Below are 72,089 nucleotides of genomic sequence, written 5' to 3' on the forward strand. Positions count from 1 at the left end.
AGTAGCAAAGGCCAAAACAACAAGACAATTCATAGTGAAATCTGGAACCTGAAACTTAGTGACTTGTAAGCTTGATTAAAAGCTTCATGTCTTGATCTTTGTTAGCCTTGCAAATTAAAGCATTAAAGGATAGAAACAAGTTCAGAATATAATTAAGAATGCATAGCAAACATAGAACACATATTTTGATCAACATATAGAATGCACACTTCATCATTAAAACTCATATCATAACATTCTCCCCCTTTTTGATGATGCCAAAATATGTATGACTTAAATCAGATTTAAGTCTTGATGTTTGTCAATGTTTCTCCCCCTTTTTGGAATAATCAAAAAGAATAATATAGAATGCTCCCCCTGAAATGATGCATGGTAGAAACTAAGATGTTTGAGTTAATCCTAGTTCATGTCTTAAGAATTTAAATCTCTCAGAATTCAAGGGCTTTGTAAAAATGTCAGCAAGTTGGTGAGTAGTGTCAATGTATTCTATGCTAACATTACCCTTTATGACATGGTCCCTGATAAAATGGTGCCTAACATCTATGTGTTTGGCTTTGGAATGATGCACAGGGTTGTTTGATAGATTGATTGAACTTGTGTTATCACACATAATTGGGATTTTTGAATATGTGAGTCCAAAATCACTTAGTTGTTGTCTTATCCATAATAGTTGACTACAACAGCCCGCTAAAGCTACATATTCTGCCTCTGTGGTTGATAGAGCCACACTGTATTGCTTTTTAGAATACCAGGAAACTAACATTCTTCCTAGAAATTGACATGTGCCAGAGGTACTTTTCCTATCAATTATGCTGCCTGCATAATCAGCATCAGAGAAACCAAACAAATCAAAGTTTGATTCTCTAGAATACCATAGTCCTAAAGTAGGGGTACCATTTAAGTATCTAAAAATTCTTTTGACAGCTTTTAGATGTGATTCCTTAGGATTTGATTGAAATCTAGCACACAAACATACACTAAACATGATATCTGGTCTACTGGCAGTTAAATATAGCAAAGATCCAATCATGGATCTATAGAGTTTTGAATTTACCTCATTGCCTTCTGAGTCTATGTCAAGTTTAGTTGTAGTTGCCATAGGAGTTGGAGAAGGTTTAGCTTCGTCCATTCCAAATTTGATCTGAAGATCCTTTATGTATTTGGTTTGATTGATGTGTGTTCCCTTAGGCGTTTGTTTCACTTGTAAGCCAAGAAAATAGGTAAGTTCACCCATCATGCTCATCTCAAACTCCCCCTGCATTCTTGCAACAAATTCCTTGCACATACACTCATTAGTAGCTCCAAAAATCACATCATCAACATATATTTGTACTAGTAGTATATCTTGATCTTTAATCTTAATAAACAAAGTGTTATCAATTTTCCCACGGCTAAAACCACTTTGAATTAAGAAGCTGGACAGCTTCTCATACCAGGCTCTAGGAGCTTGTTTTAATCCATAAAGAGCTTTATTTAATTTGAAAACATAATCTGGATGTTTCAAGTCTTCAAACCCTGGTGGTTGTTTAACATGCACTTCTTCATTAATTTTTCCATTCAAGAAAGCACTTTTAACATCCATTTGAAATAATTTTATTCCTTTGTAACATGCAAATGCAATTAATAGTCTTATGGCTTCCATTCTAGTTACGAGTGCATAAGTTTCACCAAAATTAATGCCTTCTTGTTGATTATAACCTTGTGCAACTAACCTGGCTTTATTCCTTGTAACTACACCACTTTCATCCATTTTATTTCTATAAATCCATCTAGTACCTATGATTGATTTATTTTCTGGTTTTGGAACTAGTTCCCATACATTACATTTTTGAAATTGATCTAATTCTTCCTGCATGGCAATAACCCAATCATTGTCATCTATAGCTTCACTTATATTCCTAGGTTCAATCTTAGAAATGAGTGCAACAAAATTGAAAACATTAAGAGATGATAATCTGGAATTTCTGGTCTGAATTCCTTCATGTACATCACCAATTATTTCTTTTGGTGAATGATATGTTGTGTACCTTGGTTTCTTTGGATCCACTACTATGGTTGGTATTGAAGTTGTGCTTTCATGAGTTTCATACTCATTTTTCTCTTCTTGTTTCTTTGTTCCAAAAATGTCAACTTCCTCTTCAGAGTCATCTTCCTTCTCTGGAGAAATTGTACCAGCTTTTTCCTTGTTTGTTAATTCTGCAATTTCTGTTACTATATCCACATTTTTCTCACAAGAAGGTGTTAGAGTAGATAATTCATCAAATTTAACATGTATTGCTTCTTCAACACATTTAGTTCTTTTATTAAACACCCTATAGGCTTTACTAATCAGTGAGTAGCCTAGAAAGATACCTAAATCAGATTTGGAATCAAATTTGTCTAGATTATCCTTGGTATTTAGAATAAAACATTTACATCCAAAAACTTTAAAATAATCAACTCTAGGAGGTCTTCCATTCCACAACTCATAAGGGGTTTTCTTAAGAATAGGTCTTATTGTTAACCTATTTGAGACATAACAAGCTGTATTTATTGCTTCAGCCCAAAAATACTTAGGTGAATTGTTTTCAAGCATCATAGTTCTTCCAATTTCTTGTAAAGTTCTATTTTTCCTTTTCACCATACCATTTTGCTGTGGTGTTCTAGAAACTGAAAAATTATGTGAAATACCTTGTTCATCAGAATATTTTACAAATTCATTGTTCTCAAACTCACCTCCATGGTCACTTCTTATTCTAGATATGCAACAACTCTTTTCATTTTGCAATTTCTTTACTAGTTTTGAAAATTCAGTTAAGGCCTCATTTTTATGTGCTAAAAATAGAACCCATGTAAATCTTGTATAGTCATCAACTAGAACAAAAGCATAAGATTTTCCACCAAGACTTTTTACTCTACTAGGACCAAAAAGGTCCAAATGCAATAGTTGTAATGGCCTTGAAGTAGAAACTACATCTTTAGGTTTAAAAGAGCTTTTCACTTGCTTGCCTCTTGTGCAAGTATCACAGACACCATTATTGACAAAATTCAGATTTGGAACTCCTTTAACTAGCCCTCTTTTAGTCAATTTAGCTAAGGTGCTCATACCTATATGTCCAAGTCTTCTATGCCAATTTTCAATTACTAATTCAGATGCAACTAAGCATTTTACAGAACTTGCATGTAACATTTCCAAGTCAATTTTATAAACGTTACCTTTTCTGAAACCAGTTAAAGCTGTGACATTTTCAGCACTTGTTATAAGACATTTTTTCTTAGAAAAACACACATTAAGATCTCTATCTGTTAATTGACTAATACTTAATAGATTGTAAGATAAACCATCTACCTAGAGCACATTTTCAACGCAAAAAGAAGAGAGATTACCTATAGACCCTATACCTAGGATCTTACCCTTTGCATTGTCTCCAAAAGTTACATATCCTCAATCTTCTTTCTTTGTGAAGGACGAAAACAATTTTGGATTTCCAGTCATATGTCTAGAACACCCGCTGTCCAGAAACCATTCACAAGCTTTAAGGCTTGATTTTAGACAAACCTGCAGAAAATTTGTGTTTATTTAGGTACCCACACTTTGTGGGGTCCTTGGTGGTTAGTATCAACAACATATGTTCCTTTAGGAACCCAAATTTGGACAATTTTTTTATTTGTAGTTCTTGACCTGAATCTGAAATTTTTAATTACTGAGCTGGTACAGGCATTAAAATCAAATTTGCTTCTTTCTAATAATGTTTCCTTCAATTTAGTAGGATTGTATCCTATCCCTGTTTTATCTAGATATGGTTTTTGCATAGATAGGATGTTATCAAGCTTATCTGAACTTGCATAAAATTTTTTAAAAGACTCTTCTAAGCATTTGTTCTTTTCTTTTAGACATCTAAGTTCTTCTAGCAAATCTGAATTATCAGGCATAGTAATGTCCTTAAAATTTTTCAGCTCCTCTAGTTCTATGTTTAAGTTGTTAAGCTTGCTTTGTAATTTACTTATTTCTTCTAGACATGCTTTCTCTTTATCTTTCAAGCTAGTATTTTCCTTTTACAAGTTCTTGTTTACAAAGATAAGTTTTTCATTTTGATTGCACATTTCCTGGAAAGATTTAAATAATTCATCAATAGAAATATCTTCATAATCAGAGTCCAAATCAGATTCACTAACCTCTGCAGAAGAATGAGCTTCTTCCTTAGCAACTAGGCAAAAGTTTGCCCTGATATCTTCATTATCAGATTGGTCCGACTCTGAAGAATCTAGATCCCAAGTAGATTTAAGTGCTTTCTTATCTTCTTTCTTCTTATCTATGTAGTGTGCTCTTTTCCTCGTTGGACATTCATTTTTAACATGTCCTGCTTTGCCACAATTAAAGCAAACAACTTTATCAATTGTTTTACCTTTTTCATTTCTTTTGCTTCTGTTAGGAAACTTCTTCCTGTACTTCATAAATTTTTTGAAATTTTTAACCAGCAAAGCTGTATCAGCATCACTATCATCTTCACTATCTTCATGGGAACTATGTACAGCAAGTGCAGTAGTTTTTTTCTTGCTGTCCTCTTCTTCCTCTACTTCTCTATCCTTCAATTTTAGCTCATGAGTCATTAGAGAACCAATGAGTTCCTCAAGTTCTTTGATTCTTGAATTGCTGTCACCTTGGCATCCTACTTTTTAGGTAGAGATCTTAGGATCTTTTGAACTTGATCTGCATCTGAAAACACTTTACCAAGAGCAGTTAAATCATTTACTAAACCAGTAAGCCTTCCATACATATCAGATATTGACTCATGAGGTTCCATTTTGAACAACTCATACTTATGAACAAGAATATTTATTTTAGAGTCTTTAACTTGACTTGTCCCTTCATGCTTAACTTCTAATTTCTTCCATATATCTCTAGCTGTTACACATGTAGAAATATGATTATATTCTTGTCTACTTAGTCCACAGTGTAATATGTTTTTAGCTTTTGCATTATAGGACACTAACTTCTTGTCATTTTCACTCCATTCACTTCTAGGTTTATCAATCTCTGATTCTTCTTCACCTTTCTTGATCTGTTTTGTTGGTTTATATGGTCCATTTGCTACAATTTCCCATAACTCAATGTCATTTGATTGTAGAAAAATCTCCATTCTATTTTTCCAAAAAGCATAGTCTTTTCCTTTAAAGAATGGTGGTTTATTAATTGACATTCCAAACTCTTCGGCCATCTAATTCTCTAGAATGTTAGTTCTTATGAGAATTTAAAACCTTGCTCCGATACCAATTGAAAGAATCTAGGTAACACAAGAGGGGGGTGAATTGTTTTACCCTTAAAAATATGTCAAATTTGAGTTTAAACTTACTGATTTCAGATTACTTTAAATCTTATAGAAACTTGATATTAGTGAATATAAGCTTGAGGTCTAGGTTAGTTCAAGTAGGAATCAAGTACTAGAATTAAATACAACAAGCACACACACAAATAAACAAGTAAAGAGTAGGGTAAGAGAGTGCAAACAGATTTATAGTGGTTCGGCTACGTATAGTCCTACATCCACTCCTCAAGGCTCCTCCTTGAGAGTTTGAATCCACTATGATTTGCTTGTTGAAGAGCCAAGCCTCTCTCTTTACACCAGCTGTTGTTTAAAGTGCCAACTTCACTTTACAATGGCTGTTTTGGCTTACCAAGTGCCAGCCTCACTTTCTTGTGATTTTGTAAGCTAACCACCAGCACTTAGACTCTTAATTGTGTGTACAAAGTGACTCTATAATGATCAAGGAGTGTACCATGAAGCTTGAGTATTTTCTGAGTAAGAATGAAGGCTTGAATGCTTGTAAAACTCTCAGAGAATTGGAATCAAGTTCTGTGTTTTTTTATGAAGTATGTATGAGCATTTATATGCACTAGAATTCCTAAATATGTCCGTTGCATTGAGCTATACCTTTTTGACCTCTAAAGCTTTGTGATATGAAATATTTCAGCTCCCTTTTATTTATTTTTGCAGCTGTCTTTTACTTCTTGTCTTCTCCATTTATTTCTTCTTCTTATCTCTTCAATAATTCCAACAACTTATGTCATCTCTTTTATTTCTTTTACAGCCACCTTTGACTTCTTATCTTTTTCACCTACTTCATTGCTTTTCTTTTCAACAATTGCAGCCATCTTTAACTTTTTGCAGTAACTTGAACATGTGATGTTTGTAGGTGCTAGGAAAGTCTTCATAATTTAATTTTCAGCATGCTTTGCTAGCTGTCATTTCAAATCAGCTGCTAATCTTTCTTTTCTGCACTCATTCATTGAATTTCAGCAAGCTTTGACTTTATAGGATGACAACTTGTGATATGCTAACTTGTGTAAGAGTAGCAAAGGCCAAAACAACAAGACAATTCATAGTGAAATCTGGAACCTGAAACTTAGTGACTTGTAAGCTTGATTAAAAGCTTCATGTCTTGATCTTTGTTAGCCTTGCAAATTAAAGCATTAAAGGATAGAAACAAGTTCAGAATATAATTAAGAATGCATAGCAAACATAGAACACATATTTTGATCAACATATAGAATGCACACTTCATCATTAAAACTCATATCATAACACTAACCTTTCTTGAGAATTTAGTTTCGATGAACAATTATTTCATGTGTTTAACATGGTATACAGGTTCATATTGGCCCATTTACTTGCTTTTCCAATATCACTTGCTTGATTACATCGTAGTTTAATGGATAACACAATTAATATGAGTCATGGTCGGTTTTAATGCCGATATAAATGTCGAATTATATTGGTGGTTTTGTGCAGCCTTACTGAATAAAAGTTGGATATAGTGGAATCCCAAGTCTATATTGAAGCAGCAATGGCTCTTCTTCTCAAGCCGAAGGCTGTTACGTGCAGTTTGGATCTCTTAGAATTTTATTTACTATCTTGGATGCAGTTCAGTAGTTCACTACTTCTCAACCATATTTCATTTGCTATTTAAAAAGAAATCTGGGTTCTCAAAATAATGACTTTGTTTTGTATATGTAAGCCTTCAGTATTTGGCATACTTGAATAATTTCTTCGTGTCTCCTCTATACGTTTGTAAAGTTTTCTGCTGTTCCACTCATTCTTCTTTTAGTTGCACTGCAAGCCAAAATTGCAATTGTGTCAATTGGGGTGGCGAATGATTTGCTCTTCATGTATTTCTTCCATGTATGGAATTTCTATGTTAGATAATGTGAATGTGGAGTAGATAGTGTTTACATATTGGATATCATTGCAGTGGTGATCAGGAACTTAGTTACGAAGAACTTCCTACGAAATGGGTCCGAGAATGCTTTATATTTATTTCGTCGTTATTCGATCTATTGGAAATCTTATGTTCATATCGCATCTCTAACAACATAGAAATCATGCTTGGTTTCGTTACTAAGATCAAGTGCGTGATAATATGAATGTTAGACGCAACTTATGACCAAATATGACAAATTCACCATCTACTATCCAAATCATTTGTTAATTTAAAAAATATAATGCAATATCCATTATTTAAGAGTGCATGATTCCAAGGTGACAGTTTAATAAATATATCAAAAATGATATATGTCCATAATTTTTCTATCCATAAACTTACATAATCTAAGTGGCAAGCGCATGTCACATGGATTAAAAAAAAATTAACTTTATTAAAGAAGTTATATAGCTATGCCACATATTTATGTAAGTTGAATGTGTAATGCTTTTAATAAACATAGGATTACATGCCGCACGAAGCGAGGTCACACAACTAGTCTAATATGTATTTTGAGAGTTGAAACCTTTTGAAATTTCGTTTAACAAAGAGAAAAGTTAAAAAAAACAACAATGTCATCATCAAAATTAAACGTGTAGCTTTAAAGGAATGATGGCATTTTTGTTCCAAAAAATGATAACACTACTGCATAAATTACATGGAGCAGAATGTTTATCGAATTTCTAAGACAGATAGTTGATCAATTTGTTAATTAGATATGCTAATTCCCAGAATTGGGTCCTAACATGCAAGATCTTATCATATCTATATGGCGTCTTATCTTGATTAATAAATCAAGATTTGACTCTACATATGCATATACATATAGACGATTTATGTATATTGTAGACGATATGGGAGCTCCGTAATTCATTTAAAATTATAGAGTCTATAATTTGAATCCAATGATGTGCGAGGTGACTTTTAAAAATTATGTAACTTTTTTTGAATTGTAGATTTTAGGAAATTATGGAGCTCCAATTCCGTGAAAATAACAAACAGTGTTATTGAGATCTTAGTTGTAGGATCAAGAAGGCGTACATGAATAAGGCGTACTTGATGCAAGTGAGAATGGGTTGTGATTAGCTCGCCATTACTAGCAAAACAAGTCTTGACGCTTGTTACAGTTTGACAAAACAAGAGGTGGAGAAAGTTGAACCAAGACTTAGTATCTAGGTCAACATTGTGTTTTTGATGATTGTGTGCCAAAATGCGTGTGAGCATAATCGACTTGAATATGTCTTAAAATGTTAAAAAACATGTTTTGATGACTATTCGCCAAAATACATGTTGAATACGTGATCTTGAGTATATCTTAACTAAATGATTCATGTGCAAATTGCTTATGCTTATAATGCTATATATGCTAAAAGTTTAATTATTTGATCATAACTAACCTATGTTTCTAGCATGAAGCTCAAACGAGCTTACAAACATTTTTTAAAATATTTTAGGTTGAGTCTAAATACTCCAATGAATATGTAAGCTATCCGGCGGTCCAAGAATGGTCTTGACCTAGGGCTTGCTAAGAAATTCCTAAGTACCCTTGACAATCCACTAGAGATTGATTGAAGCAAATTTTGAAAGTGCCATGTCGGCAAGTGAGGTGGTCGATGAGGAAGGAGAATTTATTGGAAATAATTATTCATCAAGGAGCTTAACGTCTGGACTTGAATAAGGAAGTCTCCTTATGTGCATAGCCATGAAAAACAAGAGGAGTTTATTATGATTTGAAGGGGCTAGTTCACTGAGCTGATTCAAGAATTAAAGTGACGAATCTGGTTTCCTTTTTGAGAAGATTTGAAGCTGAAGTCAAGGTCATTAAGAGGAAAATCTCATAGAGCTGAATCTACACATTGATGATAAGAATACCAAAAGGTTGTTTCCATACAAATCATGAGGAGCTGACTTTATGTTACAAAGAAGACCCTAGGCGCCAGCTAGTTATTCTTCAAAATAAAGTGGAGCTTATTTGTTTCCTTTTGCATGGAGATCCTATAAGTCAAGATTGCTGAATTTCTGGAGAAACAAAATCAAGACAAAGGAGAAGAAAAACGTGTGACTTGAAGGAGATGATTTCCCATAATCAGAAAGGCAAGTTTGTGGAGTTGATTACCAAAAATCAAGAGGAGAACTTTAAGGAATTTTTCAAACTCAAATTGCCTAGCTTGTGGCTGACTTATATAGCAACATGAGAAGACCACAAGTGAGACAAGAAAGCTAACACATTGAGCCGTGCATATCTATCATTCTCTCAACCAAGAAAGGTCAAAGAAAAGCTCAAAATTCTCAGCTATCATCTTGATCAAACCAAGCTTTCTCATACTATATTCTGATTTGTAAAAGCTCTTATACTTACCATTCTCTCATCCAAACCCACGAGCCATATACTATACTTGAGAGTTTCTATCTCCCAAACACTCTAAATTTGTTTGAGAGGAACCTTGTACTTAAACGTGTAACCTTTGTAAGTTTGTGAGAGTTTTTGTGGTTTGCCTTTAAAACCACGTGTGTAAAAGTTAGGAGGGTTAACTTGTGAAAACGTCTGAGTTTCGGTGGTGAACTCCGGAAAATCACCATTCCATAGTGGATTGAACTCCTAAGCAAGGGTGCATAGGGAGTGGACGTAGGAGAACTTGGTAAAGTCGTCGAACCACTATAAATCACTGTTTGCATATCTCTAAACCCTACTCTTTTACAGTTTTGTTTTATTGCTTTAAATCTGGTTTTATATGATTAGAAACTAATACTCCCTCCGTCCCATTTTAATTGTCCCCTTCAATTTTACACACAGTTTAAGAAAGTGCATTACTCCTCTTCAATTTGACATTTATACCCTCATTTATTGAGTTGGTTGTTGAGCTCTTCTAGCTTTTCAATTAATGGATAAATACGGGTAAGATGGAAAAAATGGATGAAATTAGTTTTAATTAATGGAAATGGACAATTCATTTTGGGACATCCCAAAAAGGAATAGAGGACAATTAAAATGGGACGGAGGGAGTATATTTGTTTGATTGATACATACGGGTCTAGTTGGAAAAAGTCAAGTTTGCATTGATTTGAAATTATTCTATTAATTAACGAAATTGCTTCCGCTTATCATATAAACTATACATTGATTAAATCTTGAATATTTGTTCATTATCTTAAATCTAATATTATATACATTGTCTGGACTTTGTTCTATATCTTGTTGAAACTTGTTTTTGTCATACTTGTATTACAAGTGATTTGGTTGACTTGATTAAAAACCTCATTGAAATTTGCTTGAACTGGTTTAGGATATCCTACTAGAGACCAAGTCTTTGTGTGTGCTGTGTTGTTGTGTGACGATTTTGTATTAGAGGATTCCTAATAGCAATTTGGGGACACAATTCACCCCCCCTCTTATGTAGCCTAGGTCCTACAGAGAAGAGTATAAAGAATGTTCATGGCAAAGCAGGGGAATGTCTGGATTTTGGAGAATTGGCTTTTGTGACTTTATTTAATACTATCATGAACATACTGTGGGGAGGAACATTACAAGGAGAGGAGATGATGATGTATCCAGAGATAATGAAAAAAGTCCAGCTGGAATTGGATGAAGTGGTTGGTGTGAACAACTCTGTTGAAGAGTTCCACTTGCCCAAACTACACTATTTGGATGCTGTCATGAAGGAAACAAGTCGCTTGCACCCTGCAGTACCAACGCTAGTACCATGTTGTCCAAGCTCATCTGCTGAACGTTTGGGCTATCCATAGAGACCCTGAACTTTGGAACAACCCCTTAGAATTTAGGCCTGAGAAGTTTTTGAATGGTGAAGATTGCAAATTGGATTTCTCTGGTAATAATTGTAAGTATCTTCCGTTTGGTTCTGGGAGGAGGATTTGTGCTGGGGTTCCCTTAGCAGAGAAGATGCTGATGTATTTGTTGGCTTCATGGTTGCAATCTTTTGACTGGAAGTTACCGCCAGGCGAAGAGCTCGAATTATCAGAAAAATAAGGGATTATTGTCAAGAAGGCGAGACCTTTGATTGTTATTCCAACACCGCGGCTTCAAAATCCAGAGCATTAAGCTTCCATGGCTTGTTGTCTCGAAATAAGATTAGCATTTGTTGGTTATTTTTTCGCTATTTTGTATGCCGCTACAAATAACTTTTTTGGGTTGTTCTCAACTTGCTGGTTTCTTCTGGCTTAGTATTCTTGGTATAAAAAAATGGTAGAAGGGTCCTAAAAAATTACACCTTTCTCTGTTTTAATGTCTTCACCATGTTGTTTCCATTAGATATTATAATTACTAGTCTGGGTCTTTGCTTTTTAGATGTCAACATCCTTGAATCTCAAGACGAAACGAGGACTCTCATCGCTATGTCGCAGAACAGCACCGCATCAACCGCACTGATGAAAAGAGTAATCGGCGAGTGTCTAAGCTTCCTGGCGTTGAAGAGGTGATACTTGGTCTTTGTTTTGGTGCTCGAAACAGTTTGGATGAAGCTGCAAGATTGGTGCAGAAGGGGTTGCTAAAGCCTCGGGATTTGAGATGTTTTTACAGTTACGCTAGATGGCAGCTAGATCAGTTGAGAGGGGAGATTGAATCTGTTTTTTTGTCAATTTTCTTCATATATATATATATATATATATATATATATATATATATACACACACACACACACACATATAAACAAACTACATATAATATTCACAAATTATTTGATCAATTTTCTTGTGGGTCATCCACAATTTTTTTATGGGAAATACCATGATTTATTAAGAAACAACTGGCAACATTCTTCAAGAATTTTAGACATTCTTCAAGAATTGATTCAGTTAGAAATGAGTTGCATTTTAAACATGGTTTGGCAATGGATGCGGTAGACTTGAGTGGTGGCTTGATGTTGCTGTGGCAAGAGGATGTTGGAGTATCAGTTGTTTCTTATTCCTCACGTCACATACATGTCTTAATTGATGATGATAGGAGTGAACCATGGCGTTTGACTTTTTTTTATGACCATCCTAAGGCTAGTCAGAGAAGATATTCATGGGATTTACTTCGCTCCCTCAAAAACTCAGCATCTAGCCCATGGTTGTGTACTGGTGACTTTAATGCTATAATGAGTTTATCTGAAAAAGTTGGTGGAAGTGTTGGTAATGATACTCAGATTCAAGATTTTAACGATGTTATTATGGATTGTCAGCTGCAAGGTCTGGGCTTTAAAGGGAATAAGTTTAAAGTTTTTTGATTGATTTTGGGATAGGCGGCTGGACTAATGGATTAGGTGTAAATTATGGTGCTATGAGTCAATCTGGTGTCCAAAACCCTAGTTTTGACTATTTGGAGTAAGAGTCAACTTTGATATATCAATCCGATGTGTGATCATAAGTCTTGACAATTGCCGTATGAAAACAAATTCATGTGTGATATTGTTCACTTTATGAAGAAGAAAAAATTTGGAAAATTAAATTGTTTGGTCCGATGGGTACAAGGAGAGAGAAAGATTAGCAAATGATGGACATCAATCAATTTGTAATAGACAATTCTTGTCGCGAAGTTAATTCTAATACTAATTAATTCTGATGAGTGAGATTGCTTTGATCTAATTTGTTGAGCTAATAATATTAATTAATTGTTTTTTCATAAATATGTAGGAAATCAAAATGGCACCTAACACAAGGGGTTTGTTTGGTACACAATATAAACCATATATTTTTGCAATCCCCTTCAAATATGATACTATGAAATCCCAAATCCATGCTCGAAGCCAAAACATGTCCCAAATCATCTCAGATAACACTTCCGACACCTGAATAAAGACGATGATTATCCAAAGCAGCATCCCAATTAATCTTCGTGAACCCTTCCGGAGGAGGCTTCCCATCTTCCTTTGTAGGAATTATTTGTCGATAAGCCCTCCAAATAAAAGATCGAGGAGATGGTTGTGTTTGTAAACCCCAAATGGTCTCCCACGTACATATGGTGCCGATTACTATCAGAAGAACATGAGGAAGCTTCTCTACTTTCGATTTCCACAAATCTATGATATCGCTCCGCACAGTATAGATTCCATTGTTATTACCATCCCAGTATTGCTTATCCAATGCGACGCCCCTCGCCATGGGTTGTTGTAATAAAAGCATACCATCTTCTTGCTGCCAATATACTCGTCCAAATATAAGAAGGATTGCACATCTCTCCTCTCTCCCTCAAGCTTCAACGCTCACACACACGATCTATGAATATTGTCTCACTTTGCGGGACTTTTTTTTTTTTTACGATAGGACACCACTTTATAGTGCCCTTTGGGCACCAAAGTAATAGGGCAGACTCTAGGCATAACCCAACCGAGTGTCATATAAGTAAAGACCAAACGCCTCTCTATAATAAACATATTTTTTGGGCTTAAGAATGGACAATATTTATTAATGAGTTTGAGCTTAGATTTCTAACATCAATTGTATTGAATCAAACCGACAAACTGGACTTTGTTAACAGTGGAAAGTGATCATGTACATGTCTTTCAACTAAATCTTCTTTAGTCACTACAGTACGAATATTTTTAATAAAGAACCTGGGCCCTAAAAAAATACATCTCATGGGCATAACAAGTTGGGTTTACAATGATATTGAAGTCCAGTAATACATCTTGATTTAGCTTGTCCACATTCTATCGGGCATTTATTTATTGTGGTCCATTCAACCGACAAGCCCAAGCCCCAGATGTAGTCCAGACCATCCTAACTTTCCAGTCGCGTTTCTTTTTTTGCTGGAAATAAGGATCGTGAGCTTCCACTCTTACATGGATACGCAAGAATAGATCTCAACTTATACGCAAAAATCATTGTTGAAAAGTCGCTCATGGCTTTTGATCGATACTTTTTATTGCAAGAAATGCTTGCAACTCAATACCGACGGGTTTATCCCAATCGCTAGTGTACGTGCCAACTGACAGTAAAATAGTGAATGGGGTCGAATCCACGAGGACTGTATTAATTACCAACTATAACTACTAACAATAGTGTAAATTAAATTCAGATGCTTCTAATATCAACTAACAATAAAATAGGACTAAAATATCAATGAATGAAAAACTAGCTTGGGTTTGGCTTGCCAACTACCTCCACCTGTGCACACAGATTAATACGCAATCACACAATTTAAAAGTTTAACAATGTCAATTGAAAGGCCTTGGTCCAGCTGCAGTCAATTAGATTTCCCTAAACAACGATCCTGACTTTGGTCCAGTTGCAAGATCTTTTCTTATCAAAGGAGTCTTGGTTGGTCTATCCTAAGAGTTTCCTAAGACAAGCATAAGCACTAGGAAATTGACAGTTGCACAATCTATGATAATGGTCTATTACCCAATCAATTATGTCCTATGTTCCCAAAACTTGGATCTTACGCAAGTTCTTGTTACTTCGTCAAACACCGGGTCATGGTCAGCCGAATATGTTTAACTAACAATTCCTAGAATTATGATGTTGATCAGGCATGCATAACAATAGGAAATAAGCAATCAATCCAGAGAACAAAGAATTAAACTTAGTCTGATTGTTAATCAAATCTGTGCACAAGGTTTATGGTAGAAGAATTACCAAACCCTAACTAGAAAATAGTTTAGCTACACATAGTTATAATAAAAACCATAAAGATACTCATTAACAATGTTCAAATCAATGGAAGAGTGGAGATTTGCCGAAGAAATTGGTCTGCCAATTTGATGTTTCTTGTCCTCTTTCTTGCTGTCACCCTCTCTTTGTTGTTAGGTCTTCAATCGTGCAAAAAAAAGTCCGTTTTGTCTCAACATAACACTGCTTATATAGTCTTTAGCAAGCCCTAAACTGACCCAATTGTCTTTGCCACGTCAGCAACTTAATCACACAAGTCTGATTCCCGCGTTCTGCGGCCGCAACAAGTTGCGAAATAGGTTACAACTTCTGTCCAGTAATGAATTTATTCTCCGGCAATACCTGTTCATAAAAATACCAATATGGGCAGTATTTTACACTAAACAACATAGAAAAATACAACTTTAAGCTCATAAAACTAGGTGTATTTTACACCTAACAGCTTTGGATGGATCCTCGGTCAATGTACACACGTCGTTCACGTAATGTCGATCCCCTACTCATTTCCAAGCCCAATCTTTCAGCTTCAAGGAGAAGTGTATTTTCCATCTCGTCATCAGAGGAAGAGCTCGTAGTACCCTACTTGAGAGAGTTCTGAATAGTCATGATTCTCCAGCATTATTTTGCTAGAAGAGCCATGTTAAATCCATGAAAATTCCTAAAACCCAAACCCCTCTCTCTTGGAATTACATAGAGTTTTCCACGGTAACCAGCATGCCCCATTCTTTGTTCCTGAACTTCCCCACCAAAATTTTCTTACAATCTGATCCAGGTTATTACAAAGGGAGATAGGGAATTTAAAAAGCTGCATAGAGTAAGTAGGAATAGCTTGCAAAATTGCCTTCAACATTACATCTTTTCCAGCAAATGAAAGAATCAATACCCCCCATGATTTCCCAAAAAGAGAACTAACCATTGCACATAAAATGGTTAAGAATATATTGGAAGATATGTGTCGCATTACAATAGAATAAATTGTTGCTACCATTTATCTTGACATCAAAGGGTGCTGAAATTTCATATTTTCATTGCCTAGGAAAACTTTTTTATAAAGGAGCAAAGACAAATTTGACATCATTTTCTAAAGGAATCCCAGAGCATACCAAGATCAACATTGCCTCCTGAAAGTATGATTCCTATGTGTTTGCAATCATTCCAAACAGGGTTTTTCCTGAAACTATCGGATAAGACAGCTGCTAGGCCTATTGCTCCGCTAGGTTCAACTGCGACCTTTAGAATCTCATAACAGAGCTTCATGGCTTGTATTATCTCTGTATCTTCAACATTTATCACATCATCAACCAGATCTCTCACTACAGGCCTGCACCACCAAAAAGGTAGTGTTACATGTTAGTCAGGTTCACTGTGTACGGATCCTTATAGAGAAATGAAAGCAAAAAAGAAGCATATGTCTGTGTCTGGCATAAACCCAGACACAAAAATCAAAGCGAAAAGAAAAAAAAAATGGAAGCCTATAGATGCATCCTGAACATTTGCAATTGAAAAATATGTATCGTTACCCTACCAGGTAAGATCTCCTAGAAAAGCTCTGAGCCCATCAGCAATTGTATTGGTCTCGGGTAATGTTATAATCCGAGCAGCCGCTTTGGATTGAGCAGCATCATTAGCTCCCTGAGGTTCAGCAGCGAAAATTCGAATGGCAGGGTTAATGGATTTGGCAGCCAATGCCACCCCTGATATCAAACCACCACCTGAAATATATATCATTCTTGATCAAGAAGAAAATCATACAAAAGAAAATCAAAGCAGAAAATAAAAGAATATGGAAAGAAAATAATAAATAAACACTATGATGAGTTCAACAAACCACTTATAGGGACTATAATGGTGTCTAAATGTGGGGCTTGCTCCAGAAGCTCCAGTGATATGGTACCCTGCCCACTTCATGAAAAGTCAAAAACCAAATTATAATCACATTACTTGCACAAGTTACATAAATTTTCATGGTCATAAATCCACATTTTTATGAGTTTCAGCCACGGAGAAAGAAATAAAATTGCGCATATAATCATCCTACAACACAATAAACCATAATTCCAGCAGTTTTTGGAAAATTAATTGGAAGTTTTATGCTTTATTTTTCTATGGCTTCACACAATTAAAAGGAGCAGAATTGAGGTAATAGAATAGGTACATGAATCTTCATTGGCAATAACCACGATCACGATGTTCAAAATTTCAAAAAAATTATAGATGCAATAAAGAAATGGAAACAACATGTACCTTATAATCCGCCCATCATTATATGGATGTACCAGAACTCCACCTGTTTCTTGTAAAATCTTGCTTGCAGTACTCTCCCTTGATTGCATTGTTGCTTCACTCCAGATAACTTGACCACCATAACGCAATACATTCTCAACTTTGCATTTTGGAGCATTTCTTGGAATAACTATATAAGCTGGAATGCCCCGTAATTTTGCAGCCAAAGCCAACGCTGCAGCATGGTTACCACTAGTTTGGAGGATTTGATCAGGGGACTGAAGCAAATCAAAACTATCAACTTCTCACATTAATGAGCTTAGAGCAAACCTGCTGTGCGTTACAACCCCTTTAACAGCTTGGTCATCGGCAAGGGAAAATATCGCGTTGCAGGCACCTCTGAATTTAAATGCTCCACTTTTATGGGTGATACAAAAAGGAAAGAAGGTTTTAGATGTTGATAGAAAAGGATTATAACATAGGAAGAAAGGTAAAAATTTTTAGGTCAGAGATCATTCACTAATAATTAATTACTCACCCCTTCTGAAAACATTCACACTTAAAATATAACTTCCTTCCAGAAATAGAACTAAGAGTTTCTGAGGAGAGGACGGGAGTTTTGTGTATGAAAGGTTTGATGCGGTCTTGTGCTTCCCTTATGGAGGTAATATCAGCCGCATACTTCTTTATTCTAGATGCCTCTTCCATCGCTAGTCAATCAAATTACTTGATTCTGTGCCACAGGGAAAACGTTTAAACTACTTCGGAAACTTAAAAACATCCAACAAATAGTCTATGCCCCCTCCCATAAAACACTTACCCTAGATCAATGCCTTCATGCTTTGGAAGGGTAAAACTTAAAAGAGATAGTGGTATTGAATATCTCTACTTCTTATAGGGGTAAAAAGACATGCACAAAATGCTTTCATCCACCGGAATGATAACACATGTAAGTACTTTATATGAAGCAGATGCTTACAGATATTGAGCAAGGAGATTTGATGATTTTGTCATTATTGCATGTTTGCAGAAAAATATCACAAATGCATTTGCACAGGAGATTTTGAATCAGCATATAAGTTCACATACTGCAACTGAAATAAAACGCATGATTTGCATTTTTTTTTGTCCTTTTGACTAAAGAATAGAAATTGGTACTCATCAATCATGTCAAAAGTTACATACACATATGTACTGATATACATATGTACTTTCAACAGCGTATAGGCTTATTATTTCGTTAATATTATTTTAATTTTTAAATTGAATAATGACCCTCATTCTCCATCTAAATCCAACAAAGGTCAAAAATTTCCAAGCAATAGATGTGTACTTGAACACTGAGGTTACCTATGAAGTTTACACATCCATAGGGAAAACATTTATCTATGCATTTCTAAGAATCCAATTCACTAGTAAATATTGTTCTGTTTCTTGAAGTAGACATCATTGAATGCATTGACGCTGCCCATGATGAAACACTAAAGACATATGAGCTCAGACTCATACTTCCAAAAACCTTTAAAGCAGAATAACTAATGCAGGCATAGTCATGATACCAATAGATGGTTTGGCAAAATCCACCCTAAGAGCGTGTTTGGATTGAGGGATTTGGGGGGAAGGGAAGGGAAGAGAAGAGAAGGGAAGAGAATGGAAGGAATAATACATTTCTCTCTCCCATATTTGGATAGATAAAAAAAAGAAAGGAAAGAAAATTAGTTTAATTTACTAATTTATCCTTACTTTTATGTTAGAAGTGTCATGTATAAGGATAAAATAAGATTTTAACTTATAAATAACTTAATTAGTCATCCATTCCCTCCAAATGATTCTATTTTGGGAAGGAAGAATTTAGATAAAAATTTAATGAAATATTCCATCCAATTCCCTTCAAATCCCTGCCCTTAATTTTTTATAAATTATCCAAACAAGAGAATTGGAAGGAAAGTCTCTTTCTCTTCTCTTCTCTTCTCTTCTCTTCCCCAAATCCCTCAATCCAAATACACTCTAAGGGATTAAGATTCTATAAAGAAACTTACAAGCCCATCACCATTAAAAAGTTAGAAAAGTCTAACGTCAAGTCCTCTAGTTCCAAAAGTTGAACAACGCTCATAATCCAAGGCAAATAATCCGTCTTTGATCGCATAAACGCAGACAAACCTAGTCAAAGAAACTCATTTTACCATGTTCATATCATTTACACAAAGCATCAGAAATCACCAATTCAATTGATGGACAGACCACACCGAGTTGAAATACAAAAAAAATGGAAAACCTGATTCATGAAACAAATGAAATACAAGGATATAATATGGCCTAAACAAGTACAGGACCCAGCTCCTCACACCCACTAGCCATACACGGGGGTCGGGGATTATGGACAAAAATCAGCTTCCGGGTACATTTCAGTTTAAGCTCTTTAACAAATCAAAACTTACAACAACTTACCAGGACTGCAAATGGCATCAAACACAAAAAGAACTTCATGGCTTGGTGCGGATTTGGTTCGTATTGTTCGCTCTTCATCATTAACTTTAAGATGGCCATAGAAGCCGACAAGGAGAGGAATCCCATATACGACGCCGCTGTGGGTATTAAGACTATTAACAGGAAAACAAGTCTAACAAGATAATGGAGATCAACATATTGGGCTTGAGCTTGTAGGTTGAATGGGCCTATAAAAATAAAGGCCCCATAGAATGTGGCAGGGCCACAGGCTAGCTAAATCCAGATGAATTACTGGACTTCAATATCATTGTAAACCGAACTTGTTATGCCCTTGTCCCTTGATATGTATTTTTTTAACGGCACAGGTTCTCTATTAAAAATATTTGTCTGTAGTGAAAGAAGATTTAGTTAAGAAATATTATAACATATTGGAAAATAGTTCTAATTAAAATTTTAATATAATTATTTATTATCAAATAAATCCTCTTTCATAGGTTATAAGAAAATAGTTAGTCATACCAATGAGAGTTGATGAATCTTATTTGTACCCCAGATTTTACTAAATGCACCCCAAAATCAACAAAAAACCCTCATTTGTATACACCCCTGCCTAACTCTACCATTTCCCTCCACATTCTCTCTTTCTCCTTCGTTTCCCTCATCTCTCTCACTTGCACAGCTTCTCTCGCAAAGAGGTGCGACCAAACCAAACCTTGCATTTCAAGTGAGATAGGGTGGGGGCTTCATGATCCTCGAGGTTGGCGATCTCCGGTGACGAATTGGAAAGATGCGAAGGGCCGATGAAAATGAATGCAAGTTTCCCTGCATGTGGCTCATCCATGAGAACTTCTTAGGATTTGCGTGACCTAGTGGACCGATCACTAAGTGGGCGCCACTATCCCAGCCCAGATCCAGCCATGTTCTATTGATCATATCCCCTTCCCAACAGTTGTACCTTCCCAACAGATGAAGACTTGAGTAGCAGCGCCATCTTCGTGGAGATGAAGGTGGAGATAATGCCGGAAGAGACTAGGAGGAGATGGTGAGAGCGGCGGCTTGTTCAGGCTAGGGTTAATAAACAAGATGAATTATTTTGCTTTTTCGTTTTTTAATTTTGTTTAATCTCAGCCGTTGATGAGATCCAACGGTTGAAATTATAGGGTGTAGTTTGTAAAATTTGATAAAAATAGAAAATGGGGTGAACTCATAATTGTTTTATTTTTCACTGGAGTTTATTTAAATTGAGGTGTACTCAGTAAATAATGGGGTGCAACTAAGGTTCATCATGAGAGTTGGCTTAATTGATAATCGACTGGGTTAAACATATGTGTACCCAAGATTCAATTTCAACCACAAAATGTAATTCTCCGTGGTATTTTAAAAAAAAAAAAAAAAGTTATTCATTGGACTCATTTTAAAGGAAATTTTCAATACAATTAATTGATGCTAGAAATCCAAGCACTAAAAATGCGTTTCTTATGGAGAGATGTTTGGTTTTTACTTATATGACATTCGGTTGGGTTATGTTCAGGGCTTACCCTAGCCACTTTGATGCCCAAAACGACACTATAAAATGGTGTCCTATTGAAAAAAAAATCTCGTAAAGTGAGACGATTGAGACAATCATTGGCACAAATGATCAAGAAACAACTAGAATTTTAATTGAAAAATTAAAAGAATTAAAAACCTGCAGAATGCACGCATATACATGTAATTACTAATTTTTATATACAGATCATAGCAATACCTTGGTAGAGGTTTCTGGGTATACCAACGCAGGTTGGATTCCGAGTTTGGATTTGAAAATAGAGGAATTGTATACGGAATGACTGTGTGGATCCATTTTTTCTACCGGCCTTCTCGTCTTCTCTCCGTTATACTGCAGCTTTCTATGGCGAAGGGAGCAGCTCTTGGCGATGGGTACAGCCAGAACTCATCTTTAAAACCAAATCGACATACAAATTAGAAGATGATATGATCCTAGGGTTATTTTGGTAAAAGCACATGGTTTAGCTGATATTAGCCTTTATATAGTGTTAAAGTGGGTTTTGTAAAATCAGTTTTGATAATGAAATGAAACACTAGTATCGTTCTTCTCTGTTTGTTCTCTGTGCTTCCTCTGTTCTTCTTCTACTTTCGTGTTCTTTGTTATTCTTCACCATTGATTCATCTTGCTAAGGTCTAGGTTGAAAGGGGTTCTATCAGAAGAAAAAGAATCTGTCGAAATCACGATTTACACATCAAAAGTGAAGAAGAACATACCTGCCGAAATCACAATATCTTTCCTGACTTTGTGTTTAGGATATGTATAGAGAGAGAAACGATTAGGTGAGAGTGAAATTAGAAATATGGAGCAAAATTTTCTTTTTGAGGACCATTGTTGCCGCAAAAAAATTGTTTTTTTCCACGGGAGAGTTATTTGTCGTGACAAAAATAGATGTATTAGCTTCAGCTTTTAGTTCCGTAGCAAATATAGTGAAGCAATTAATAACTAATGCCACGGGATCAATTACTGAAGCAAATGATTGATTATTTGCTTCGGAATCTAATCTGAATCAGTGGCAAAGATGATAAAGCAACTTTCCATTATTCTTGTAGTGTGTCATGTGTGTGAGTGTTGAGGCATGAGGGAGAGGAGAGGAGTGAACTCGTTAAAGTTTTTTTGATTGATTTGTGATAGGCTGTTGGACTATTGGAGGATTAGGTGTAAAAGATATTTAAAAATTATGTTGTCCAAAGCCAGTCTGGTACCCGAAGTTCTAGTTTTGATTGCTTTGAGCAAGAGCCGACTATGATTATATCAATCTAGTGGGATCATAAGTCTTGACAATTGTTGTATAAAAAATAAATTCATGTGTGCGATATTGTTTATTTTATGAGATAATTCTAGTCGTGAAGTTAATTCTAATACTAATTAATTCTGACGAGTGAGATGCATTGATCTAATTTCTTGAGCTAATAATATTTGTGGATGTAATTTTTTAGACGATCCATGCTTCAGCTATTTAGAGGGTTGACGCAATGGCAAGCTTCCATGAATCCTGCAAGAACAAAGGGAGAGGGCGGTCCTTCACGGTCCGGGAACACTCTGACGTACAAGTCAGTGTCAAACTTAGGGAGTTCCAATAATCTTAGTAATTGTAAATTTTAATACATACCTTGGGTCAACCTCAGCTTTTATATAAGGGTCAACAAGTGATGAGATAAAGATTTTCTTGCTTGTTGATATCATCATTCTTTGGGTATCATAATAGGATAAAATGCGTTGATTCTAATCTTTTGGCGTCCTTGGACATTAGCTTGAGCGTAGTGGGGATTTTCTTTGGATGCTGAATTATCTCTTTCCCAACCCTGTATTTATCTTGACTATATGGCTACTTCCAGAAATTTTCAGTGTGTAAACTTTGTCCCTATGACACCTGACATGCGGACTAGGCATTGCTTATTTTTCTCATCCATAATATTAATTGATGGGTTTTTCATAGATACATATGAAATCAAAATGATACCTAACACAAGATCTAGGAGTTGAAAACTTTCAAATCTTTAGCTCTCTAATTACCTAATACTGTTTTTTTTACATCAATTTGTTTTTTTATATTGATTAGCTGGTGTATTTAATGTATGCTGCAAGTTGTCTACTTGATGTGATATAATAAGTTTGCTTTAATTAATTGATGGGAGTGAGAAAACCAACAAGGGGTTGGAAAACTAATTTTTGGAATAAGAATCAAATATCAAATCATAAGCAATTCAAAAGAATCAAATATCAAATCATATATAAAATAATAATAAAAAATTAAAATTAATCATTGGGGGTGGGATAACCAATTTAGGGGTGGAAATAAAAACATTAGGATAAGTTCCAATATATATGCTGACACCAATTGAAATTGACATCATATCTAACATTGATTAAATAAATTATATATATAATTTATTAAACAATATTAGATATGATGTCAATCTCAATTAGTGTCAGTTGTGAGCATGTGACACACTAAAAATACCTAACAATAAGTGAATTAAGAATCAACAAAAAAAACCTAAAATCGAGTGGGTTTTAGCAAAGTTGTGTTAAAGGGAATTCCCCTAATCTGAGTTTTTCTTAGATATAGTTTTTTTGGTGTCTGTAAAATTCAGAATCAATTGAATTTTAGTTATCCAAACACCTAAAAATGCACATAAAACATGTTTAGGAATCCAAAATCCCACACCAAAGAAACCTTGACTTTATTGGCTACCATTTTTTTTAAGGGAAATAATTCATTAAGAAAAAAACCCGATTACATAGTCTGAATACGATCGCTTACTAAAAGGGAATCAAAATGACCCATCCTAGAATCTAAATACTCATCCGATGTCAAGGCTGTTAAGACATTCGTTGAATATTTGAATCCACCTCAACAATAAACTCACGATATCCTTCCAATAAAAGGCATCGTAAGGAGTAAGTTACTGCAATAAGCTCCACGAAGGTTGGATCCACCTGCCCATTGATCCTCTCGGATAGACAAAGGAGAGGATTTTCATAACGATTCCATATTTGGCTACCATATTTTTTATGGTGAGAGTTTTAATCTTTTATATATATTTGGGATTTATCATCAATGAGGTATTTTAGGTTATTTAGGAGTTTGAGTCGAATAAGATTATTCGTTCAGCCTCTACATATTTATTAGTTGATGTAATTAGGGTTTCAATCAATTATCAACAAAAAAAAATTAACAGCTCTCTCAATGAAATCTCGGGAAGTTTGTATTGGGCATGAGCTCAATTAGGAAACATGTAGAATAATAAATGTTGATCCAAAAATTAGTAATCAATTTGTTATCGTCGATCGAGGCCTATGACAACCCTACAAGATCACAGTAGAGGTCGACTGTCAGGCTTGGCACTGGTGTGGTGTCGGTCGGGGAAGTTCCGACGATCAAGTCAGTTGACGGTGAAGAGAGTATGTGGTGAGAGAAGTGAAGCTTTTAGAGAGAGAGGGAGAGCAAGAGATACCTCAGGCGGGAGAGAGTGCTAATGAGGAGAGATCCTCCCATATTTATAGTGCTCTGGTCACATGACCAACACATGTTAATAGTACAAATGGGCCTTGGGCTTTGATTGGGCCCAAGGACTTAGATAAGATCTCTTAGTAGTATGGGCCTTGAGCCTTTGTAGAATAGATGAACCCTTTTGTGGGCTCATATGACTAGACTCTCGTGAGCCAATATGTTGACCGGGCTTCAGTGGACCTCTTAGTCCACTGGGCTTCAATGGGCCAATATGTCGACCGGGCTTCAATGGCCCATTTGGCCAACCGGGCTTTAGTAGGCCCTTTTCGTGTATATTTTCATGTAGACGATTTTTGGTCCATACAGTTTGTCCCCCACTCTCGAAGTCAAGTTTCTTGGCTTTGAGAGTAGTTAGGTCATCAGTCGGGTAATAGGCCGTGGCCTCTTTGGCTTTGAACTTTAGACTCTCGTGGGTCTAGTTGTTTGGTCAGACGAATGTCTTTGGCCCTTTATCTAGTGTATGCTTCACATAGCTGGAATCCACTTTAACTATAATGTACCTCAGAATCCACCAAGGATTTGCAACGAGACGATCTTACTGGGAATCCACCAAGCTCAAACCAACTTTGGAGTCCACCAAAGGTCTTTAGATGACCGTCTATGAATCTGGAGTCCACTAGAGAATCTTTACAAAGGTATTGGTGTTTTACTCTAACAATTAAACACTATATTAATCACCTATATATTTGATCTATCGCTCAATTACAAGAGAAGAAACATGAAACAAACATTCGAACCTGAAAACAAGATCTCAACTTTTCTTCAATTGCTTCGATACATATCTTGGAGAGAAATGACGTGCATATATACAACCTATTAGAGAAAATACATCTGAAAAACAATATGAGCGAGAGTAAATCTAGTTTTATCTAACAATTTGTTCAATCTCTTGATGTTTCTCAATTTACCACATGATAAATTAGAAATTCTCAAATGCGGACGTTCCCAGCTTAATAACTTGAGCACTCCACTTTTTATGTGTTTTCAAAAGTGAAATGACAAGTGGAGCCCACTGCTTTGGGTCCCACATGTTTCAAATCAATGGTGAGATTGAGGTGTGTAAGTTAATATAACTTGCGGGTGTCCGCATAAGAGAATTCCTGATATAATAAATACTTTATCTAAGATGAGATTTTTATTATTAGGAGAAATAACAAATAAAGAGATTAACCTTTATCTTAATAACAACTATTCCAGGATATATCCACATGAATAAGATAAGGTCAATATAATCTCTATCCAACACGATAATTTAGACATCGTGCAAATGATAAAAATAATTCAATCCAGTCATCTAGACAATAAGCCATTAGATAGATAAAATCTGTTAAGTCAGACCTAGTAAGATCCAACTAGAGTAACCTTATTCAAGGTTACTTCCCTACAGATAGATTTATTCAAAATTGTGAGTGACCATGCATTTGTCATAAGCAACTACGATTAACAATCCTACAGATACATTTCTAGAGAATAGTCTAGGTACAATATTTTTAATATTCAAGATTTTTTCTTCGTACTAATACTCTTTGAGCATGTACAATTCCCACTTATTCAAATTCTGTCCAAATTATCAATAAACGAAATTGAGAGATCTCTTCAGAACAATTTGAGAAGTTTGTAGTGGGCCTGTGGCCTAGGGACAATAATTGTTTAAAACCGATCCGTACATTGAACCGTGTATGTTGAAAATTCAAGATTTTCGAGATTCAACTGGCACGATAAAGGTTGAACCATTGGTTTATAAATACACAATAAATTAATATGCATTATATATTTAGATATATTATAATATATATTAAGATATAATATATAATATACACTTACCAAAAAATATATAATATATACTTTATATATTTATATTTAGTATATTATATATTATGGTTCAAATTTTTTTATGTCCCATCAAATATATTATATATATTATAGTATATTATTTTATATTATAAGAGAGTCTTTTAGACTCTACAGCTCTTTTCTGCATCCACGATCAACTTCTCCGAGTCTTCATCGGAATCCAGTGTTTCACCAATTAGATGATTTTTAAATACATCGACGGTTCACGATTTTTTGAAAAATCGTCGATTCAACCTATGTTCTCCCGGTTTGATGCTTATATGGTTAATTACAAACAACCGATCGTAAAAACCATCGGTTCACGAGTTTGACGGTGAACCGATGGATCGGTTCAGGTCTAAAAACTATGCTTGGGACATGACAAGTGCACAAGAGGATAGGTTGCGTACATTAATTTTCATGTTCAAGACTTTTTTCCTCATACTAATACCCTTTGAGATTTATTCAAGATTTTGTCCTAATTATTCCTGACACTAGTTCCTTCTGCTGTGTTTGGCATGTGAGATTGGATAGGACTAGATAGTAATAAACGGGATTTGATTGGGTTAAAAAGGATTGGATAAGATTATATTATGGTGGATTAAAATTGTCCTTTGTTTGATATTTTTTTTTGGATATACCACAGAGAAATACGTTTGCGATTGGAATCGAAAATTGAGTACACATATGTCTAACTCGGTCGATTGTCAATCGAGTCTTCTCTCTCGTTGTATTGCGAGATAAAACACCATGTACAATTATAAAATTTAGTTTTTTTCACTTACTTTAGGAAAAACATTTAATTATTATGGTGTGTACTTTATAAAAAGTACTTTTTAATTAATATGGAGTATTCAATTTAATTATAGTTTTTGAATTTGGAATACCTTTTATAAAGTCTAACAAAAGAAACTAAAAAACAAAAAAGGTTGGAATACTTGTTATGCTCTTGATAAGTATTTTTTTAGGCCCAGGTTCTCCATTAAAAATATTTGTACTATAGTGAGAAGGCTTTGATTTAATTTGTTGAACTAATAATATTTGTAAATCCAATTTTTTGGACGATCCATGCGTCAACTGCTGAGAGGACTGATGCAATGGTAAGACTTCGTGAATTCTATAAGAACAAAGAGAGAGGGCGGCCATTCATGGACTGAGGACACTTCGGCGTTCAAGTCAGTGTCAAACTTAGAAAGTTCTAATAATCTTAGTGATTACAAATTGTAATGCGTACCTTAGATCAACCTCAGCTTTTATATAGGGGTTGACAAGTGATGAGATAAAGTTTTTCCTTGGCTGTTGATATAATCCTTCTTGGGATGTCGTAATAGGATCAAACATATTGATTCTAATCTCTTGGCATCCTTGGACGTTAGTTTGAGCGTAGTTGCGATTTTCCTTGGGTCCTGGGAATTATCTCTTTCAGAGCCTTGTATTTATCTTGACTTTATGGCTACTTCTAGGAAGCTTCAGTGCGTAGACTTTGTTTCTGTGACACTTGACATGCTGATTAGGCATGACTTATTTTTCTCATCCACAATATTAATTAATGGTTTTTTGATAGATACATATGAAATCTAAATGATACCTAACTCGAAAACTTTCAAATCTTTAACTCTCTGACTAATTACCTAATACTGACACCTGAGCCGCTAGTAGAAATGGTACAGATAGTGTGTATTACCTTGGCGGCCAGAACTCAAATTCCCCTCCACGTTTAAAAAATGAAAAAAAAAACTTAATACTGTTTTTTAATAGAAAAACCGTCTTTAATACAAGGATAAATTCCAATTTGATTTTGGTCAGACTATATAACTTACTTAATCAATATTATACATGATGTCCATGTCAATGGGGTAAGGTGTGACACACTAAAAATGGTAAAGAAATAAGTGGGTAACAGTCAACGGAAAAAACATTAGGATAAGTTCCTATATTATTGGATCTAATAAAGATTAAATTTTGCTCATACTATATATATAATTTACTTAATCAGTATTAGATATGATGTCAATCTCAACTGATGTCAACTGTGTTGGATTGAGGGATTTGGAGGGGAGGGAAGAGAAGGGAAAGGGAGTTTCCTTCCAATTCCCTTGTTTGGATAGTTTATAAAAAATTGAGTTGAGGGATTTGAGGGGATTTGGGAGGAAGATTTCATTAAATTTTTGTCAAAATTCTTTCCTCCCAAAATGGAGTCATTTGGAGGGAAGGGATTACTGATTAAGTTACTTATAAGTTTAAAACCTATTTTACCGTTGGACATAACACTCAAACATAAAAAATAAGGATAAACTAGTAAATTAAACTACTTTTATTTCCTTTCTTTTTTTATCAATCCAAACATGAGAGAGGGAAATGTATTTTCCATTCCATTCTCTTCCCTTCTCTTCCTTCCCTTTCCCTTCCTTTCCCTTCCCTTCCCTTCCCCCAAATCCCTCAATCCAAGCACACTCTAAAAATACCAATACCCCAGTGGTATGTTTTTTTTTTTCCCTTCAATGTTTTTTTTTAATAGAGGGGAAGAGGATGGGGAGGCTCGAACTCGAGATCTCTACAAGATACCATACACATAAGTGTCATCTGAGCTATTCGTGGTTCTCTTTTTTTCCTTTGACATCAAAACCTACGATTACTATTTTGTACATAGGATACATCTCTTAATTAGCACAATAGCCCCAAATTACGCATATTAGACATATCGAACTTATGATTTTCAAAGATAACATACTATCTACTAACTGTTAGATTAAAAACCAATTTTCTTTATAGTTTAAACTTATACATCTTGAAAAATATGATGAAAAAGTGCAATTTTACCCAAAAAAATAAAATGTTGTTTGATCAGTCAGAGTTTTAGTAAAGTTGTGTTAAAGGGAATTAGATTTTCTTAGACACAGTTTTTTCAAAAATGACATGTAGCCCATCAGTTTGGTAGCCCATGGGAGCCCAACAGATTTATTGTTTTAATATAGATTCTATTGTTTTTTAAAGTACAATGTAGAATTTATTGTTTTAGTTATGAATTAATTTGTTTTTGAAATTCCATTGAAAAAAGCAATTGAATTAAGATTTATCCGATTAAACTCATCGACAATGGATCTTGTTAGAAAGAGTTTTATATGCTGATTCTGAATATGTAATTTTTCTAAAAATCTAACATGTATTTTGAGAGTTAAAACGTTTTAAAATTTCATTTAAGAGATTTCGACTCCCATGAGCTACCACTATATGGGCTACCTAGCATTACTCCAGTTTTTTTGGTGTCTATAAAATTCTGAATCAATTGAAGTTTAGTTATCCAAACACCTAAAAATACACATAAAACATGTTTAGGAATCCAAAATCCATACCAAAGGAACCTTGACTTTATTGGCTACCATATTTTTAATGGTTAGAGTTTTAATATTTTATATATATATATTTGGGATTTAACATCAATGAGGTATTAGGTTAATATCTTTTATATTTATATTTATATTTAGGTTAGAGGTATTTTAATCTTTTATATTTGGGATTATCGTATTTTCATTATAATCAATGAGGTATTTTAGGTTATTTAGGAGTTTGAGTCAAATAAGATTATTTGTTCAACCTCTAAATATTTATTAGTTGATATAATTAGGGTTTCAATCAATTATCAATAAAAAAAATTGAGAGCTCACTCAATAAAATCTCGAGAAGTTTGTGTTGGGCATGTGCCCTTGGGAGATTGAAAGTTGGTGTGTTTGTAAAGATTGTCAATCAACAACTAGGAAACATGTTGAATAATAAACAATAACCGAATACCATAATTTTTATAGCAAATGCCATATAAGTGCCACTTTGATAACTGTGCAAATATCATATAAGTACCATTTTGACAACTGTTGGATACATAAGTCCACTTGAAAATCTTTTTTCCGCATAAGTACATTTTTTTCCACATAGGTGTCTCTTTTTAAAAATTAATAATTTCATATTCTCGTATTTGCTCTTCTTCTTCAATAGGTATAGACGTTAGAAAAACTAGATTTAAAAAACTTCTCCTTCATTTTCACCACTGCCACCTCCGCCTCCACCATCGCCATCGTTCATCTCCATCGTCGATCCTCCACCACCGTCGCACCTTCACCATCATCTTCTTCGTTTACTTATTATTATTCTTCTTCTTATTATTTTTTTTACTCTTTTTTTGTCTTCATATTCTTAGATCTAAGATGTAATATGAGATTTGAGATCGTAATCTAAGATGTATTGAGTTCAGATTTGAGATCGTACAGTTATAATGTTACAGTTTCAATGTTCCTGTTTTGAAAATATAGTATTATACAATCAAATAATTTGAATTATTTTTTTAATCCTCTATGTGTTGAAACTGTAAAATTATACAATCAAAATATTAGCGTTATATGATGTAGATGGACTTTTTAGTGTCTATGTTATTGTTTGAAAGAGTAACATTATCATGTTACTGTTTCAAACAATAACATTATGCGAGCAAAATGGGTCAATTCGGGTCTCCCTTTCTGGTGGACGTTTTGGATGGAATCTAGCTGGGCATTGTGCGTCTCAACGATGAGAGTTTAACGACGGTGGTGATGTAGCGAACCGTCGCCAAAATTATCTGAATTTGAGACTTTTTTTACTGTTTGAAACAGTGACATGAATTGATATATAACAGGGTTAGTGATGTAATTGACATTTTCATGGGTACTTATGTGTCCATGTATTTTTTGAGTGGACCTAGATGTCCAAACGTCTCCTTAAAGGCACTGATCTTGAATTTCCCCTAATTTTTATGAGAAAATCTAAAAGGGAGAAAATCTCGAGCTTGTAAAGCGACCAACATTGAAACAATCCACTATTTACGAAAAAGGTTAGAAAGAATAGAACCTAGCTTCATTCACTCTATTTCTTTGAATCACAATACACCTTTATCTAGCGTATGTTTCACATAGCTGAAATCCACTTTAGCAGTAATGTACCTCAGAATCCATCAAGGATTTGCAACGTGACGATTTTACTGGGAATCCAAGCTCAAACCAACCTTAGTGTCCATCAAGGGTCTTCAGATGACCGCCTATGAATCTGGAATCCACTAGAGAATCTTCACAAAGGTTTTGGTGTTTTTCTCTCACAATTAAACACTCTACTAATCACCTATATATTTGATCTATCGCACAAGAGAATAAACGTGAAACAAACAATTGAAGCTGAAACAAGATCTCAAATTTTCTTCAATTGCTTCAATACACATCTTGAAGAGAAACGACATGCATATATACAACCTGTTAGAGATAAAACATCTGAATTGGTATTGCGGGATAAAACACCATGTACAATTATAAATTTTAGTTTTTTTCACTTACTTTAGGAAAATACTTTAATTATTATGGAGTGTACTTTATAAAAAGTACTACTTTATAATTAATATGGAGTATTGAATTTAATTATAGTTTTTGAATTTGGAATACTTTTTATAAAGTCCAACAAAAGAAACTAAAAAAACAAAAAGATTGGAAGTGGAAACTCTTCCCCACATACATAAGAAAAGAAAAGAAAAAAACATTGCCCTCCAAATTCAAAATGGATTTTTTTTAGTATGGAAGCAACGTTCTTTCATGGTAGCAGGGACGCTGCACCAAACAGTCCCTTAATCTTTTCGTTTCTTGCTTTTTGCAGTGAAAATTGAATACTCGTGAAGAGCAATACCTCAAGCTTTTGTTCTTCATGGCTGCCAAGTTGTTGGCGTTTAGGTGCTTACGAATGAGTGTTCACGGGGACTTGTCGCCCAGGCCAAACTGTCCGAAAGACTCCGATCAGAAGGGGTCGGATGAGGCGACAGCTACCTACTCTGTGATGGACATGGCATGCTCTGCCTGCAGCGAATCCGGGGACTAACAGGGATTCGGGAGGCTGTTGTCGATGTCTTGAACAAGAAGGCTGTCGTCAATTTCTACCCTAGGTTTGTTAATGTAAGTTTTATGCTACCGATTTCAGATTTACAGATTTTCTGTTTCATTTGACGATTCAAGTCAATGTTAAACATAGTTGAAATATTTGTGATTCTGCTATGATTTGTTGATTACCATTTGGAATAATAGTTACTGTTTATAATTATGGAAGAATAATAATGCACTTGGGGATTTGATTTTGAAAGCTCTCTTTTTAACATATATGGTTCCCTTGAATTGGATATTGACAATTTTGGAATCCCTGACCACCTAAAAGAAAGGTCAGCCCCACACTTATAAGTTCTAAGTTTTTAACCCAACCAGTGGTCTGTTCACCCTCTGACAATTTTCCAGAAAATGTTTGTTTTTTTTTTTTTTTCATTTCCTGTTTTTATATGGAATGGTGGGGTCTTAACTATTGATGCCTAATACTCCAGATATGCTGCTCTGAATTTGAGCAACATGAATATAGCATGAACAACAGTCCCCTGACAGCATGCTTAGAGCACACTATGTTGCTCAGTGTTTTTCCTTCTTGACAAACACTTTGAAGCCTAATTTTGCCCCTCCATCTTCAATTCTTCATTGCTTGCTTTGTTTCTCTTTTTCTTTGTCACAATAATTTTATGCAAAACAAATAACAGGAACCACGCTAAGCACTACTGTTCTAGATTAATTAATTGGTCAAATCTGATTAGGAATTAGACTTTTATATCTCTAGAACGAAGTGTTGACACTACTAACTGATTCTACATATTTTTAGACAGATGTGTCTTCATATTTAATTTTGAGAAAAGATATAGATTCAATAAGAGTTGATGAAAGTATGATTGTAGATAGAAATGAATGGCCGAAACGAATACATGTAATGGATTCTCGTTGATTTTCTCGTATACTCATGTAGCCGACCCGAAAATTTTGAGATAAAAGCTCGGATGGTGATGTAATGGATTCTCGTTGTTTGATGAGTTATCATGATTTTCTACTCTTACTTTCCATTCCGAATATGCTAAATTGCATTCAAGTAATATGTAGACACATTCTAATATTGTATAGGAGGAGGCAATTCGTGAAACCATCGAAGATGTAGGATTTGAAGCAACACTGATAAAAGAAGAGAATGATGAAAGATCCAGTCAAGTATGCAAAATGCGCATTAATGGAATGACTTGCGTTACTTGCTCCTCCACTGTTGAGAAAGCTTTGCAAGCAATAAATGGTGTAAAACAGGCCCGAGTGGCTTTAGCTACTGAAGAAGCTGAAGTTCATTATGATCCAAAGTTGGTGAGCCACAATCAGCTATTGGAAACCATAGAAGATACAGGGTTTGAAGCCATACTTATTAGTACTGGCGAAGACATGAGCAAGATACAGCTTAAGGTTGAAGGTGTACGGACTCAGAATTCCATGAGATTAATTGAAAATTCTCTTCAAGCACTCCCAGGGGTTCAAGACATCGAAATAAATCATGAAATAAACAAAATTTCCCTTTCATACAAACCAGACATGATGGGTCCAAGAAATTTTATCGATGTGACTGAGTCATCAACGGAGTCTAGGCGATTCAAGGCCATGATTTTTCCTGAAGGGGGAGGGAGAGAGTCCTATAAACAGGAGGAGATTAAGCAATACTATAGATCCTTCTTATGGAGCCTGGTTTTCACAATTCCTTTAGTTTTAACGTCCATGGTCTTCATATATATCCCTGGAATCAAGCATGTATTAGACACAAAAGTGGTCAATATGCTTACTGTCGGAGAGATTTTAAGGTGGGTGTTGTCCACTCCAGTACAGTTCATAATCGGCTGGCGATTCTATGCTGGCTCCTATAGAGCATTAAGCCATGGTTATGCTAACATGGATGTTCTAATTGCATTAGGAACAAATGCAGCTTACTTCTATTCAGTCTACTCGGTATTGAGAGCTGCCACATCTCCAGAATTTAAGGGAACGGATTTCTTTGAAACTGGTTCAATGCTTATCTCATTTATTCTTCTTGGAAAGTATCTTGAGGTGTTGGCTAAGGTGAAGACATCCGCGGCAATTGCTAAGCTTATGGACTTGGCACCTGACACGGCAATCTTGTTATCTTTGGATGATGAAGGAAATGTTGTAAAAGAAGAAGAAATCGATAGTCGGTTAATCCAAAAAAATGATGTGATTAAAATTATTCCTGGGTCAAAAGTAGCTTCAGATGGTTTTGTTGTATGGGGGCAGAGCCATGTAAATGAGAGCATGATTACAGGGGAAGCACGGCTGGTGGCAAAGAGGGAAGGTGACACAGTGATTGGAGGAACTCTGAATGAGAATGGGGCGTTACATATCAAGGCAACAAGGGTGGGATCTGAGAGTGCTCTCTCACAGATTGTTCGACTTGTTGAGTCTGCCCAGATGGCTAAAGCTCCTGTACAGAAGTTTGCTGACCGTATCTCCAAATACTTTGTGCCTCTGGTATGTTAAAAGCACGCAGGCGTTTGTTTCTGACTCATGCACAGGCCCTTTAAAGAACCAGATATATTTTGCAGGTCATCATCCTGTCATGTTCAACTTTGCTTGCCTGGTTTTTGGCGGGAAAGTTCCATGGGTACCCTGATGCTTGGATTCCATCTTCTATGGATAGCTTTCAGCTAGCCCTCCAATTTGGAATCTCTGTTATAGTTATAGCCTGCCCATGTGCTCTTGTTCTAGCAACCCCAACTGCTGTCATGGTAGGTACGGGAGTTGGTGCCTCCCAGGGTGTTTTAATCAAAGGAGGCCAAGCATTAGAAAGTGCTCATAAGGTTAGTATCTAACATCTTTGTCTACTGTGCAGATAAGAATAGGGATTATTGTTGGTAAACTAAGTAGGAATTTGTTGGAAGAATAGATGCAAGGAATTCTATGAACACAAGAGAATTAGAGTTTATTGATTGGTAAAAAAGGAAAGTGTGCTATGGATTCCAAATAGCTTTTGACTGAAGATTGACGTAGCCTACTCAAATATTTGGAATAAGACTAATTTGTTGTCATTGTTTGGTTGACAGAGTATAGGAAAATACTGCTCAACTCTATTTCTTTGCCTAGCAGAAATTTTACATATTCACAATTTCTAGGAAATGTTGTTGTTGGTGAGGCCATTTTGAGACACTGATGAACTTTTTTTCTTATGGGTGAATTATTGATTTTGTAGGTGAACTGTATTGTGTTCGACAAAACTGGAACACTTACAGTTGGTAAACCAGTTGTTGTTAACACAAGACTCCTGAAGAATATGGTACTACGAGATTTTTATGAACTTGTTGCTGCAACTGAGGTATTAATTTAACTTATTCTTCTAGAAGTAGGCTAATTATATCATTTTGTACCTAAATTGATTAAGGTTGATATTGTCGTTTAATGAAATTGGTAGTATATATCTGTAGGTGAATAGTGAGCACCCATTAGCCAAGGCTATCGTTGAGTATGCCAAGAAATTCAGAGAAGATGGAGAGAACCCTACCTGGCCTGAAGCACGAGACTTTACCTCGATTACTGGTCATGGAGTGAAAGCCATTGTTCGAAACAAGGAAATAATAGTGGGGAACAAGCATATGATGTTGGAACACAACATATTCATTCCAGTTGATGCTGAAGAGATGATGGCAGAAACTGAAGGGATGGCTCAGACCGGGATTCTAGTATCCTTTGACAGTGAAGTTATAGGAGTTCTAGCGATATCTGACCCACTGAAACCAGAAGCCAAAGAAGTCATTTCAATTCTCAAGTCTATGAAAGTTAAGAGCATCATGGTGACAGGTGACAATTGGGGAACAGCCAATGCCATTGCGAAGGAAGTCGAGATTGAAACTGTTATTGCAGAAGCCAGACCAGAGCAGAAAGCAGAGAAAGTGAAGGATTTACAGGTATAGAAGAATGTATAACCTGGGTTTGGGGAAAAACGGCTTTGATTTTTTTGCTCTTTGTTTTTTTGATGTGAGATACATGAGAACATCTGATGGCAGGAGACTTTGGTGGTTTGATTAGGCATTTTTCTGATTGATGAGTTAAATCCAAATCCAAATTTTGGCTTCCTGAAAATTCTCCAACTGCATCCTTATATAGCAAGTTATGGAGACTAAAGCAAATGTAGCTCAGCTTTGTGAATCCTTCCTTAATGCAACTGAAACATATATTTATTGTATTAGATTCAGCTTTTTCGTTAGTTCTACCATATGCCTGATTCAATCTATCTTTTACAGGCCTCAGGCTATATAGTGGCAATGGTTGGTGATGGAATCAATGACTCGCCAGCACTTGTAGCTGCAGATGTTGGAATGGCAATTGGCGCTGGGACAGACATTGCTATGGAGGCTGCTGACATAGTTCTCATGAAGAGCAGTTTGGAGGATGTGATAACTGCCATTGATCTTTCCCAAAAAACATTTTCACGTATCCGTCTGAACTACATTTGGGCTTTGGGTTATAACATTCTTGGTATCCCTATAGCTGCAGGGGTCCTCTTCCCATCCACCAGATTTCGTCTACCACCATGGATTGCTGGAGCTGCAATGGCAGTCTCTTCAGTCAGTGTTGTTTGCAACTCTCTCTTGTTGAATTATTACGAAAGACCCCAAAAGCTGGTCAACCTAGGGATGAGAGGGATAGTGATTGAGTGACTGAAATTGAAAGCGTTGAATCAGGTTTGTACATACATGTTTAGCAGTGAGTTCTTCTAGGAATAAAATTGGTTTGCGTGTTTGATACGTGAAAGGTGGTATGTAGATTAGTTATGTCAGTTTGTTAGTTTGTTAGTTCTTGTGTGTATATACTAATGTTTTCTCACCAGCTGTGGTTTCTTGGTGTTGTTGCTTGGTTATTCCAGAAATAGTAAGATCATAGGGCAGAAGAAATAAAAGGGTAAACACCATATTTAACTTGTCTATTATGAGTTTATAACCTTTGTAACCTATCTAATTGAATGGGAAACATTAAAACCTACATTGAAAAAATAATAGTAAACACCAATTAATAAGAGAGAGCAAGTTAATGGGTAAATGAGATGGACTTCGATATGGATTTTCGAATTGGACCGACCTATTGCGTGACCTTGTAGATCCCGATCGTCTGTGTGTGTTACGCACACGTGTGGGTGGTTAATGGTGGGACTCGTAATTGAAGAAGAGTTATTGTTATTGCCCCATTATGAACGTTTTAGCCCATAATTGTTCCACCCATTAAATACAGCCCAACCTATATAAACCCCTCTACCCCAAGCCTCACAACACACTTCTCACAAGCTCTCGACTCCAAGAGAATTCTGGTACAACTGCTCTGAATCAAGAAGAATTGCAGGGGGCTTGAATCTCCTTGAAGAGAGTGAGATACCCGTGTCTTAGTCCACTACGGTCGACATTAAAATTTTATTTATTATTTTTGTAATCCTGCATCAACAATTTCAAAGAGATTTAAAGATGGAACCTGCACAATAAAAGCTCACCAAAAATGTTGGAGACACTACAAAAAACTGGTTCAAAAAAATGCGCTTATTGTCGGCACTTTTAAAAAGCGTCAACACCTTGTTTATTATTATGACGCTTTTTTTCAAAGAGCGTCGTAAATATACCAAACGATTACGACGCTTAAAGAAAGTGTCGTTAAAACGTATTTATATCGACGCTTTAAACAAAAGCATCGTCAAAGCAAAAATAAATCGCATCAAACATTTGGCGATAATAAAATTGCGACGCTTCGTGGAGAAGCGTCATTTGTTACATGCGCTTTATGTGAAAACGTCGTCGTCTGTTCTCCATATAGCGACACTATTTTTGAGCGTCGTGAATTAAAAACAACAACAACAGTTCTAAAATAGGCGTCGTCAGATAATCAAATTTAACGACGCTTTATGCCTAAAGCGTTGTTATTTGATAATTAATTAAAATTTTATTTATAAGGCTTAAAGTTTTTATTGATTAATTCACATACTTATATTTACAAATAAAAATCAATATGAATCAATTAATATAATAGACTCTAAATCATACCAAAATATACACTTATACTTTTTTACGTTAGCCTAGATGTACACATTTGTACGACATACATATGCATATTCTAGCTTTTTACTATATTACCTAACTACTTTATTTGTGTTAATTTGTAGTGATATATCGAATTAGATCAATACTGATATATAAAAAATAATAAGATTTGTTTGTTTAGGTCTAGGTTTACATAAAAGTTTGCGGTTTAACATTAAGGACTATGTTTAGGGTTTAGGGTTTGATATTCAAAATTTAGAGTTTGGGGTTCAGGTACTATATATATGAGTTATTTATTTTAAGTACAGGTTTACATAAGGGTTTGCTTTTAATTTGTTGTTTAACACTAAGGTTAATGGTTTAGGTTTTAGGATTTAGAATTTGACACTTAGGGTTTACGTTTAGGGTTTGAGGTTTGAGTATTGTTCACAGCACTTTTTAGATTAAGCGCTGTAAAGAATCGTAACTAATGATGCTTATATTAGAAACTGTCGTGATATCAGTAATTAAAACAACCTCGTTTCGAAGGAAGTTGTAGGTAAATTCACTCCCCCTCATTCTTTCCCTTTCACGCTCTTAGAAACCCTCATCTTTTGCTTCGCCCTCTTTCTTTTCCCTTTGCGCTCTCAAAAACCCTCTAGGCTCTAGTCTTTTGCTTCAAATCATCATCGCCTACTGCAAAGGCCCTATTGTAGCCTTCTTCGCCAACAAGACTACACGTCAGTCTAATTGGAGGAAGGCCACCGACATTTCTTGTGATATTGCTTTGTGGGTAGAGCGGTGTTTTCCATTGACATTCTTCAATGTTCGCTCTTTTTTGGGGTATTTACCCCTACTAGTAATGACAATTTGAGTGTTCAGGCATCATGTGATAATTGTATCTATGCCTCGCTTGTATTTTTCTGATTGATTTTGTGCAGCGATGTATCCTGAGATAACCTATTCTACTGGATAGTTTCAAGTAACTTGACATAGGCTATAGCAACTATGCATTGGATCAGGGCAAACACGATTTAAGTATTCCAGCTCAACAGTGACATGGATTAGAAGATTTATGGGCTATTGAGACTTTTGTAAAATACTATAGTAGAATTATCTTTAATTGGAAACACTTTGTCTGGGTTTTAATTAGAGGAATACTTGTGTTGTAAGTTTCCTAGTTTTGTTTTAAGGAAGCTCCTTAAAATTAGGTTGTGTGATTAAAGTCATCTTAGAAAACTTGGATCTCAGAAGATTTGAAGTCTATGGCAATTAGGGTTTTTGGAAGACTATATATTCTTGTCATTCAAGACTTTCAAACCTACCGAAGTCTGTGCACAAGTTCAACGCAGGTTCTTTCGAGCTTCGGAGTCATTTGTTTCATATATTTTGACGGTTGAAGAAAGAGTCCTAGCGTGAGACAACTGTTGGTGGAGTGGATCACTTATTGGTGGAGCATCAGATAGCTTCTTCTCAACATGGACGCTTTGGTTGCGGCCAAAGTTTGAACAGCTAATGTAATTGTTGTGTCTTAGGAAACATATGCTGGATAGTTTATGTACTAAGGTATCGTAGTGTAGTTAGATCCTTTATAATCTTTATTCATATAGTGGATTGTTTCTAATGTTGGTTGCATGATAGACTCAAAGTTTTTCCCTGATGGGGTTTTCTCATTATTCTGGTGTGTTTGATTGCTATTTACTTATTCTGCAAGTTCCATTATATTTGACTAACAACTTGAACAAGAATGTACTCTCAATTGGTATCGGAGCAGGTAGTCAATATGAAACAAAGAAACAATCAAGTTATGCACTTTAATAGGTTGAACTATTCATACTAGAAAGCTCGTATGAGAGCACACCTAAAGTCAATAGATGAACGTGTATGGGTATCGATTGTACAGGGATACAAAGCTCCCATGATTGATGGCTCATATGGTAAAAAAGTTCCTAAACCTCTTGATACGTGTGTTAAAGCTGACTTAGAGTGTGCAAGTTAGAATAGCAAAGTAATCAACTCCCTATTTGATGCACTATCCATTGATGAGTTCATAAGAATATCTCACACAAAAAGGAGATACAAACCAGATTGCCTGGAGACCCTTCCTCGAGGAAGGCATGGCTTTTGGCAGAATTTAAAGTTAACCTCTGATTAAAAAAAGGCAGACCTAAGGGCAAAAATGTTAGAGACTTTAAAGAAGCAATTTTGGATTAGGAAAGAGGGTTAGACTATTTAAATAGAACTCTTAATTGTTTTAGGGTTAGACAGAAAGAGACAGAGAATTACACCGAAGTAGAGGGAAGTTGGAGGCGCAAGTCGTCGCGATTATTTTCTCTTCTTAGTGTTTGATTTCTCTAAACTCATGGATCTCTTTAGATTGATTTCAATGTTTGATTGTATGATGAGGAACTAATCCTCCTTGCTAGGGCTCTAATGTAACCTAGCCAAAAATATTCGATAGCTTTGGTTTAATTTGCAATTATTATTCCATAATTGAGTGTCTATTGGTGTTCTTAATGATTTTGAATATCTGACCAATATTTGAATGTTGTGATTCTAAACTGAGACTGAAAGGTGATGTTTAGAGATTTGCATCTAGCAATAGATACCATAGGTTGCATGCTTCACATACATGTAGGAGTATGACTTGTGTGGTCGCTACATAATTTTCCGTAGTTCTTAATGGGTTCTTGCTGTTTTGATTCGAATGTTAGACATAACAGGGATTGATAGCTTGAATACTTTTGATATCTGCTAGACATGGAGTATTGAATAGGTTAGGGAAAATTGACTATCAAAATAGATAATAATTGTGATTAATAGGCCAAAGGATTCGAATAGGATTGGTTATGGTGAAATTAGATGTCTTAGTGCTTTCTTACTTGGAATTAATCAACTGCAGTTTGTGTTTTCTTTTCTAGTCATTAGTTCAATAGTTTTAGTTTAATTAATTGAAAATCAAAATTCGATTGTTCAAATAGCGTCAGAATTAGTCATAATTGGTACTTAGCAATTTTAGGCAATCCTCGTGGGATCGATACTCTATTCATCATTATATTACTTGTGCGATCTGTACACTTACAGAATTTGCGTAACAATAACTCATGAAGAAACTACGACAGCCAAACTAGTTAAACTACAACGCCTCATCACACACACAGTTTGAGACTATCAGGATGGAAGAAAGTGAAAAGTTTGATGACTTTTATACTAAACTAAGTGATACAGCTAAGACATCTTTCACTCTTGGGGAACCAATTCCTCCAAACAAGATTGTAAGAAAAACTTAAGATCACTTCTCGAAAAATTGTGTCAATTTAAGCACTTTCACAAATCAAAATTTCCAACAACTTGCCAGGCCTGCAATTTGCATCAAACACGAACAAAAGCTCATGTCTTATGTCTAGGTGTGGATTTGGTTGCTATTATTCTGTCTTCACCATATCATCATTAAGACGGCCATTGAAGCCGACAAGGAGAGGAATCTCTTATACGACGCCGTCATAGATATTAAGTAGAAAACAAGATGAGGAGATCAACATCTGGGTCTTGGGCTTGGGTTGAATGGGCCTGAATAAATAAAGGCCCAATAGATGTGGACATGCTAAATCCAGATGTATTACTGGACTTCAATATTCGTGAAAAGCCGAAGGAGATGTAATTTTGAAGGAATGAGGGCCAAGGTTCTCTATTAAAAATAGTTTTATCTGTGACTAAAAGAACATTTAATTTGACCAAGGTTCTCTATAATATTTTTGCTTTTGTGTTGAATAAGGTTTTAATTCATGTTTTCTTCACTCAAAATCTAAATATCATTCTTATGTCAAGACTTTTTGATCATTGATTATTTTTGGTGTGTTTTTGCGATAGATATTTGGTGCAGAGTGATGTGGTTCCTAAATTTAGTGGAGATCGGTCTCTCTTGATAAAAAGGAAGCCAAGATTCTGATCCAGAACAACTTAACCCCTCCAGTTTCAAACGTTTCATGTTGACCACTTACATTACTGAGTTGTTACACGGTTAGGATTTGCTGAGTTTTGGTCATCAAACATGGTTGTGGAAAAGAAAATCATGTGGGACAAACACAAAACTTCGAGACCTCTACTTAACAAATTACGACACAAACATGTACACTATTACTCTTCGCTGTGAACAAAGCCTAGTTTTCCAGTTGGATTCAGTTTTAGAAATATTATAATATATTGGAATAGATAATTACATCAATCAATTTGTAATGAGACAATTCTTGCCGTGAAGTTAATTATAATCACTAATTAAATTCTCATGATTTGATCTAATTTGTTGGGCTAATATTAATTAATTGTTTTTTTCATAAATACGTATGAAATCAAAATGACACCGAAGACAAGATAGCATGAGTTGAAAATTCCATATCGTTAATAAATTATTTGGTTTTTCCTAGTTTTGTGACATTTTGACTTTCTCAGCTTCTTGTCTTTAGTTCCAATATCATCGGATTTAATAATGGTTAAATTTTGGTCAGACTATATATAATTTATTTAATTAATACTATATTATGTTAATGTGAACTGGTGTCAGGTGTGATAAACTAAAATGGTTAAGAAAATGGGGGGTGCCGGGGCTCTGCTGTAAAAAAATTACAGCAGGCCCCGCTGTAATAACAATTTGGGATGAAAAAATTTTTTATTTTATTTTGAAAAAATTATAGATGTGTAGTTTATGATCTAACGAATCCAACGATATATTTTTTGTTCAAAACAAAAATAATATGCTATATGAAAAATGCTTAATAATTTTAGACCGTCGGATATAAACACAAAACATTCGGTGTCTGGATCAAGATGAATTTGATTTTTGTTTCGAACAAAAAATATATCGTTGGATTCGTTAGATCATAAACTACACATCTATAATTTTTTCAAAATAAAATAAAAATTTTTTGCTACTCAAATTACCTACAGTGGGATCTGCTGTAGTTTTTACTACAGCAGACCCCTGCCACCCGAAAATGGGTGAGGTAAGAGTCAACGGAAAATAAGGTAGTTGTAAATGGGTTTCTTTTTCTTTGTCAGCTGGTGTCGCTGTAATCACTATCTTGTACTTTGATAAACTATGTCAACTTGTAAAATAACCTCTAAACTACACATGTCAAGTAACTAAATAAAACTCAGAGGCGTCTCGGGAAGTGGGAGAGATGGGTTAGCCGCCTAGGGTCCCCAAATCCTCATAGCCCCATATTTTCAAAATAAAACATTAGAATATTAATACTATAGTACTCACAAGAAATACTAAATGAGTTAATTATATTATCTATTGAAAGTGATTTGGTGAAAAAAATTGATTACACCAACATAATTAGTTATTTTATATTTGAAAATACGACAATATTCATATTTTTACGTAATATATACATTAAAAAAAATTCTCAAGAGAGCTCATTTTTTAAAATTCGCTTGGGACCCCCAAAGACTCAGGTACGTGGACAAAAATTTTATGTATCGACTGTGAACACGTGATTCAAGTGGGCGGGGCCAAAAGTCTGTGTGATGCTACAAGAGTTACTGAGTGACATGGAAGCTAAATCTATTATCCCATATCATTCATGAGAAAATGCGAAATACTGAATATAATAGACCAAACTTCCCAATCTAGTAATACTGATTTACAAAGAGGGGCCTTAAGAGACAAAATTGTGCGGACTAGTATGCACTGTTTCAAAACAGATATCTTACTAAGACCAAGGAAGAATAGGTAGAAACCAACCTATGACTTTCGAATAGAACATACTATCTTCTAACTGTTAGATTAAAAACTAATTTCTCAATAGTGTTAAATAAATAAATAGGTTATCAACACCAAAAAAAAGAAAGAAAAAAAAATAACAAAGAGATGATTAAATTTTTTCTTCTCTTTTCCTAGACTAGCCATAGTTTGTTAAATTGAGTTGTGAATATATCATATTTCAAGTTGATGATCGTCATTAAGCATGCGAGGAAGCTCAACATGCATCTCAGCCTCTGTTAATTAGTTAAATGTGGTGATGTATATATGTTAATTACTCATATATCGATTCTGTTTTGCAGAACTTATTTGCTGTCAAAAAAAGTTATTTTATAAACTTTGAAAAATAAACCAGTCTATAAGCTGTTAAGTGTTTGGTGAAACTTATAGTTGACGCTAGTTTATAAACTGTGAAAAATCTATTTAAGTTTAAAAAATAGAATAAGAAATATAAAAAAAATGATAACATCATATTCTGTTATTTTATAATTAATTTGATTTTTGGTAAATTTATTTATTTTAATTGTAAATATTTTTCTTTAAATTTAATTTAAATTTAAACTTGTAAACTACAAGATATTTTTGTATAAAATAAAATTTAAAAATTTATAATATTATATATACAATATTATCTTAATAAAAGAAAAGAATAAATAAAAAACAAAAAAATAAAAAATAAAACAAAAGTCCTAAGTTTATGTTATTGGAGCTTATTAGAGTTTATAAACTATCTTATCTGAGGTATTTGGTAGAGCTCATTTTTGACGGTTTTTTTTTTAAAAATTTTATTTTGACGTTTATAAGTTACCAAACAGGCACATTTATCATCTTCAAGTATTTCTCATTAATAGGGGATTCATTCTTGTTTGATAAACTTTATGATACCCAACCACAAGATCTTGTTTTCCAAACACCTAAAACTGCACAGTGCATGCAACTTACGTCTTCATTCATATAATTGACAAAAACTGGATTTACGACAAATTTTGAGGTTTATGATTTGGAAAAGATAATGTTGAAAATTTCTCATCTGAGAGAGAGCCCCTGCATATTGGAAGCTTTTTACTTTTATTGTTGATGTGGTAATTTTAGGTTGTGTTTGGTATCACTTTCAAAAATTTTGAAAATAAAAATAAAAATAAAAAACATAAAACATAAAACATAAATGAAAACATAAAATTGAAACTTGTTTGGTTGAACACTTAAAACTGAAAACAAAATTTGAAAACAAAAACTGAAAGCATAAAACTGAAAAAAAAAAGTGTGTTTATGCTTTTATTTTCATAATAATGGAATATATCCACACCACTATATTTTTTATAACTGCAGCCTTTGTCGTGTTTCATCATTGAAAACATCAGCAGAAAGAAAAAAAGATAAGAAATAAAACAATAACCCAAAGTATATTTGGTCATTGTCTTCATATCTCTATGCAATTTGCAATCCGAAATCTTAAAGAAAGTGCAATCTATAATAAGTGTAACTAGTTCTGTTTCCAAAACTTTTAAAAAACTTTTTTTCTTGTTTTCAAAAATTTTGAAAACCTGTTTTTGGTTTTCATAAAAACCAAAACAGAAAATACAAACAAACAATATTTTTTGTTTTTATTTTCTATTTTTTTGAAAACTAAAACAAAAAACAAGAAACAAAAGTGATATCAAACAGACCCTAATTTCCAAATATTTTCCAAAATCTTAACACTCCATGTATATGAAACTTCCTATATTAAGGTTGTAGGTTTGGGAGGTGGTGTCCGGACACCCCTTCAAGGTGTCTGGACAAAAGGTCCCATAACGTGCAGTTTTTGAGACAGAAGAGAATATGCTCAGACGGGTTAAGTAGGTGTTTGGAGTTGACGGTATCTGTAGTTTTTCAATATAAATATAAGATATTTTAGGATTGTAAACTAATTTTTTATTGTTTTGTTTTCTCTAAACAAGGGTTAGAGAGACGTCAATCCGCACCTAGTTGGTGAGAGAGAGATAGGGAAAATTTTATGGGAAATCTCTCATGTAATTAGGTTATGGGTTTGGCTTGTGGGACTGGAAGAGTTCCACGATATGGAGTTTATGATAATCTCTTGGGTTCTTGGGTTTCGTGGGCAAAAATGTCACTAAGAATATAGTTGTAAAAATTTGACATATAGTGAAAGTTTCTTTAATTGGTTGTCTCTGACAATGACCATGGTTTTTTCTCCGATTTTGGAGTTTTTCACGTAAATTCTTGTGTTGTGAATGTGTTGATTATTCTGTATTTCAAATTATCTTTTGTTCTTGATATTTCTGAAGGAAGATCTTGATTAAATTTTTCAAAAAAGAAAGTTAATAATTTATAGAGACCTAAAAAAGCACACTATTATTCCAACAAAAACAAAGACATTTGGTAGCGTTATAGGCGTGCAAGCGACACAAACTTACTTTTCACAATCTCGTTACTAATATTTCGATTCCATTTGGTGGAGCTTATTACAAGTTAAATTATAAACTGTCCAAAATAAGTTAGATTACAAGAACATAAAATAAGATGTTAGGCTTTTGGGTAGCTATAAAATTTAACCTAATTTGAGAACCACGAGTAGCTCAAATGACACTTTTATGTGTAGTATCTCATAGAGGTCTCGAGTTCGAGTCGATCTCTCCCATCCCGTTTGCCTATAATCCAAAAAAAAAAAAACTAATTTATAAGTTATTATGTCAATTAGAATAAGCGAATTAGATACATATAATCTTCAAGAAACTCCTAATGAAAATTTTATTTTAAACTAGAGTTTAAATTAACTTATAAGCCCCACCAATATTATTAATTGTCACATTGTCGGATGTGCAAGGAAGGATAGGAAAGTTGAAAGGAAAATTAGTTTCAATTTTTTTTTTCTTGGGGTGTATAGCAAATTTCTAACTAAAGCATCGAAATCAACCAACTAAATTAAGACATTTTTGTGTATAAAATAAGTTTGGGCGGTTGAAGCAACTATATAAAATATAAACTTTGCAAACAAACTTGGTGTGTACTTCCATTCCATATCTTTCACGTAAAGTCTATCTCTCTCTCTCTCTTCTGACTTCATTTCTTTGGTTTTGTTCAATCACGTACACCCCTTTAATACTTAATTACATTTTATTAAATTTCGCATGGTTTACCGATTTGAATCAAAATGAAGAAGAATATTACACTCACAAGACCAATCATTTTACGGGGCATTTGGTTCATAATTGAATGAGTGTGAGTATGAGTTGAGCGTGAGGTGAGAATGAGGTGCGTGTAAGGAGAACGTGAAATGAGTATGAGGTGAGAATGAGGTGAATATAATCATGTTTGGTATGAAATTAAAAGTGAGTATAAATGTGAGAATTTAATAGTATAATGTTCATATTATCCTTTTTTTTCTTTTAAATAAACATAATATTTCTATTATTTTAGTTTAACTAATAAGGATAAAATATTCTTTTATATATTAAAATTCATTCTCCCTTGCGAAGAATAACTATTCTCGTCACATTTTAGTGAGCTTTGCTATTTTCTACAAAGTGAGAATAGATGGTGAAATGAGTTTGAGATTTCATCATCTCAAAATCAACCAAACAAAAAAATTGTTGATTTCACCGTTATCCCACCCTCATTTCCACTTTAAATACCAACCAAATATCTTATTATAACCATCATAGAGTTGGATGATTTGAGAAACCTAAATAAGAACTTGGAAATTGTCTAGTGACCAATCATTTTGTAATCACTATCTTGTACATAGGATACATCTATGAACTCGTACAATAACTCATAAATTAGGTGTGTCAGGTCTAAGCACGAGCTCAAGGTTTAAATTGAACTTATGACTTTCAAAGAAAACGTACTATCCTAGCTGTTAGACTAAAAACTAATTTTTTGATGTAGGACACGTTTGGTATTATATTTTACTTAATTATTATGAATTTTTTACTATTGTGCTATTAAGAGTTTTATTTTTAGTTGTTAATAGGCATTGCTAGTTAAATTAGTGTTTCCAACTTTATTATTAGTATTTGTTGGTAATTTTATGTCTATTAGGATTTTAGAGTTTTAGTATTTATAGGATTGTACCTGTTTCGGCAAAAAAAAGATCATTGATGAATTAATAATATTTCTTGAGGTTTCTCTCAATTTTCTTGGTAGATTCTAAGTTATGTTGGCTTAGTCAAGAACTAGTCAATCGATCCGTATTTCCGCACCACATCAGTTGATATTGGAGCAAGATTTTGCCTCTCAACTTCTCATGATGACTAACAACAAAGGAGGAAGAAACCCTATAGTCGTTGGACGAAGGGTGAATGATTTTCGGAAGGCGTTGGAGGAGATTAAATATATGATTAATCAACTCAAAGGAAACCAGAATCAACAAATCAATGGTATGGCATTTGTGATATTGCACGAAACCAACCCATTGATCAATATGTTTTCAAGGAAGAAAGGTACAAGATTCATGTTCATAACTACAACGATATTCCTTACTTGAAAATGCTCAAAATCCAAGATTATTTGAATTGGTTGTTTGATTTGGAAAAATATTTTCATTACATGGAAATCATGGAAGAGAAGAAGGTCAAACTTTCATCAAATAAGCTTAGTGAAGATGCAACATATTGGGGGTGGGGTTGGGTTGATTTTATCGGTCATTACCGGCCAAACGACCTCTTACCTACCAATCGATAATCAACCATTAACCGATCCATGGAGTCAGGCTGATAATTTCACCTGAACCATGCAAAGGTGTGTCGGTTGGTGGTTGCCAAAATACTTAAAAGTTGGTTGGCTGATAATTTTTGGCCAACCGACTATTAAAAGGAATTGTTGTTGCATGTTATATTCATCCCATTGTGTTATGGCATCATCCTCTTTTCACCCAATATAAAAATTGTCTTCTAGTCTTATAATGTAATGTTTAGGTGAAGGTTTTTGTGCAAGGTCAGTTGTTACCAACAATCGACCCATTAGCAACTAGTTTTGTCTGTTGCCAATCATTACTCAACTCACAAAATTTAGGCCAATAATGATTTTACATAATGAGCATAGTCGGTCAATAATCAATGGACCCGACCCAGTCCCAGCCTAATTGGTGGGACGAAATATAATTTAACAAAATTTGACAATGCAATAATAAAATTTGGTCTTGGCCTAGAATGAAAATGATGCTTACTTTTTGAATTTTTCCATATAAGTACGAAGATATTTTATTTAAATTGGATCAGTTAATTGATCAATTTTTCGACAACTATTATTCAAAGTCTGATAGGGATGACATATTGTTCGAAACAAATCAAGAAACTTTGTAGGTTCAAGAAGTTATCATTGATCCAATTTCACAAGCATCAAAGGAGCATTCAAGTCATGAAGAAAGTTTTAAAAATTGAAGAGTATGATAATTTTGTGGAGAACAAATCACAAAAGGTTGAGAATTTAGAGGATAAATGAGCTTTTATTGCTGAAATTCAATAAGAAATTCTTGAACTTGATAAGTGAGTGGTAGAGGTCATTAACACTATTGCTCTTGAAAGTCCAAGTTTTGTCTGAGGAATATTCAAGTTCAACAGAGTATTATGCAGTTCAAGAATCTCACAATCAGATTATCATTCCTACAAACTATGAAGTCGAATTTGTTGATTTTATTGGGAGTGAAAATTTTAATTTCAGAATTAATTCCTCAAAAGTGAAGATTGTCAAAGAGTTGATGTTGAGAACTAAGAGTATCGATAGTCATAATTTCATAGAATTCGTTGAGTTCATGAGTATGTTGAACAAAATACTTGTTTCTTTAGAGGGAAAAACTACAATTTCATTAAAGGAGAAAATCTCTACGACTACGAGTGTCATGGTGAAGACAATTCTTTTCATCTAAATGGTAACTCGAGGGCGAGTTATTTTTCAAGTGGAGGAGACTGATGTAAGACAAGTTTGTTATTATCTGCTTAATTATTGTGGATTTTTACTATTGTGTTTTTAAGAGTTTTATTTTTAGTTGTTAATAGAAATTCAAGTCAAATTAGTGTTTCTAATTTTATTATTAATACTTTTTAGATAATTTTATGTTTATTAGGGTTTTAGAGTTGTAGTATTTATAGGTATGTAGCCGTTTCGACAATAAGAAGATCAATGATGAATTAATAATATTTTTTGAGGTTTCTCTCAATTTTCTTAGTGGATTCCAAGCTTTCTCGGTAGATTCCAAATTATGTTGGCTTAGTCGTGAACTAGTCAATCGATACGTACTTTTACACTGCGTAATTTATAGTTTTAATTAAATATATAGGTTATCAACACCTAGAAAAATAAAAAAAAAAACGAAGACATCATTAAATATTGTCTTCTCTTTTTCTAGACTAGTCTAAGTAAGTTAAATTGAGTTGTGAATATATCATATTTCAATTTCATGATCGTCATTAAGCATGCGAGGATGCTCAACATGCATCTCAGCCTCTGTTAATTAATTAAATGTGGTGATGTATTTCTGTTAATTACTCACATGTCATGTCATTTTCGTTTATTTCTCAATATAGAATTCTTGTTTGGTAAACTTTCTTGCCCAATCGAGATTCCGATATGATACCACACCACAAGATTCTTTCTTTCTTTTTTTTTTAGAGTTTAGATTTCAACTTATGCATCTTGAAAAATAAGGTAAGAAAATGCATTTTTACTAAAAAAAAGGTTGTTTGGTTAGACACAAGAAAAGGCTAGGTTTTTAGCAAAGATAGTGTTAAAGCGAAGCAGGAGATCGTGAATTTAAGTCTCATGAATGTTTAAATTATCACAATTTACGAAATGAATCCTTGCTTAGTTCAGAGTGTGCGAATGCCCCCCTATATTATCTTTCGCATTGGGTCTCGGCTCAGTTCTTAACTGGTCCACATGGGTTGTGGGAGTCTTTCATGTGACTCGAAATTTACCAGTCAGTTGTTCGACGGACGGTTGGATAAATTACACGTTAGTAAGAAAAAAAAAGTGTTAAAGGTAATTCTCCTAATTTAAATTTGTCTTTTAATGGTTTTTAAAAAAAATCATATTCAATGAGATATTTTAGGTTATCTAGGAGATTGAGTCAAACAAGACTACTTATTCAGCCTTTATATTTTCATGCTGAAGACTTTTTCCTCGTACTTAAATACCCTTTGTTTGAGGATTTATTCAAAGATTTTGTCCTAATTATTCGTGAAACTAGTTCTAAAGGCTGTGTTTGGGACGCGTGAGTGGATAACGCTAATCACTGTCCCAAACTCACACCGTTGACATCCCTAATTAAAATAAGAGATTGTTAGAGACTAATTATATCCCATTGGCTTATAAAAAAAAAATTTATATCCCAAAAAGGGGATTATTTTATCGTGCTCCCAAAACGATCAATTTCTCTTTGTACACCGACATACGATAAGAAATGGGCCCAAAGAAGTTGCCCCCGGCCCAAGGAAAGTCCTGTCAAAATTCGTTATAAAAAGGTTTTCACCAGTCACCACAACGACACATCGGCCCCTCCAAATTCAAAAAAAGGAGTTTTTGTTTACAGGAGCAAACATTCGTTTCACATACTATTTTCATTTCTGGCTTTTTGCAGTGAAAATTGAATTCTCGTGAAGGGCAATAGCTCCAGCTTTTGTTCTCCATGGCTGCCAAGTTGTTGGCCTTAACGTGCATACGCAATGAAAGCGTTCACGGGGACTTGTCGCCGAGGCCGCACTACCCGTCGATGCCAAAGTATCCGAGAGGAGTGTCCGCGGAAGACTCCGATCAGAAGGGGCCGGAGGCGACAGCTGTCTACTCTGTGATTGGCATGACATGCTCTGCCTGCGCTGGATCCGTCGAGAAAGCAATCAAGAGACTACCAGGGATTCGGGAGGCTGTTGTCGATGTCTTGAACAACAAGGCTCTCGTCAATTTCTACCCTAGCTTTGTTAACGTAAGTTGTATGCAACAGATTTCAGATTTACAGAGTTTCCTTTTCATTTGACGCTTCAAAATTCAAAGCAATGTTTGTGATTCTGTTATGATTTGTTTATTGCCATTTAGAACAATTCTTTTATGCTTATAATTATTGAATTTATAACATTACACTTGGGGATTTGATTTTCAAATCTCTCTCTTTTTAACATATATGGCCCCTTCCCTTGTATTGGGAATTGACAATTTTGGAATCTCTGACCCACCCCTAAGAGAAGTGGTAGGTATGATCCCGGTCAGTTCACCCTCCAGCCCAATCTCCCACCATGTACGCTATAGACTTTGGATCAGTGCTTTCTGATTTTATCGATTGTGATGCTTGAATGGAATGTGAAACACTTCGTTATCCCACTTCTCCTAAATAGTAACATTTTCTTGAGCTCCACTAGTTTTTTCATGGAGTGGTGGGGTCTTAACTATATATGCTGCTCTTTGACTTTGAGCAACTTGAATATAGCAATGAACAACAGTCACATGACAGCATGCTTACGACACTATGTGCTCAGTGTTTTCCCTCCTTGGCAAATACTTTTGCTTTATTGAAGCCTAATTTTGATATTATTAGCATGTGCATCTCAATTACGTTCCATTCCAGGGTTGTTAAATTGCATTCAAGTAATATGTAGACACATTCTAATATCTAAATTCGATATTGTATAGGAGGAGGCAATTCGTGAGACCATCGAAGATGTTGGATTTGAAGCAACACTGATAAAAGAAGAGAATAATGAAAGATCCAGTCAAGTATGCCGAGTACGCATTAATGGAATGACTTGCACTTCTTGCTCCTCCACCGTTGAAAAAGCTTTGCAAGCAATATATGGTGTAAAAAAGGCCCAAGTGGCTTTAGCTACTGAAGAAGCAGAAGTTCATTATGATCCACAGTTGGTAAGCCACAGTCAGCTATTGGAAACCATAGAAGATACAGGGTTTGAAGCCATACTTATTAGTACCGGTGAAGACATGAGCAAGATACAGCTTAAGGTTGAAGGTGTAAGGACTGATAATTCCATGAGATTAATTGAAAATTCTCTCCAGGCACTCCCAGGTGTTCAAGAGATCGAAATAAATCCTGAAACAAACAAAATTTCCCTTTCATACAAACCAGGCATGACAGGTCCAAGAAATTTTATCGATGTGATTGAGTCATCAACTGAGTCTAGGCGATTCAAGGCAATGATTTTTCCTGAAGGGGGAGGGAGAGAGACCTATAGACAGGAGGAGATTAAGCAATACTATAGATCCTTCTTATGGAGCCTGGTTTTCACAATTCCTGTATTTTTAACCTCCATGGTCTTCATGTATATCCCTGGAATCAAGCATGGATTAGACACAAAAGTGGTCAATATGCTTACTGTCGGAGAGGTTTTGAGATGGGTGTTGTCCACTCCAGTACAGTTCATAATAGGCCGGCGATTTTACACCGGCTCCTACAAAGCATTACGCCATGGTTCTGCTAACATGGATGTTCTAATTGCATTGGGAACAAATGCAGCTTACTTCTATTCAGTCTACTCAGTGTTGAGAGCTGCAACATCTCCAGAATTTAAGGGCACAGATTTCTTTGAAACTGGAGCAATGCTTATCTCATTTATTCTTCTTGGAAAGTATCTTGAGGTTTTGGCTAAGGGGAAGACATCCGAGGCCATTGCTAAGCTTATGGACTTGGCACCTGACACGGCAATCTTGTTAACTCTGGATGATGAAGGAAATGTCATAAAAGAAGAAGAAATAGACAGTCGGTTAATCCAAAAAAATGATGTGATTAAAATTATTCCTGGAGCAAAAGTAGCTTCAGATGGTTTTGTTATATGGGGGCAGAGCCATGTGAATGAGAGCATGATTACAGGGGAAGCGCGACCGGTGGGAAAGAGGAAAGGTGACACAGTGATTGGAGGAACTCTGAATGAGAATGGGGCATTACATATCAAGGCAACGAGGGTGGGATCTGAGAGTGCTCTCTCACAGATTGTTCGACTTGTTGAGTCTGCCCAGATGGCTAAAGCTCCTGTACAGAAGTTTGCCGACCGTATCTCCAAATACTTTGTGCCTCTGGTATGTCAATAGCATGCAGCGTTTTTGTTTCTGACTCATGCACAAGCCCTTTAAAGAACCAAATATATTTTGCAGGTCATCATCCTGTCATTTTCAACTTGGCTTGCCTGGTTTTTGGCGGGAAAGTTCCATGGGTACCCAGATGCTTGGATACCATCTTCTATGGATAGCTTTCAGCTAGCACTCCAATTTGGAATCTCTGTCATGGTTATTGCCTGCCCATGTGCTCTTGGTCTAGCAACGCCAACTGCTGTCATGGTAGGTACTGGAGTTGGTGCGTCACAGGGTGTTTTAATCAAAGGAGGCCAAGCATTAGAAAGTGCTCATAAGGTTAGTATCTGACATCTATCCCTTTGCTCGTTTACTGTGCAGATAATAATCGGGATTATGCTAGTAAACTAAGTAGGAATTTGTTGGAAGATTAGATGCAAGGAATTCTATGAACACAAGAGAATGATACTTTGAGGCATTTATGAACTCTTTCTTTCTTATGGGTGATATTATTGATTTTGTAGGTGAACTGTATCGTGTTTGACAAAACTGGAACACTTACAGTTGGTAAACCGGTTGTTGTTAACACAAGGCTGCTGAAGAATATGGTACTACGAGATTTTTATGAACTTGTTGCGGCAACTGAGGTATTAAGTTAACTAATTCTTCTAAAGGGTAAAAAGATACTTTTCGTCCCTTAACTATGGGGCGAGTTTCATTTTTGTCCCTAAACTTTTTTTTCTCCCATTTACATCCCTCAACTATTGAAAAGTTATCATTTTCGTCCTTTCAAGTGAGATTGAAGTTGAGAAAAACCTGATCTGACGAACAATATAATGCCACGTAGGATTTTTCAATGGCTGGATTTATTCGAAGGATAAACATGGTACTTTCTCATAGTTGGGAGACGAAAAACGGAAAAAAAAGAAGCTAAGGGACGAAAATGAAACCCGACCAATAGTTGAGGGATGAAAAATACTCTTTTGCCCTTCTAGAAGTAGGCAATTATATCCTTTGTACCTAAATTGATTAAGGTTAATGTTGTCGTTTGATTATTTTGGTAATATATATATATATATCTTTATTAGGTGAATAGTGAGCACCCATTAGCCAAGGCTATCGTGGAGTATGCCAAAAAATTCCGAGAAGATGAGGAGAACCCTACCTGGCCTGAAGCAAGAGACTTTGCCTCTATTACTGGCTATGGAGTGAAAGCCATTGTTCGAAACAAGGAAATAATAGTGGGGAACAAGAATATGATGTTGGAACACAACATATGCATTCCAGTTGATGTTGAGGAGATGATGGCAGAAACTGAAGGGATGGCTCAGACTGGGATTCTAGTATCCATTGACAGTGAAGTTATAGGAGTTGTAGCCATTTCTGATCCGCTAAAACCAGAAGCTAAAGAAGTCATTTCAATTCTCAAGTCTATGAAAGTTGAGAGCATCATGGTGACAGGTGACAATTGGGGAACAGCCAATGCCATCGCGAAGGAAGTCGAGATTGAAACTGTTATTGCAGAAGCCAGACCAGAGCAGAAAGCAGAGAAAGTGAAGAATTTGCAGGCCTCAGGCTATATAGTGGCAATGGTGGGTGATGGAATCAATGACTCTCCAGCACTTGTAGCTGCAGATGTTGGAATGGCAATCGGTGCTGGGACAGACATTGCTATAGAGGCTGCTGACATAGTTCTGATGAAGAGCAGTTTGGAGGATGTGATAACTGCCATTGATCTTTCCAGGAAAACATTTTCACGTATCCGTCTGAACTACATTTGGGCTTTGGGTTATAACATTCTTGGTATCCCTATAGCTGCAGGGGTCCTCTTCCCATCCACCAGATTTCGTCTACCACCATGGATTGCTGGAGCTGCAATGGCGGCCTCTTCAGTCAGTGTTGTTTGCTGTTCTCTCTTGTTGAAGAATTACAAGAGACCAAAGAAGCTGGTCAACCTAGGGATGAGAGGGATAATGGTCGAGTGACTGAAAATGAAAGCGTTGAATCAGGTTGTACATACATGTTTAGCAGTGACTTCGTCTAGGAATAAAATTTGGCTGTGTGTTTGATATGAGAAAGGTGGTATGTAGATTACTTTGGTTTCTTAGTTCCTGTGTGTATGACTGTATATACAAGTGCTTTCTCACTAGCTGTGTGTATAACTATATATAATGGTCGAGTGACTGAAAATGAAAGCGTTGAATCAGGTTGTACATACATGTTTAGCAGTGACTTCGTCTAGGAATAAAATTTTGGCTGTGTTGGATATGAGAAAGGTGGTATGTAGATTACTTTGGTTTCTTAGTTCCTGTGTGTATAACTGTATATACAAGTGCTTTCTCACCAGCTGTGGTTTCTTGTTGGTGTTGCCTAGTTATTCCAGAAATTATAAGATTATAGCGCAGAAGATAATCAAATAAAAAGAAACCAACTCTACTAGAGGAGTACTCTCTTATCTGTCTCATCAAGGATTTAGTGCCAGTAAGGTTTCTCTAACATTTATACTTATTTTTGTACGGAGCCTTGTGATGTAATGCAGGTTTAGTTTGATAAAATGCGTGTAGTTTCTATTATGTTTTACGTGTTTAAGAGCATCCACATTGATCCATGCTAGAGACACTCCATATACATGAGAATTTTTGCATTCTTCTTAATATTAAGTACTAGATAAAGCTACACCCATAATGACACAAAATATCATCAAAGCACTTTGAAATTCAATATTTGTTCCTATTTTTTCACGCTTAGTGGGTCCCACAATTTTGGTTGTTAATGGAAATGTGGGAGAGAAAAAGCAAGGGAAAGAGAGAAACAATGAAAAAATGGGTCCCACAATGTTCATTAGTCATGAGCTAGGAAGTACTCCAAATATATGGAGTAGTTATAAATTTTTCAGTATTTTTGGAGTGCCAAATTGTGTTGTATTTATCAAGAGTACATCTCAAGCGCTCCAAATTTGTACCGCTGTGGATGTTTTTTGGTCTTGGTCAAGATTACACTGTTCAACTTTGACCAGGCTTAATTTGCTGTCTTTTATTTTGTGTGGCTAAGATTGGTCCTTTGGGGCACTTCTGACGTGCTTGAAAGCCTGTTATTGTAACATGTATGTATGGTGTATTGGTGCTGTAATGGAAATACATAAGCTTCATGGTGAAATTGGTTTCCTGCAATTCTTCTTCTTCTTCATGTACAAGAGCTTTCAGTTGCTTAAACATCAAGCAAGAACATCTCTATAATAACATTCTCGAATAACAACACTCTCTAATTACATTTAACAACACTCTCTAATCACATTTGTTAGAAATATGAACATGGGGTGAATCCATGTTACATGGTCTTAAAACGGGTTTTTGGACACAAGTGGATGTGGCCCATCTTAACTCTAAAGTTTGAGTTCATTCACATATGTATAAATTCACATGTACGCTTATTTTTTCGGTATGGGACTCGTGATGGTGTGTGCTCCAACAACGTTGAAGGGAGCTTCTGTTGTACACACTACCAGTAAAAAAATAACTTGATTCCATGTTTTGGAGAGCAATTAAATGTGTTGATCAAACAATAGCCATATAGATAGATTCAATATATCGCTCTCGGTCCAAAGGAGGCGGAACAGAGAGTAGTCAATGTTTTGTTTAACATACCAACATAAGACAAAACCCTAAGACCACAAGACAAAAGACCCAGCTAAAACCAAAACGACAACAAGACACACCGTTTAACAAGAAACATAAAAAGACATTAAAATAAGGGAAAAATAGCATTAAGTCTAACATCCCCCTCTTGATGCTATTTTTCCTGAACACCAATCCTTCTCCTTAGCTTAGCAAGTTTAACCTTTTGCAACCCTTTTGTGAAGCAGTCTGCTAGTTGATCATTACTAGCACAGTGCTCAAGTTTGGTAACCTTCTTGTGAACAACCTCTCTCAAGACATGATATCTGATAGCTATATGCTTACTACGACTGTGAAAAACAGGATTCTTTGACATACATATTGCAGATTTACTGTCACACAGGATACGAGTAGGCCCTTGCTGAAGTTCACCTAAGTCAGTTAAGATATACCTCAGCCACGTTGTTTGATTAGCAGCCAGAGCAGCAGCCACATACTCAGCCTCTGCAGTAGACTGAGATGTGGTTTTCTGCTTCCTTGAAATCCAAGAAAAAATATTAGACCCAATAGAAAAAGCATAGCCAGATATACTCCTCATATCTTCAAGAGATCCTGCCCAATCACTATCGGTATAACCATGCAGAGTACCACCAACTTCATGATGGTAGTGAATTCCATAGTTCTTTGATCCTTGAAGATAGCGAAAAATTCTTTTGACCCCACTGAGATGATTTTCACTAGGAGCTTGCGTAAACTGAGAGAGCATATTTGTTGCATATTGAATGTTAGGTCTTGTGGAAGATAAGTACAACAAGCTTCCAATCATACTTCTATACAGACTTGGATCAGCTTTGGGAGAGCCATCATCCTTATAAAATTTCTCATGAGTGACAAAAGGAGTAGCCACTGCTTTGCACCCTTCCATGTTAAATTTGCTCAACAACTCCTTGAGATATCTCCGTTGAGAGATAAACACATGCCCCTCTTGTTGCTCAACTTCAATTCCAAGGAAATAATTCATCAATCCTAAATCATTCATTTCAAAATTTTCTTTCATATGTCTCTTGAATTCAGCTATGAGCTGCTCATCATTTCCAGTCAAAACTAAGTCATCCACATACAAGGAGATTATGATTTTTTTTCCACTTAAACCTTCTTTAACGTAGAGCGTTGATTCACTAGAACTTTTCTTAAATCCTTGCTCAGTAAAATAATCATCTATTCTGCTATACCAAGCTCTAGGTGTAACGGCCCATCTCCAAGCCGGGTCCATGGGCCGCTACCCCCAACCCATCTCCTTTTCTCCGGGAAGGTTGTTGGTGGTGAGACTCGACCCCCCGATCTCACACACCCTTTAACATAGGGCCAAAGGAACCATATGCTACCAACTAAGCCTTGGCTTAGTTGGTAGCATATGGTGCCTTTGGCCCTAAAGGGTGTGTGAGATCGGGGGGTCGAGTCTCACCACCAACAACCTTCCTGGGGAAAAGGAGAGGGGTTGGGCTGTCTGGTCCATGGATCTGGAGGTACCCTGGGGTCCGTGTCTGGCAGGGGAACTCCATAAAAAGGCATGACTTAGCTGGTAGCATATGGTGCCTTTGGCCCTATGTTAAAGGGTGTGTGAGATCGGGGGATCGAGTCTCACCACCAACAACCTTCCTGGGGAAAATGAGATGGGTTGGGGGTAGCGGCCCATGGGCCCGGCTTGGAGATGGGCCGTTACACTAGGAGCTTGCTTTAACCCATACAAGGCCTTGTTCAACTTAAGAACTTTGGATTCCTTACCCTTCTTGAAGAAACCAGGAGGTTGTTGAACATAAACCTTTTCTTCTAAGTACCCATTCAAAAAGGCAGATTTTACATCCAAATGATACAACTTCCATTTCCACTGAGCTGCCAAAGCAAATAGGAGTCTCACTATTTCCATACGAGCTACGAGGGCAAAAGTTTTTGTATAATCTCTGCCAAACTTCTGGGAATAACCTTTGGCTACAAGCCTAGCCTTGTGCTTCAACACAGTGTTGTCAGGTTTCAATTTTGTCTTGTAAACCCATTTAACTCCTATGGCATCCTTATCAGCTGGCAGGTCCATTAGTTGCCAAGTTTCATTTTTTTCAATTTGCCTCAATTCTTCTTCCATTGCTGTGACCCAAACACTACTTCTGAAGGCTTCACCCATATTGTTTGGTTCCACAGAAGTCAATCTACACGATTCATAGATGTCAGAAAGGTTCCTGTATTTGAGCACTGGAGAATTAGAGTCAAGATCACCACTATAGTTCTGAGTTTCACAAACACCCCCAACCGAGCTATCTTCATCAGACACATCATCATCAGATAGAGATTCATCACTTTCAGAGAGACTTTCACTGGTGACAGCATCAACAAGATCTTCATTAGCTTCAGTATTAGAATCTTGATGTAAGGCATTTTTGTGAATCTTAGAATCATCAATGTCAACACATTTAGCTATATTTTTCTCCCAATCCCAGATAATGCTTTCATCAACCTCAACATCTCTGGAAATAGTAAGCTTTTTAGTCTCCAGATTGTAAACTCTGTAACCTTTGGAATGAGAGCTGTATCCCAAGAAGATACCTGTCTCACATTTTTTATCAAGCTTTTTCCTTTTAGCATCAGGAATATGGATATAGCAAACACTACCAAAGACTTTAAGATATTTGGCTGATGGTTTAATACCTGACCATGCTTCGATGGGAGTCTTATCCTCCATAGCACTGGTAGGACACCGATTCAAGAGATAGACAGCTGTGTTGGCCGCCTCTGCCCACAGCCATTTGGGAAGTTTCTTTCCAGACAAGAGAGTCCTTGCCATCTCCATGACACTTCTGTTTTTCCTTTCAGAGACACCATTTTGTTCAGGAGCATAACCTACAGTCAATTGATGATGAATACCGCAAGCTTCACAAAACTCTTAAAACTCTTGAGAAGTGAATTCACCACCTCTATCACTCCTAATCATCTTAATCTTCTTACCAGATTGGTTTTCAACAAGAGCTTTAAATTTTTTAAAGTTACTGAGAACTTCAGATTTTTCTTTCAAGAAAAAAATCCAGGTCATCCGGGAAAAATCATCAACAAAAAGAAGAAAGTATTTATTACCTTCAGTTGTGACTATGTTCATAGGCCTGCACACATCAGTGTGAACAAGTTCCAAACACTCTTGAGCTCTCCAAACTGGATAATTATGAAAAGGTCTCCTTTTTTGTTTGCCTTCTAGATAGCTGCTGCATAGCAAAGTGGTGGTGGTAAGTTCTGGAAGATCAGAGACCAATCCAGAGTCTTGTATTTTCTTCAAATTTTGAGAGCTCAGGTGTCCCAATCGTTGATGCCACAATTGGGACTCCTTCACAGAAGCTTTTAAGGCAAGTTCTAATAGACCTGTCAAGATTCTTAAACAACTTAACATTGGCTGTCATGTGATTACTAGCACCTAAATCAAGGAACCATGTAGAAGAGTTCCTTGATTTTGAATCATTTGAGGGCAAAATAGCCATGAACAAATATTCTTCATCCTCAGCTTCCTGTGCAAAATTTGCATGTTGCTTATCCTTATCCTTCATTCGACACTCTTTTTGAACATGCCCAAACTTGCCACATCCTTTACACTGAGGCTTGCCCTTATTCCAGCAATGCCCTTCAACGTGCCCCTCCTTTTTACAAAGACTGCACTGAGGTTTAGTTTTGCTCCAGCAAGATTCTTCTAAGTGCCCTTCCTTTTTGCAGTAGGCACACTGAGGTTTGGATCCCATCGACCTACTCCACCCTGATGTAGACCCAGCCCCATTTTTTTTGCTAACATCTTGCTTTAATCTCATCTGATAGGCATTCTCAGTAGCTTCAATATTCATGCCTTCAATTTTAACCCTAGTCTCATGGGCTTCCAAGGACCCAATCAAATCACTAACAGTAATTGCATCAAGATCCTTAGTTTCTTCAAGTGTAGTAACTATATTATTGTACTTAGGGGTCAAGCTAATAAGGATCTTCTCTATAACTCTCCTATCTGGCATTTCTTCACCACAATTTCTTAACCGATTCACCACATCCATTACTCTTGTGTAATAATCTTTGATAAGTTCTCCTTCTTTCATCAGTAAATTCATTAACTCTCTACGTAAGCTATGCAATTTTACAACTCTTACCTTAGAGTGTCCTTGATACTCAGTGCTCAGAATCTCCCAAGCTTGCTTGGCACAAATAGCTCTTGAAATTTGTGGAAATATGAACTCTGCAACAGTGGTTTGAATAACCAACAGAGCAGTATTATCCCTCTCTATCTCTTTCTTTGCCATCTCTTTCTTTGTCTTGCTCTCATCAGTAGCAACCTTTGCCGCCCCTTCCTTCTCAGACAAAACAGTATCATCTATAGACGATAAGCACACTAGACATCCCACTTCTATGAACTCCCACAATCCTTTCGACTTAAAATATGTACGCAATAGAGTGGACCAGTAGTCGTACTTCTCACCGGTAAATATGGGTAGACTACTGGTCGTTGGATTTGCCGGATTCGACATCACAAACTGGTTCTCACAACCTGACGATAGACTGGACTTTAAACAGCGATGATCCCAAGCAATCTTTGCTCCGATACCATGTTGATCAAACAATAGCCATATAGATAGATTCAATATATCGCTCTCGGTCCAAAGGAGGCGGAACAGAGAGTAGTCAATGTTTTGTTTAACATACCAACATAAGACAAAACCCTAAGACCACAAGACAAAAGACCCAGTTAAAACCAAAACGAGAACAAGACACACCGTTTAACAAGAAACATAAAAAGACATTAAAATAAGGGAAAAATAGTATTAAGTCTGACAAAATGAACGTTAATTAGAGATGAGCGAACTCTATCTGTGTTTTTTTTGCTATATACATTCGGCTTATTGCAGAATTCACATGCAGACAGTTTGATTCTTACATCTTGGAATACAAATCTTTTTTTGAATCACTGGCATCCTCTGACTGATTATTCTGCATACTCTCTTTGATTTGAAATAGGAGCTGGTGCACTTCATGGAAGTAAGGACTTGTTGCATTTCTTGTATTATCAATCCACTTCTGTACTTTCTTGTACGGTCCAAGTATTCGATTGCGATGCTCGTCATCCAGAACCTGCAGGAATTGGAACAAGATCGAAGTTGAAAATTCTAACATTTTTGCAACCATGCTTAGGAATTCTACTGATGTAATAATGTAAGAGAACATTGGTTTCATGTGCACCTCCAGTTCCATTATTTCGCAGACGAGGCTGAGATCTGCGATCGATGGCTGATCGTTACCCAGCAAGAACCCACCATTATTGCCATCTAACCAAATTGACTCTACCTTTGACAGAGCAGAAATCAACAGTTTCTCAGCTTTAGCTGCTGCTGCTGGATTCAGAGGTTGTCCAATCAATGGTGCTAACTTGGTTTGTAGAACAACTGCGACTGCAAAGAAAATGCATCAAAATTGTTAAACACACTTCCACACACACACTCACATATATATATCAGAAGTTGCAGAAAAAACAGCATATATATACTTGAACTGCGACGTTAATGGAGGTGATGCCAGTGCAAAATTGAGTCAATCTTAGCTCTCTTCTGAGGATCTTTGGGATACCTGAAAAACATTGGAGCAGGAAATATTATGCTCTCAAAATATATATATGTATGTATGTATATGTATAGGTTTATATGTATATGTATTTAAATGTACTTACCAATGATCTGCAACTTCGGGATTTACAATAGCAAGATAAGTAAGAATTGCATGACTGCAATGGAAAATTAATGAATTTAATTTTGAAGTGGAAAATATTTTTATAAAATTTTGAAAAAAAATTATTGAAGTTAAATTTTGTGTGAGTGCAGTACCTTTCAAAGAGTTTAAAGGTTCCATCAGCAATTGCAGGAACTTGTCCCATAGGATTTATCTCTAGAATTTATGTCATATACAGAGACACAAAATAAATAACAAATATATGTTCCTAGGGAAAAGAAAAAAAAACAACAACAACATACTATTTTTGCATGCTCCAATTAATTAAATTATTTAGATTTTTCCAAAATAAAATAAAAAAGTAAATTTTGTGATAGCTTAATAAATTCAAATTATAAAACAGTATAATTCAGCATCATTTTCATTAGCCTAAATTCTTTTTTTAACCTGGAGAAGAGGATTCGAACCCTAATCATCAGGGTGATACACATCATTTTTATCACTCCAACTAGTGGTTAGGGTATTCATTAGCCTAATTAATCCGGCTAAAACAAAAATATGATGCTCTGGATATTGCGATAAAATTAACATTTACATATATACACATACTGCTTTCACTATATCTAGTAGCATATTTAAATATCTATAAACATGAAAGGATCCATATTATTATAAGATTAAAAAAAGAAAGAAGGAAAAAAAAAACAGTCATAACAAAGAGATTGCATTGAACACTGCAAAAATTACCTGCTATGTAGGCTGGAGATTTTTGCTGATGCTTGGTTAGGTCTACAGTAATTTCTTCATATTTGATTCCATTTACCCTGAAAAATTAATAATGGAGCCACAATAAACACTAATTACAACTCTCTTTTTCCCAAAAAAAGAAAAAGAAAAGGAAACAAAAGAAGATAGATATATTGTATATATGTATATATACTTGCAGAAGAGGATAACAGCTCGGAATGGCTGGGAAAGTCTATGTCCATATACTTGGAGAGTCATCTCCAATTCTCTCCCTTAATTTGCTTTGCTAATACTATCTTCTTGGTGCTTGCTTTGATTTCTGACGGTGTATATATATAGACGGAGTGACGAAGGAAGGGGCCCCAAAGTTTTTAATATAATATTATATACACGCATATATAATGTCAAATAAATAATACATATTTCTTAAAATACATGTTTTAACCCCTAAATTCTAAAGAATTCTTCACTGCATATATAAATATATAATATTTATAATGTGACATAAACTATACATTTTTCTAAATACATGTATTTCTCCTTACTACGCCCTTAAATTTTTGAAAATATTTCCTTATACATTATATGTATTGTGTATATTGTCAAATACTTATATTATTCTAATAACTATATAATATGTGCGGTTAATGTATAAATTATAGTTATTAATTGATATACACTCATATGAACAAATATTTATTAATATACACTCATATATAAGTGAACAAATATTGATTGATACACACTCATACATGTTGATACATGATTTCTATTCAATGAAATGAAAGATCGTCTAGCACAATTTAAATGATTATTTGTTTTGTTATCTTGAACACATTTTATGTTTGAATTTGTGATGTGTGATTTAACGACTATACAGATATTTCCTTATTCCCGGTCGCTTTTCATGAGATACCACCAACAACAAAGCCAATTTAAAATTTGGCTTCTATATATTAAATGGAAAAAGAAAGGAAAAATGGAAATCGTGTAAGATTGGTGAATGAAGCCATTACGCATCATGCATGTCTTCGCAAGAATTAGATTCAAGAGAATAAAATGCTTGATTGAAGTTGGAGAAGATGATCCAAAGTTTGAAGAGACTGGAGCCGGTTTTGGAGCAATAACTTAAATACAGTTAATGCATAAATAAAACAATGAATTCTAAACTGTGGCTTAAAAAACAATAAAATCTATATTAAAACAATAAATTTTGGACAATGAATTATGAGATAAAAGAGTGTAAATAAAACTATTTTATTGATTAAATCATTGGAATAAATATGTTGGGCTCTCATGGGCTACCAAACAGATGAGTTACATGTTATTTTTACTTTTTCAAGACAAGGGGAGAAAGACGACAACGAGCCTCCTGCCTTTCCTTCTCCTCCCTTGGCATAGATCTATTATTCCCTCTTATAGATCTACTGTTTTATTTATGTTTTTGTGCTAAATAAGGAATGTTTTAGGGTTTCTTCACCACATCATCTCTCATGGAAGTGAAATCTGAATGTTCTCATCCACAAGAACATATCTGATGCATAGTTCTTCTCGTGTGTTTCAACGACACATATCTGATGCACAGTGATGAGGCTCCTGGATCTTATGGAGATCGGTCTTTTTTGATGAAGGTGAAGTCAAGAACCTAGATTCAGTCATGAGTGTTATGTTTGTTGTTTAGTTTGTTTGGGTTCATCCCCGAACAGTTGTTTTAGTATGTCCGGTTTCATCTCGGAATAGTGTTGTCTAGTGTTCTTTTGTTACTCTTGAGTTCTAGTGCCTACTTTCCTTGGTTTCGATTTGTATTTTCTTAAGATGTTATCACGGCGTTAAGTGTAACTTTGTTTTCATAGGATGAATTGTTGTGGCTTATACCTTTTTTTTTTTAAAGAGTATATATCAGTTGCACTTACAGATAAGTGAGAGTGAGAGTGAGAGTGAGAGATATATTGGAATTCAAGTGAGTGATTCCAAACTACTCTTGTTCCCTCTTGTTTCTATGAGAATGCTCATGATGTTGTTGCACCCGTTATTTTAATAGTGGAAATTTTCAATTGAATATGGTCCTGCGATTTTTCCCTATTAAGATTTTCCACATAAAAATTCAAGTGTCTATTATTGTTAATTTACTCGACATAATTATTTTGGCAATAAACCCAACAATTATTAAATATTAATCACGCACAAGGTTCATTAACTAGTAAACTAACTAAATAAGGTATATTAAATTACAATAATAATAAATAAAAGGAAAAAAAAGCTGTCCTAAATATTAGACAAAGATGCATCACCAACTATTATTACAAAATACAAAGAGATTTGTCAGAACACATTTATATAGTGACAACTTTCATTTATTTATTTTTATTATCCATTAATTTTTGTTTTATGTAAGCGAATTTGTGAAGTTGAATATAATTAATGACCTCTTGTTTCTTGTTGTAACTATCTAATTATATAAAAGTCAAAAGAAAAATAAATAAAAAGGACTCCATTTTCAATCATCACTTTCAGCACGGGAGGCGTGAGTGTAGGTTTATAATTTATAATGGGATAAGCAAGCGGCTTCACCAATTATTCCTAGTCAAGTACGCCCAACAAAGTCAAGTCAATAACATCACATCAGGTTGCACAACCCTTCAAGTTAAAAAGAATCATGTTTAAAACCCCAAAATATAATTCTTATTTCACCTCAACTAATGAGCGAATCTTACATACGTCTTTTTAATCAATCAATCACTATTTCACATGTCTTATAAATTTGAGGGTCAAATGAATGTCATATTTTGAGTCAATATAACATTACTCAAGTTAAAAACCAACCCACTAGCACCTTGCTACTTCAAGAAGCAATCAACAAACATATCATAGAAAATGTGGTTTACAATGCATAAATGACAACAACACACCACATTTCATTCATTTAGGGAAAAAAACCAATAGTTTACGGGGCATCAACAGTTGGAAATACTGAATCGTGAAAATACAGAAGAAAAAAAAAATCCCCTGACATCTAATGCTAGGCTTGGGAGGCTCGTTTACGGTGGTTGAGAAGGAGCGAAAATGATATTTGTCCCTGTAACCAACTGCTGAGGTGTGTGGATATGATTTAAAGTACATGTGCGTAGGCTCCACAACACTTTAAATTATAGTCACACACGTCAACAATTGAGATCACTCAGATCCCAATTGCTGGGACGAGTAGTGTTATTGGGGAAGCGAAGGGTTCTTGAGAGGTCCCATAGAAAAATGAAATTTTTTATTGGAACGCTCGTGAACCCTCCTCTCCCCAATAACAGCGAACCCTCTTCGCAAGTTTAGCCTAAAATGTCATTCCCACAAAACTGAAAAATACAAAACCAAATAGTGGATATTACAGGAAATGCCCCAAAGTAATAATTCCTCCAGCAATGTATATCGAGATTGCTAAAGCCTAAAAGCCTAAAAGCCTAAAGAATCTATTAAAAAACTTACATTTATATGCAAATCATGTGATTTGCTTTCACCACCCACATGAAACTTAGATATGTTTGCCGATGCCAGTAAAGAGAAGATGGGTTGAAATATCTTATTATAAGTATTGAGTGAAATACATCCATCAACTAACAACGAAATGCTTACATCTTGGATTGCAATGCTTTAACACTAGGATCAGTCTCGCCATCCCGTGACTGCTGCTTCTGTAGTCTTGTTTTGAATTTGAAAATGATTTCATGCACTTGATCAAAGTGAGGTCTTGTCGCATTTTTTGTATCATCGATCCACTGCTGAACTTTCTTATGAGGGCCAAAGATTCGACTGCGATCCTTTTCATCCAGGAGCTGAAATCCAACAATTGTATATCACCATGGCATCTCAGTTTCTTTTTCTTTTTTTCTTTTTCTCCATTATAAGCAGTCATGATCAGAAAACAGTTACAATGCAGACTAACAGTTATTCTAGACAGATTTTCCAGCGGTAAAAGAAGTAACTGTCGGCAGAAATCTCAACCTCAGGTTAGGCTGTCTCCCTTAGGAAATGATGACAACATGAACCAAGTAGAGGCTTAGTCTAATAAATTCCACATACCTCTAGTTGCATTATTTCACACGCAAGGCTCAGATCTGCAATCGATGGTTGATTACTACCCAGCAAGAATTTACCACTCCCCTTAAGCCAGACGGTCTCCATCGTCGACAAAGATTGAGTCAATATTTTCTCAGCTTCAGCAGCAGCCTGCGGATTCAGAGGCAGGCCAAGTGCCGGTGCCAGTACCGTATTCAGAACAAATGCAGCTGGAAGATGAAACATCAACCAGAGGGCCACATTAGAAATTAATGATCAATACAGCACAACAAGATGAAATATGTTACACGTGTCCAATGATGAATGTGATCCCACAATAGATGAACAAAGGAAAGTGCACAAGTATATGATTCAATGCCAACTGAATTCAGAAAACATAGTGAGTTTGCTAAGGCAAAGAAAAATATCCATCTATTAGGATATCACAAGGTCATTAGTTCTGGTGGTAACTGTGTGCTAGCAGCCGCAACTACGATAAGTGGCTTTTCAATGACTACACAAAAAGTTATATGACTTACAGAATTCTCACTGCAGCACACTCAACATATCAACAGGTGCATCTTTAAGAGTGGCACGATGACACAGCATATTCTCTCTAACCTAAATCAAGGTAGACTAATGAATTTTTGTTAGTGTACTCTGACCCTATGTTACAGAGCAAAGAGCAAGGAGTAATCCTTGAAACAGAAGTTGGACGGGGAAAAACGAGAATAAATGAGAAAGAATTCACAAAAATAGTGGTTTATTTAAGAACTTCAACAAGCCAAAGGAAACCTATACAAGTGCTTCTCTCTTGTTCTTTTTTTTTTTTAATGAAATTCAACTGTATTAAGAATTGCACATGTTAATATGCATTCATAAGGTAGACGACACTAAGCTTTCAATGTCAACTAAGAAATGAAAATATGAGCAGGCTCTACTCACTGTTGTGAGAACCATCCGTCTCAACCTGGTAAATAATCTTAATAAAGATGGCATGCTTAGCGCTTACTACGATCAGGAAACCAACAATATCATAAAGCTGGACAATGGAGACTAGAGATGGGGTGTGCTCTGTCAGAAACCTCAGTTTACAGGGTCGAACTTGTTCCACAGCAAGGTGAAATGTAAGTATTAACACGTTATGTTTAGAGAGTCAAAAAAGAAAACTTTCCGATTCATAGATTGAAAGAAAATCCAAGTAAATGGTAATGTTATATAATGCAAAAAGTCCCTGGATCATGAAGAAAACAAATCAAGTAATATTCTTGTGATGGATGGTCAAAAGTGCATAATCAGAACAACATTTACGGCTAAATATCCATACAACAAAATGGAATTCACACCATGTGTGAATTTCTAGTTTTCAATTCATCAATTGTAGTTGTTCATGGTACTCTTAACAACATTAGTTTTGGTAACTTTACAAAATTAAACTTGTACATAAACATTTAGTGAAAATTGAAAAGTGGAATTCATTGTGCGAGAGTATGAAGACCAGATGACTGACAAAGGCTCATTGAAACCACGTTTAAAATTTCATATTTTCGTGTTTATGGACACTAAAGTAGTCTTTGGAACTTCACGTCTAACTATCCCAGTTTCATCATGTAAAAAAGACACTAACCATTTGAGAAATCCTCAAATTCCCCTAAAGTTTCAACAAACAAGATAATTGCAGCACAGTTGGGAAGGAGAAGCAGATGCATAAATATTGGCATTATTAAAAAAAAATGGGAACATCTTTTACGAACAAATAATTAAGCACCTGCACCACGACGTAAATTGGAGTGATGCCAATCCAATACTGAGTGAATCTTTGCTCTTTTGGAAAGATCGGCTGGATACCTAGGAAGTATGAACAAAAAAGTTTGTAAGAAATTGACTTCTGGAATATAACAACGAAAAAATTCATGAAAAATTATTCAGATACAAAAACAATTTTATATATAAAATGTACATAATTATGAAAAAAATTTCAATTCAAGCTACATAAATATTGGCATGCACATATAGTGATCTTACATACCGTTAAGACATTTGATCAACAAGATGGCTATAATCTTTTAGATGTCTAAGGTTTTTTTTTTTTTTTTTTTGGTATCTAAAAGTAACACAACCATGCAGAGGACTCGCCTTAAAGCATCATTAAGGACATGTAAAGAACGTGGTTCAGTCACTCACTCATCGACCAAATTATGTCCCTGTTGCTTTCATCATACATAATATCTCAGGCGTTGAGATCACAGAAAACAAATATATCTTAGGCATTGAAACCAATAGGTAACTAGCATCATATTCACACAATACGCTGTTTACAAATTATCTACTTTCAAAATGCTCTTTTTTCATCCAAAACGGCTTTTTTCTTTCAAAAGAAAGTCAGGAACCTTACACCACTTTAAGAGACATGCAATAGAGGGTTATAGGTCACTTACCAATGATCTGAAACTCCGGGAAATGCACAAGCAAGGTAGATAAGTATTGCATGGCTGTGACAAAAAAAGGAATAACTAAATTAATGTAAATTCCTGACTGGATAGTGTTTATTAAGCTGTTGAACAGAGCTATGCCAGCAACTGAAAAATGGTCTAGATTGCAGAATTTAACCCAAAAAGATAACAAGGGTCGGTAGACAATCATAGGTACAGTAATGGCAAGCATTTAGTATCTTTGCTTCTCCCAAAAAAAGTCATTCTCCTTCTTCTTCTTCTCTCTCTCTCTCTCTCTCTCTCTCTCTCTCTCTCATATTTCTTTTCTTTTTGAGAAATAAAATTGTACAAAGGTTTCCCGCTTCATATGTGTAATTATTTTCATTAAAGTATTAATCCCAAGCATTTGAGACCAGCTACATTAAAAACCTGAATGAAAATAATTCGAGTTAGATTCGCCTTCGCTTCTCTTTCTCCCCTAAAGAACATAGAATCTCTGCATGGTTGGGGCCAACTTGGATTCACTGTTGCAGGGAACCCCAAATATTATTAGGCAACCGCATGCGTCTTTATCATTTACAACCTTCTTTACCAATTCCACGAATGCATTTTTAGGCCTCCTTATGTATGTAATGCATCACAAATGCATTACAATTTACAAACCCTTGCAAAGTATCCATCACTGTGTGTGTGGGTCATTATTGTCACTGAAGGCCAAATCCCCAAGCATTTGGGGTCAGCTATTCAATATGAAAAATATTTGGATTTGGAGTCCATTGCCTGAACACATTTTTGCGTTTTTATCTTTATAAGAACGTGGAATCTAACCACGGCTGGCCACAGTGGACCCTTGCAGGGTAAACCCTTAGTAGCCAACACATTTCTCTATCATGATATCATCCACATTCTTCTCCATTATCAACCCAAGTCTTTCAAGGTGCCCTCTCTACATGTATGCATTACAATTGAGGAAGAAGAGGAGAAGAGAAAACTTTCTAATACCTCTCAAACAGCTTAAATCTTCCATCAACTATTGCTGGAACCTGTTTCATAGGGTTTATCTCTGCAAGTACACCATGGAGGATGCATAAAATAAGTAAGTCATACTGTCATACCAAAGCGTTCGTTACAAATGCCAAAGCATAACTTAATGATTATTTCCACCCAAAACAATCATGATTCTTCAGCCTCTCAGACAATTAATTTCACTGAGACCCACAGTTATATATAATGCTCAAATCAGAATGCAGACAGGACAAGCCGGACCACAAGAATAGAATAAAATTTTGCCTTCAATAAAATTACAATCTAACGTAATATATACTTGTAAACTTAAATCACAGTATTCACAGGAACACTATAAGCAAAGGGACTAGCTGATCTGAGGACTAACAGGAAAAGGATACAGAAATTTACAAAATGCGC

General features: G+C 35.3%; 6 protein-coding genes and 1 pseudogene across 7 annotated transcripts in view; 3 read left to right on the plus strand and 4 right to left on the minus strand.

Moving 5' to 3' along the window:
* The first annotated feature begins 10,737 nt into the window (after positions 1-10,737).
* LOC119986856 lies at positions 10,738-11,296 on the plus strand (annotated as a pseudogene).
* A 4,449-nt stretch (positions 11,297-15,745) lies between these two features.
* LOC119986661 (serine racemase-like) lies at positions 15,746-19,653 on the minus strand. The gene is made up of 7 exons (XM_038831308.1): positions 19,516-19,653; positions 17,606-17,800; positions 17,398-17,484; positions 17,089-17,319; positions 16,673-16,746; positions 16,370-16,556; positions 15,746-16,165 (listed from the first exon to the last, which is right to left on the minus strand). The coding sequence occupies exons 2-7, from the start codon at positions 17,773-17,775 to the stop codon at positions 15,919-15,921; spliced, it is 996 nt and encodes a 331-aa protein (XP_038687236.1). The 5' UTR covers positions 17,776-17,800; positions 19,516-19,653; the 3' UTR covers positions 15,746-15,918.
* Positions 19,654-32,123: 12,470 nt separating this feature from the next.
* Positions 32,124-37,150, plus strand: LOC119987363 (probable copper-transporting ATPase HMA5). The gene is given in 7 exon segments (XM_038832250.1): positions 32,124-32,277; positions 32,280-32,368; positions 33,404-34,798; positions 34,873-35,127; positions 35,517-35,639; positions 35,749-36,228; positions 36,565-37,150. Coding segments are annotated over 7 exon segments (2,913 nt in total). The 3' UTR covers positions 36,982-37,150.
* Positions 37,151-51,584: 14,434 nt separating this feature from the next.
* On the plus strand, positions 51,585-56,530 carry LOC119987362 (probable copper-transporting ATPase HMA5). The gene is made up of 5 exons (XM_038832249.1): positions 51,585-52,007; positions 52,709-54,103; positions 54,179-54,433; positions 54,619-54,741; positions 55,183-56,530. The coding sequence occupies exons 1-5, from the start codon at positions 51,714-51,716 to the stop codon at positions 56,077-56,079; spliced, it is 2,964 nt and encodes a 987-aa protein (XP_038688177.1). The 5' UTR covers positions 51,585-51,713; the 3' UTR covers positions 56,080-56,530.
* Positions 56,531-57,648: 1,118 nt separating this feature from the next.
* On the minus strand, positions 57,649-59,049 carry LOC119986616 (uncharacterized mitochondrial protein AtMg00810-like). 2 transcript variants are annotated; one of them, XM_038831252.1, is made up of 2 exons: positions 58,056-59,049; positions 57,649-57,977 (listed from the first exon to the last, which is right to left on the minus strand). In XM_038831252.1, the coding sequence occupies exons 1-2, from the start codon at positions 58,979-58,981 to the stop codon at positions 57,884-57,886; spliced, it is 1,020 nt and encodes a 339-aa protein (XP_038687180.1). In that variant the 5' UTR covers positions 58,982-59,049; the 3' UTR covers positions 57,649-57,883. The 2 variants fall into 2 exon arrangements, with proteins under 2 accessions (XP_038687180.1, XP_038687179.1); XM_038831251.1 differs by having other exon boundaries at positions 57,649-57,971; positions 58,050-59,049.
* Positions 59,050-62,652: 3,603 nt separating this feature from the next.
* Positions 62,653-64,446, minus strand: LOC119986858 (glutathione S-transferase T1-like). Its single transcript, XM_038831550.1, has 7 exons — positions 64,382-64,446; positions 64,189-64,265; positions 63,597-63,657; positions 63,443-63,496; positions 63,263-63,267; positions 62,959-63,167; positions 62,653-62,850 (listed from the first exon to the last, which is right to left on the minus strand). Exons 1-7 carry the CDS (start codon positions 64,444-64,446, stop codon positions 62,653-62,655), a joined length of 669 nt encoding a protein of 222 aa, XP_038687478.1.
* Positions 64,447-67,540: 3,094 nt separating this feature from the next.
* LOC119986532 (glutathione S-transferase T1-like) overlaps positions 67,541-72,089 on the minus strand; it is a 5,783-nt gene continuing 1,234 nt past the window's right edge. The window contains exons 3-7 of the mRNA XM_038831118.1: positions 71,667-71,727; positions 70,671-70,724; positions 70,001-70,080; positions 68,257-68,462; positions 67,541-68,009 (exon numbers count right to left, since the gene is read on the minus strand). Coding sequence (XP_038687046.1) covers positions 67,806-68,009; positions 68,257-68,462; positions 70,001-70,080; positions 70,671-70,724; positions 71,667-71,727 — 605 coding nt within the window. The 3' untranslated portion in view covers positions 67,541-67,805. The remainder of the gene's footprint in view (positions 68,010-68,256; positions 68,463-70,000; positions 70,081-70,670; positions 70,725-71,666; positions 71,728-72,089) is intronic.

Source organism: Tripterygium wilfordii, chromosome 20 (assembly GCF_013401445.1).
Source record: "Tripterygium wilfordii isolate XIE 37 chromosome 20, ASM1340144v1, whole genome shotgun sequence".
In the NCBI taxonomy this organism is placed as follows: Eukaryota; Viridiplantae; Streptophyta; class Magnoliopsida; order Celastrales; family Celastraceae; genus Tripterygium; species Tripterygium wilfordii.

Coding starts and splice junctions, on each gene's coding strand:
- LOC119986661 (XM_038831308.1), bottom strand. CDS start 17,775: ATGGAAGAGGCATCTAGAATAAAGAAGTATGCGGCTGATATTACCTCC. Junction 17,320..17,397: donor GGGGTTGTAACGCACAGCAG/GTTTGCTCTAAG, acceptor CCTCCAAACTAG/TGGTAACCATGCTGCAGCGT. Junction 16,166..16,369: donor TTTCTAGGAGATCTTACCTG/GTAGGGTAACGA, acceptor TTGGTGGTGCAG/GCCTGTAGTGAGAGATCTGG.
- LOC119987362 (XM_038832249.1), top strand. CDS start 51,714: ATGGCTGCCAAGTTGTTGGCCTTAACGTGCATACGCAATGAAAGCGTT. Junction 52,008..52,708: donor TCTACCCTAGCTTTGTTAAC/GTAAGTTGTATG, acceptor GATATTGTATAG/GAGGAGGCAATTCGTGAGAC. Junction 54,742..55,182: donor AACTTGTTGCGGCAACTGAG/GTATTAAGTTAA, acceptor TATCTTTATTAG/GTGAATAGTGAGCACCCATT.
- LOC119986616 (XM_038831252.1), bottom strand. CDS start 58,981: ATGGACCCGGCTTGGAGATGGGCCGTTACACCTAGAGCTTGGTATAGC. Junction 57,978..58,055: donor AATCCTGTTTTTCACAGTCG/TAGTAAGCATAT, acceptor TGAGCACTGTGC/TAGTAATGATCAACTAGCAG.
- LOC119986858 (XM_038831550.1), bottom strand. CDS start 64,446: ATGACTCTCCAAGTATATGGACATAGACTTTCCCAGCCATTCCGAGCT. Junction 64,266..64,381: donor GCTGTTATCCTCTTCTGCAA/GTATATATACAT, acceptor TTAATTTTTCAG/GGTAAATGGAATCAAATATG. Junction 63,658..64,188: donor ATCTCCAGCCTACATAGCAG/GTAATTTTTGCA, acceptor CATAAATTCTAG/AGATAAATCCTATGGGACAA.